The sequence below is a fragment of the Tasmannia lanceolata genome, unplaced genomic scaffold (genome assembly GCF_043159265.1).
Source record: "Tasmannia lanceolata isolate RefF3 unplaced genomic scaffold, GAP_Taslan_0.1 ptg000162l, whole genome shotgun sequence".
Classification (NCBI taxonomy): Eukaryota; Viridiplantae; Streptophyta; class Magnoliopsida; order Canellales; family Winteraceae; genus Tasmannia; species Tasmannia lanceolata.
Window position 1 is genome coordinate 124057 of NW_027518838.1, and position 72089 is coordinate 196145.

Genomic DNA, 72089 nt, shown 5'->3' on the forward strand with positions numbered 1-72089 from the left:
TTTGTGTGTGTGTGTGTGGGTGTGGGTGGGGAGGAGGGAGAGGGAGAGGATTTGTCCATATATATCTATTAGATTTGTTTCCTATTATAAATGATATTGATTGGGGTGTGAAAATACAATTGTAACGGAATAAAAGTATGGTTAGATGCGATTATGGGAGATGTAATAGACTGCTAATTGCAGAAATTTTTGAATATTCTACACGGGTGAGTAAATAAGAATAAATAGGGGTGGGTGGGTGAATTTATTAATAGATACATTCTTAGCTGTCATTCCATCACATAAAACTCATTGATAAAATGACTATAAACTTACCTCGTAACGACATGTAATTTTGAGTATCGAGATGCCATCATGGATTGACATTTCATTCTTTGTTGCGGGATCTTCATTTGGATTCAGCTATACATCTGTAGGGATAAAATTGAATAACAATTCTTTCCATGGGCTATGTGTCTCATCCTATGCAAAAGCTAGTTATGGAAAAAAACTGTAATTCCATCACATCAAACTCAATGATAAAATGTCTAGAAACTTACCCTCGTAACACGACATCTAATTTTGAGTACAACAATTTTGTACTCAAAATCAATTATCAAAGGAAAACAATATCAGCACAACCGTGTTTTAATAATATGCATAATCTCACCTTGTCCTATATGCTTAATCAGTTTTACATTTCCCAAATAGCTTTGTACCGCCTTTAACAGCCGGTTAAAGCATATGTGACAAGTTGTCTTCATGCCTGTATCATTTGGCTTCTCAAAATAGTGCCTAAATGAACAAAATACCCATAATTTTCGTGAAAACATTTATGTTTATGATTTGATTTATTTTAATAAGAGAAATGCAAAGAAGAAATGTGTGTGACGTAGATTTCCCTCTCTATTCTATCTTCTTTTCAAAGATGCATTTTTTTTACCAGAAGTGCCCATATTATTTAATAAACTAACAAACATGCTCCAACTTTAGTGTACTTTTTAATATTACTTGGGCTATTTGGGTTAATCTTGACAGAAGATGTATCTTCATATATTTTCCCTTCAAATATTGAGATTTTTTTCATGTGATAGGAATGATGAGGAGAATGGGCGTTCAGAGCAAGATAGTGGGTGTCAGCGGAAACTCACGAAGTTCTAAGAAATAATTGTTGACGGAGGCCGGAGTTGACGAGTTATAGTGAAGCCTATGACTCGCACTAAGCTCATTTCTCTTGTTCACGGACGCCGGCATAGACGAATTCTGGCTCTAAGCCCATCTCTCTCATCCAAGAAATCGGCAACCAAATGTGTGGGTCCCCACGGTGTGCCACCTTTAGTGATGGTCTCTAGCAAATCCCATATGTGTGTGTGTGAACCCGTGCGATAATGGAAAAAGTGAATGAAACTATGAGAGACTTGTGGCAAATGTTCCCGCATTATAGATTTCTTCATTAAATTTTAAAAAGGGACTGAAATAGATTTGGAACTTATGAGTGCTACATTTTTCAATAGAATGGAACAATAAGGTAGGAAGGTCATCTCAATCAACTTAAAAAGGACCTGATATCGGAGCTGAATCTAAAGCATTTGCATCTTTCCTTTCTAGAACAATACTTGCTAACTGCATACTTTTATATTATCTATTTTTTTGAGCTGATAATGACACTATTAATTCTTTTCACATGCAAATTCAAAAATCAAGTATGAAGATATCGGATCATATGCTGAGATATGGACCCGCAAGGGTGTTTCACAATTCTCGGATAAACTGTGTAAATAATAAAGAACAATAGAAGATAACGTGCAGATTTTTTTCGAAATACCTGCCGAAAAATCATATTCAATGTTAAAAATAAGAAGAGCAAGTTCCACCACCTCTTAGATTCACTAAATACCATAAAAGGAATCCTAATCCCCATACCAGTCAAGAATAGATTCCTGAAATACTTTAAGGGCCCGTTTGGATACCTCATATTTTGTATTTGGATTTAGAATTGAGTTTTGAATACAAAACGAATAGATCTGCCACCTCATGTTGAGGGAGACAGAGAGGGAATGGGGTCCTACTGGGGGAGAGGTTGATGAGCAAAGAGGGTGAAGGAAACTGCCAGAGGATTTCCACAGCATATTTGGAAATTTGATAGTTTTTCACTGTCAGTTTCTGATTTGGAAATGAATGGATTTGATCCGGAACCAAATCACAACACAAAAAGAGCTGCAAATGTGAGAAATCAAAATCAAAATCTTCTCGGCATCCAAACGGGCCCTAAAAGGGATCCTAATCCACAAATACACATCAAGAACTCACCCCATCAAATGTACAGCACAATGGGACACTTCTTTGCTTAATAGTCGGGAACATTGCTAAGCATGACAAGCATATAAAAGTAGTGATCGAAGAAATTCTGTAAGGTATAACCAGTAGCACATATCTTATGCTCTTCACAACCTGTTTTTGTGATTCGAACTATACAATTTCATGTCAAATTATATAGGAAAGAAAAAATAAGATGATTTGTGTTTTGGGGGTGTAAGGCCTTAGGCCTTACACAATAAGGCCCTTGTACGGTGGAGGTACCAACCTTCATATTTGATTCAACAGAAGCTTCTCAAAAAGTGAGATGCTGTTCTATCTAATATAAGGGTGGTACCTCTACCGTATTGTTGTCAGGCCTTACACCATATAAAAACTGTGTTTTCGATATATTTTGTAAATCGAATGTATGGTGGTGGGAGACTGTGTATAGCGGCAGGCGACTAAACCAGTGGAAGGCCCTCATTTTCTCCTATAAATTTTGTAACCATGATTTGTGCTTTAACTGTAATAGGTCTAAGAACATATACATTAGCCATATGGTTTGTATCCAAAGCAATTCCTATTTATGAGGGTATTACCAGTAGCACACACTTATATTGTTCACAAATTGCTTTCATGCTTCAAATTCTACAATTTCAAGTCCAATACTGATTATTACACTCAAAATTAATGCAGCTTTGAGTCTCTACTAGAAAAATAAGTCCACAAAAGGGCTCTGCAATAAAATAACTATTAATGGAAGAAAATTAACATGTGTTCCCGTCTAAATAAATCCCTAGGATTTACTACTATGCTTGTATAGTATAGGATTTACTAATATGTTTGTATAGTATACCTTACCCAATGGGGCTGTTCTCAACGTGAATCCTTAGATAGCAAGCCTAAATGCGGAAAAAATAAATCCTAGCTTCTCTTCCAAGCCCCAATGGGAACTCTTTGAATCCTTTCTTACTACCTCTGGCACCAAGACCGCATGCCCTTCAGTATTCCAGTGACAATTTCTTTTTATGGAACTCTATACAATAGCTATAGGTGCTTTGTTTGCTATTTGAACTTGCAGTCACACGTAAATCTTTTGGTACCTGAACCTGAAATCATAGCCACAAGAGAAGGAAGTGGCTTAGCGTCCTTTGATCAGGTGTAAAAAGGGTTTGATTGATGTCACAGATAAATTTATAGGTGAGACTGAAGTTTTAACAACCCAAAGCGATGAACGAATGAATTGATTGGAATTTGGAATGCTAATTTTAAATACTACATATTGCATAAGAAAAATAATACACGACTCATTTTGGCAACAATAGCAAGCAATTATCATATGGATGTGATGATAATAGATTAGTGATGAAAATAACAGATCATTGATTAGTGATGAAAGTATATACTTAAAGCCAAACTTACATGGAAGGAAATAGGGCATCCAATTAAAAGTAGTTCTTCAGTGATAATAGATTCTAATCTCAATGGGAAAGAGAGAGAATGACATGGGTGAGAGTGTTAAAATTAGTGGGTGGGAATCATTTGTACCTGATGGGGTGAAAAGCTCCAGCCTCTTACAGGCCGCCACCCGTCCCAGAGTAGGTAAGCTCCAGCCTCTTATAGGCCGCCACCTATCCTGGAGTAGGTGAACTCCAGCCTCTTACAGGCCGCCACCTGTCCTGGAGTAGGTGAGCTCCAGCCTCTTACAAGCCGCCACCTGTCCTGGAGTAGGTGAGCTCCAGCCTCTTACAGGTCACCACCTGTCCTGGAGTAGGTGAACTCCAGCCTCTCACAGGCCGCCATCTGTCTAGGACACCTCCTCACCAGGTTTTCCCCTATAAAAAGGGGTTCAAAGCTTAAATCAACAGGTAATACGAAAAACCCTCTCTCCACCCAAAACTCTTAAGACTAGCTCTGCACTCCTGCTCATACTGACTTGAGTGTCGAAGGGCCTGTCCGGAGTAAAACCCGGGTTGGTCTTCTGACCTCGCTTGCCTTGTGCAGAACTCAGCCCTCACAGCAGGACTCAGCCACTTCGCTCCCCCCTTCACTCCGGTCCCGCAGGACTCAGCTCCTATGGTCTTCCAGCTCAGCTCTTACGTCACTGTCGTACCTGTTACCGATTTTCGGTCTAACAGATTGGCGCCATCCGTGGGACCGCAGAACTAAAAGCTGTTCTCAGACATCTCACAAAAATGGCAGGGCGCAAGAGTGCGCGGATACCCTCTGCACGGACTGACCAAGCCGTGCTACCTCGCAGGACCCGGAGTGAGCGAATTGCCTCGCTGGTGGTAGCAGCTTCTGCTACAGCCGAGCAGAGCCCTGCTAGCTCAGAACACCTGAATCCCCTGCCCACTCCGGAGCAGGTTCAAGCTCTTTTTCAACAAATGACAGCTCTCGTTGGGCAGTACTAGCAACTGCTTCAGACACCTCTCCAACCTCTTCCAGAAGCTCCACAATCCATCCAGGAAAGCCCAGACATCCACAGGGGAGAGTCATCGCGCCATGTAGAGGATCGAACTCACCACTCCACCAGACAAGTCCATCACCCCACAGTGAGGCATGCTCAAGCAGAGCCTCACCGCCGTCAAAGGTCACGGTCCAGCTCTGCACAAAGGCGCCGAGCTCATAAAGATCGTGCACCGCCAGTGAAGTCCCGGTCTCGTCGTAGGAGTCCGGAGAGCCAGTCCGGCTCCGCGGCGAGCCGATATGTGGGAAGAATCAGGTCCGTGGAACATATAACGGATCCGCTCCTACAGAGAATGGAGGAAATGGACCACCGAATAAAGAGCTGGCGAAGGATCAAGGCCGGTCCGCCTCCAGGGCGTTCTCAAGCAGAACGCCGTTCACTGATGATGTCCTGGGTGCCCCAGCACCCAGAGGGTTTAAAATGCCCACCGTCCCGTAGTACGACGGGACTACCGACCCCGTAGACCATTTGGAGACATTCAGAACAATGATGCTCCTCCACGGCTCCTCCGACGGTTTCATTTGCAGAGCGTTCCCAACGACGCTAACTGGCGCGGCAAGAGACTGGTACTCCAGGATCAAACCGAACTCCATCAGCAATTTTGATGACTTTGGAGAGGATCTGGTCCGCCACTTCATGAGTAGCCGCAGGCCGAGGAAAACGACAACATCCCTGATGGCCTTGCGACAGGACGACAATGAGCCCCTGAAAGTATTCGTCCGCCGCTTCAACAGGGAGGCACTCCAAGTGCCAAACCTAGATCCCTCAGCAGCTATGAATGCGCTCCTCGCGGGTGCCTGGTCTAATGATTTCCGTCGGATTGTAGCTCGACAAAACCCGCACTCACTGGCAGACCTCATGGCCGGGGCAGAGGAGTACATAACAGTGGAAGAAACACTGGCAGCTCTTAACTCAAATCGGAGGATAACCTCTGAAGAGAAAAACCCCACCAAGCAGCGCAGGGAGGATAAACCTCCCAGAAGAGAGAAGTCTCCACTTCCGTAAAGAAGAGAAGAGAACTTCACACCTCTCAACACCTCCAGAAAACATATATTGGCTGGGATCAGCGAAGAGGAATTCGTGAAGTGGCCTGCTAGAATGATCTCCAAAGGAAACATGAGAGATCCATCAAAATACTGTCGGTTCCATAAGGACCACGGTCACGACACGGATGAGTGTTGGCAGCTCAAAGAGGAAATTGAACAGCTGATCGACCGGGGTTATTTGAAAAAGTATATCCGAACTGACGGCCGCAAGCAAGAGTGGAGAGAAAAGAGCCCCCAAGGCCGCATCCCTCGAAGATCACAGCTGCCCCCTGCTCGGAATAAAACCCCTCCGCCGGCCAGCACACAGCCAGAGGCACCACGAACTCGGCTAAGGGGGGTCATTGGTACAATCATGGGTGGACCTGCTGTTGGGGGCACGTCCTCCGCTGCTCGCAAGGCGTATGCACGACGGATCAACGCCGTGCACACAACCAACAAGAAGACAAGAACAGAGAATGAGATCTCTTTCTCCGATGCAAACCTGGACGATCTGATACTGCCTCATGACGATGCACTGGTTTTAACCATGCTCGTCGCTAACTGGGAAGTAAAGAAAATCCTCGTGGACAATGGGAGCTCGGCGGACATCTTGTACTATCATGCCTTCGAGAAAATGATGATAGGCGACGACCGCCTGAAGCCAGCGAACTCAGACCTTTTTGGCTTCTCCGGAGAGGTCGTGAAAGTAGTGGAGCAGATCGAGCTCCCAGTCCTTGTCGGAGACCCACCCTGTCAGGCGTTCGCCATGATCAATTTTCTAGTAGTAAGGGCCACTTCAGTCTATAATGCTATCCTAGGACGTCCTGGACAGAACCAAATTCGTGCAGTGACTTCGGCCTACCACCAAAAGATGAAGTTCATAACGCCCAATGGCGTGGGGGAAGTTCGAGGGGATCAACCTCAGTCCAGGGAGTGCTATGCGATGGCACTTAAAGGCAAAAACGCGGTGGAATCACTACCCATCGAACTACTCGATGTAAGGGACGAGCTCAGGGGGACTCAACCCACTGAAGACCTCATCTCCATTCCGCTGTGCCCAGGAGATAAGGAAAAGGTCGCCCTGATCGGTTCCTCTCTCAGCGGCAGCATTCAGCACCAGCTCACCGAGTTTCTCCAAGACAATGCAGATGTCTTTGCATGGGTTCCGGCTGATATGCCCGGCATTGACCCAGAGATCAGCACGCACATACTTGGTGTTGATTCAACCTGTAGACCGGTTAAGCAGAAGAGAAGGCATTTTGCTTTTGAAAGGCGACAGGCAATAAAAGAAGAAGTGGAGAGGCTTCTGAAAGCTGACTTCATCCGAGAGATTCGATACCCGGACTGGTTGGCAAACGTAGTCCTAGTCAAGAAGACTAACGGAAAATGGAGGACCTGCGTCGACTTCACCGATCTAAACAAAGCCTGCCCCAAGGACAGCTATCCGCTCCCAAAGATCGATCAACTTATCGACGCCACTGCGGGTCATGAATTGTTGAGCTTCATGGACGCCTTCTCCGGATACAACCAGATCAGAATGTACGAATCAGATATACCAAAGACCTCCTTCGTCACAGATCAAGGGACTTATTGTTACCGTGTTATGCCCTTCGGCCTCAAAAACGCCGGAGCTACTTACCAAAGGCTGGTGAACAGACTCTTTCAGCACCAGATCGGCCGCAACATGGAAGTCTATGTGGACGACATGCTGGTCAAAAGTCGCAGTGCGCAGGATCATGTATCTGATCTCAGAGAAACATTTCAGGTGCTGAAAAAGCACAGCATGAAGCTTAACTCCACCAAGTGCACTTTCGGAGTCAGCTCAGGAAAATTTTTGGGGTTCATGGTAAGCCAACGAGGGATAGAAGCGAATCCAGAGAAGATCAAAGCTGTGATGGAGCTCACTGCCCCAAAAACTATCAGAGAAGTCCAGCGGCTCACGGGAATGATAGCCGCACTGGGGCGTTTTATCTCCAAGTCCGCGGAGAGGTGCCTGCCTTTCTTCAGCGCAGTCAGAGGACTCAAGACTACGCCCTGGACGGAGGAATGCCAGACCGCATTCGAGGAGTTGAAGAAGTACTTATCCTCCCCACCACTACTCACAAAGCCAGAGCCGGGTGAGGAGCTATTTTTATATCTCTCCATTAGCTCCACAGCTCTAGCAGCTGTCCTTGTCCGCGAAGAGCACCGACAGCAAAAACCTATTTATTATGTCAGCAAGGTTCTTCACGACGCAGAAACAAGGTACCAGTGGGTCGAGAAATTGGCTTACGCCCTGGTAATGGCGGCCAGGAAGTTAAGGCCGTACTTTCAAGCCCACACCATAAAAGTCCTGACTGATCAGCCACTCCGGCAAGTACTACATCGACCAGATATCTCCGGGCGACTGGTGAAGTGGGCCGTGGAGCTAAGCGAGTTCGATATCCAGTACGCACCTAGGCCAGCCATCAAGGCTCAAGTACTGGCCGACTTCGTGGCCGAGTGCACCATCCCCCAGCAGTTCGTCGATTCTGAAGCTGTGCAGCTCCCAGTGGTGGAAAAATCAGCTCCTAAAGAATGTATAGCGGAGGGAGCTGAAACAGAAATCGTTCATCTGTCAGCCGAGCAGGACTCCATAGCCAGCTCACTAATCTGGGAAGTACATGTCGACGGGTCTTCGAATAAGAGTGGCTGTGGAGCCGGCCTCGTCCTCACTGGGCCTGACGACTTCACTACAGATTACGCCCTGAGGTTTGGATTCCGCACATTCAACAACGAGGCAGAATATGAAGCTCTCCTCGCCGGAATGAGCCTCGCAATCCAAACTGGCGCCCGGGACTTAAAAGCATACTGCGATTCTCAGCTAGTCGCAAACCAGATTTAGGGAGTATACGAAGCTCGAGACGAGCGTATGATCAAGTACCTCGCCAAGGTCCGCCTACTCGCCAGCAAGTTCAAAAGTTTTGAGGTCATCAGAATCCCCAGAACAGAAAATGCCAAGGCAGATGTGCTGTCGAAACTAGCCGCCTCCAGGTACACCGCTCTTGGAAGCATATGTATGGAGTTTCTACAGAGATTGAGTATAGAGAGTGAAGCCGCGAAAATAATGCAGGTCGGGAATGAGCCATGCTGGATGGACGAGATCATCAATTATCTGCGCGATGGTAAACTCCCTGAGGATAAAAAGGAAGCCTGCAAGGTGATACAGAGAGCTGCCCGATTCTCCCTCAGCAGTGACATCTTGTATAAGAGATCTCATACTCTCCCATACTTAAAGTGCCTCAGGCCGGGCGACGCCGCGTATGCACTACAAGAGACGCATGAAGGGATCTTGTGGACCCCGATCCGAGAGAGGATGCGGGGGACGCGAGCCCCACACTAAATCTCAGGATCATCCACGTGAATGGAGAGCTCTACCAAGGAACTCTCGAAAGAAGTGCCCCTCACAGCATGAGTGGCGATACAAAGGTGAGATACCTCTCGATTCGGGGACTAGCCCAGATTCGAAGTGTACCTTAAACAAAGAAGAGTCGCCATCCAAGGAAAAAGGCAAATGGGCCCTGGATCCCATACTATGCTCTGTTGCAACGGATAACCAGAGATATAAAATAAGGTTCGTGCCTGGTTACGAATTCGGAAGGTCTAAAGAGCACCTCATCCGCCCAAGTGCAAACACCTGGTCTCTTATGCCATTTACTTAATAATTTTGAAGAGTTTTGGGCGAAAATCATATGAAATGGGAACACAAATCTCCGAGAAGACGTCTATCTAATCATGCATGTCTCGGAGGAATAATAAACACACATAAAAGAAATAAAAGTGTCACCTGAGAATAACTAGGTTATGAATGTCAAACCTAAATTGGTGTCTAAGTTCTGGTGTGCAAACACATGCATGACACACCAAAAAAGTATAAGGTCTGCGCAATAAAGTAAGAAAACACTGCAAAACATAGAAAATGACTCGATACTATACAACTCTAAGACTCTAATCTATACCTAGGCCCGAGTCTTTAGATGATCTGATGTTCATCCAAAGAAGCCTACGTATCCCCGCCTCCACGAGAATCAAGGCAACGTAGTTCTTCGCACCTATTCTAAGCTATGATGCCTAAGACATCTAGACCTCTATCCTAGACTCGATCTAAAAGACCGGACTAGTTCTTAAAGTTTCTTGTGTGATTATTTAAATTCCAATGGTTTGTAGATTTTAGGACACCCTATATGCCCTAACTAAATGTAGGTTAGCCCTAAGCTAATGCAGGTGGTTTCTATGATCTATGTGTAGCTAGGCTGTATATCCTAAGAAAAACAGTAGGATCTATCGCATCTTAGACCTAGTCATCAATTGGCGATGTGGATAGCCAACTGACCGGACGGAGGCGTAAAAATCCTAGCTAGGACTCATTCCTAACTCTAACACAAACAAATAAAACACACAACAAACAAACAACGAACAAGGGAGCAACTCCCGACTCAAAAACTCTCTAACTAGGACAACCTCCTAACTCTAGAGGAAGATCCTTTCGAAAAAAAACAATATTTTGAAAGATTTTTGTAATTTTGAAAGATTTAAAATACTTATTTTTAAAGCTTTGGCTGGACTTGGGATGTGGATCCCAAGCTGCACTACGTACCCTGTTGAAAGGGATCAAGCCAACGTAGTTCGGAACAGATTTCCTAACTGCTCCTAATGACTCAAGATTTTTGAGATTTTTGGTTTTTCAGATGTTTTTGTTGTTTTTAAATGTTTTTGACTCAAAGGGGACAAATCCTATCATCATAAGGAGAGGACAGGCTCCCGATATCCCGCAAAGGTTGGACAGCATCCTATGCTTTGCAGGGGAAAAAGACAGAAACACGACTCTGCAAGGGTTGGACACCATCCTATACCTTGCAAGAGAGGATAGAAGAACATGATCTGATGAAAGGTTGGATAAAATCCTAACCCCTATGATGATAGAATTTGATTCCTGAACAAGAGGACTGACTCTCTAGACTAAGGACGGATTCCTATGCTAGTGAACTATCAAACTAAGATAAAGCTTAACAAGTAATAAGGAAAAAGAAACCTTGTGCATATTTGGCAAAGGTAAAACAACCAGCCGGGCCGGACAGCTACCTAGCCCTAGGGTGCAACAAATGTGCAACCCAATACCCATAAGGGTAAGGGTATGATGCCAAGCCAAGTAGGATGTTCTCCCAAAACCAAATGACGCACAAAGAGGAGGTTTAGTAAGAGAATGAGACTGGGTAAGTCTCTTAGACACATAGGTAGGATAGAGAAAAATGTTAACAAGGAAAAAGAGACCTTGTGCATATTTGGCAAAGGTAAAAACACCCAGCCGGGCCGGACAGCTACCTAGCCCTAGGGTGCAACAAATGTGCAACCCAATACCCATAAGGGTCGGGGTATGATGCCAAGCCGAGCAAAGTGTTCTCCCAAAACCAAAAGACGCACAAAGAGGAGGTTTCGCAAGAGAATGAGATTGGGTGAGACTCCTAAACACAAAGATGAGCTCCAAGAGAGGTGCTGACGAGACATGGAATGTCTCCTAAGGATAGACTCACTAATGAGACAAAGCTTGTCTCTAAAGGATACAACTTTCTCTGTCTGAGACATAGCCTGTCTCCCTGAGAGGGCTCTAGAGAACTCTTTCATTGCCCTTGCAATGAATGGGTTTCTAATGTCTAGGGGATACACACCATAAAGACTGGACAAGTCTTAAAATGAACGAGGGGAGTGCTACTTGGACTAAGCGAGTCCCCTAAGGATGGGCTTAGGCTAGCGCCTTCATCGTCCTTGCAACGAGAGGGAATTCTAATATCTAAAGAATTTTAACAGAAATCTATAAGACTGTGCTAGTCTATCAAAAAGAGAAGAAAATGCTACCAGATAATCGCAAATTTTATTTTAAAAATAAATCAAGTGCTAAGCAAAGAAGAATATACAATTTAATAGCAATCATAAAATGATAAATAACATTAATTAGTCCAGACCAGCCGCTGGATAGCCTAATAAAGTAAAAACAATATCAAACACTTCAAAACCAACCACAAACCCCAATACGGGGACTCCAATGAAATCAGATGATGCCAAAGTAATCATCTGATATCAAATACACATGATAATATTTCTAATCCCGCCTTGAGATCAGACAGTACTCATGTCGATAATATCGAATAGAGTAGTCATCTAATCTCCTTCTTCCTATTAACAATTTATTTAAATAAAAAGGAATGAGTATAATGAACTTTGATATAATCTCACATGAACAATCCATTTATCTTCAGAATCTAACTCAAAATTAAATAAGAGGAAAGAAGAGGGGAGAGGGTATTATCATAATCCAATAAATCTCTCTAAGGGTGGGCTTGGGCTATCGCCTTCATCGCCCTGGTATGAGAGGGGATTCTAAACACTGAGTACATCTAAAATAAGAGGGGAGATAAGGATGGGTGTCAATGCTAAAAGCATTTATACTCGAGTAAAAGGTACACTATCTCCTCTTGGAATGAACTATTAAAGACAAATTATGGGCTACTTTTATTCAGTTTCATCATCAATGTCTTTTGGGAAAAAAAAATGAGCTAAAGAAAATGTTCAGGATATCCAATGATAATCAGAGACTGCCCACAAAAGTAGTAGCTCGGTTATGGCAGGTAGGAACACGATTCTGAACTTGTTTCCAAGAGCCAAGAATTCACCCCCTTAACTTTCACATATTACACAGCTACCATTGATGCCTTATAATCAAGCTTTCAATGTGCAAAAACAATATTGACAAGTGTCCTTTTCACCTCAACAACTCAATACAAGTGTCAACATGCAATAAAACTCAAACCCAAAAAAAAACAGTGCTCGAACTGTACAGGTAGTTGTTTTACAGGAAATACTTCAACTCAATTTGAAAGAGCTCACCCTTCAAGCGAAATATGAGACCTCTCACCATTAGAATACCATTCTTCACTGGATTAGGAATACTCAGAAAATATTAAGACTCACAGTCGGAGGAATTATTCAATGAAAGGTCAACTTGTGTTCTATTTGAGTAATAATTTTTCTACAAGAATTATCCAGGAACAGAAACTCTGTAAGCATGTCTTGAAGGCTATTTGCTAATTCGAGCCAGGTCCTTGAAGACACTCAGGATCTTCTAACAGAGACTTTGTCAATATATGATTCAACTCAAAGGTTCAACTAGACAACAATGAGAATACGATTTCAATGGTGTATTTGTTAGCAAAAAGGCTGAGCTTAGATTTGGAACAGACTTTAACAGATCTTAACACATCCAGTTTACTAGTATTATCAGGATCTGCAAGAAGACAAAATTCTTGCAAATTCTAGTTCTGATATCATTTGATGTAAATTGGATCTCAGAATTGTGCTTAGATCTAACTTTAATTTTCAGATTGATTGTGAAGGATTGAATAGAAAGAAATTCCTACAACAAGATATGTTGTGAAGGATGAAAGAGGACACCCTTACTCGACCAAAGACTCTTTCTTCCACCTCGTTTAGATCCCTTTTCCAAAAAATTTCTCAAAATCTCAAGGGAATTTTCCCCTTTCTCAGTCCACAATTCTGAATTTTCACTGACCACCAATAAGTGGCCTGCGTGAAATTGTCATAGCCGATGATGTGCTCTGAACCAAATATTAGCTTAAAAATTCAATACAATTTAGAGCCTAATTATCAATTTGGGCATTTCAATGAGCTCTCACAATCTTAAACAAACAGGGCACAAACAGAAGCACTATTTGACTCAAGTTTTTTATGGTTTTAACAGGGATAAAATGAGGTAAAAATGACATTCAAACATCCTGTTAAATGAAACTACCGAGCATGCATAATTATCTTCATCTAAACCCTAAACAGGAATGACAAAATTAAAGAAAACGCAGGGATAAAATTACCTGAAACGTAGATTATAAGTGATCACTTTCTTCTACTTCTTTGTATTTTTAAAATTAAACAGGAACTCTTGATGAATTATCTTCTATATTCCTCTTTATGTCCTCCTTAAGCTTGAGCTAGCTGAAGATGTGAAGCACCGGCCGGCGTTTATGGAGATCTGTCGGATTCCGGTGAGATCCACCGGAAAAAATGAGGAAGAGGAAGATCTGTGAAGAAATCACCAGATCTAATGGCAGATGGGTGAAGAAACCACCAGATCTAATGGTAAATGGAATGGAAATCCATCGAGGAAGTGTAGACGGAGAAGAAGAAGCTCGTCGGAGCTCAGATCCACTGTCAAATGGAGATCTGCCGGAGAAGGAGGCCAGAAAGATGAGGTATGAGGCTCTGCGGATTCTCGTAGGAAAAAATGATCGGATCTGCTCGGGGTTAGATTCGCAAGGTAGGAGTGTCGGAGGCGAAATAGATCATCAGATCTATAAGAAACTCGTCGGAATATGAGAAATTCCGGTTGGAAAATGAGTTAGGGTTTGCAGGTTGGATCTTGAAGTGAAATTTAGAGGTAAAGGAGATCGGATCCGAGCCGTGGTAGCAGAGGTGGCTGGATGTAGAGAAAATGGAGGAACGGCCGAAGTTTGAACTTGCCGGAAAATGGAGATCGAAGAAGGTGGGTTTCTCTCTCTTCTCTCTCTGTAAATTTTCTCTCGAACGGATTTTTTTCTTTTTTTTTAAATGAGGGAAAAACGTGATATTTATAGAAATTTGGGCAGTTGATATCGGCACTCCCATTTGATAAGCGCACACATGCGCGACCCCAGCTGGCTAATGCACCCTCCCCACGCTTGATAACTGCACTAACTCCACTTGTCTTTTTCGAATTTTTTCGTCGGATCTTTCTGGAATTTTGCAGGGATTTTTCTGGGGTCTTAAGGTTTCCAAAAATGTATTCATGGGTAATTAGGGTCTTTGAATAACTTGAATTTTCCCTAAAATACAAGGTTTTTTTAGGGCAAAATGAAAACCTAGTGGGCCACCCCCCATTACACTACACACACCAATTCAGCCCGTTTGCTGGGCAAACGCGCTCAGATCATGATGAAATTTTGTAGGGGGTTAAAAGAGACCCGAATCCAGCCTAGGGTGAAGTTTGGGACCCTAATGCTGAGATTCGGATGGATTTGGCACGAGCCGGGAAGGTTTAGGGCTTAGTCAAAATGGGGTGTCTACAGATCTGTTGAGAGCATCTGGGGGGCAAAGCCCTGGCAATAAAAGTGCTGCTCAGAGGTCTGTATTGGCCCACTATAAGGCAGGACGCGCTGGGTCTGGTTAAAAGGTGTGAGAGGTGTCAGAAATTCTCTCCCACCATCCACCAGCCCGCCGTAGCAATGGCTCCAATTATCAATCCACTCCCCTTTGCAGTATGGGGGATGGACATCCTAGGCCCTTTCCCACCGGCCTCTGGAAAGCGCACGTTCGTGGTAGTGGCGATCGACTATTTCACTAAGTGGGTGGAGGCAGAACCTCTAGCATAGATTACAGAGCAAAATGTGCAGAACTTCTTCTGGAAATCAGTAGTTTGCCGATTTGGGATTCCCCGTGCCTTGATAACGGACAACGGCAAACAGTTCGACTGTCGGAACTTTCGGAAGTTCTGCTCTGACCTAAAGATTGAACAGAGGTTCACTTCAGTAGCTCACCCCCAGACCAATGGGCAAACGGAAGTGACTAATAGAATCCTGCTTCAGGGGATAAAGAAAAGACTGGATGAAAAAGCTGGTCGATGGGCAGAGGAGCTCTATCACGTTCTATGGGCGTACCGTACTACTCCTCGTACGCCAACTCGTGAATCGCCATTCAACCTCTCCTTCGGAACAGAGGCTGTGATACCGGTTGACATAGGCACTCCGTCTCCCATAGTCACCAGCTTCAACGAGCAGCTTAATAGTGACGGGCTCCGCGCCAATCTCGACTTACTAGAAGAGATCCGGGAAGAATCTCGAATCCGAGTCGCCGCTTACAAACAGAAAGTATCCAACTATCATGACTCCAAGATACGCCCCAGAGAATTCCGAACAGGAGATTTAGTCCTGAGGAGGGCAGCAGTATCCCAACCAACTAAAATCGGGAAACTTTCCCCGACTTGGGAGGGGCCATATCGAGTGAAAGAAGTCATCCGCCCAGAAAGCTACAAGCTAGAGACATTGGAGGAGCGTTTGTTACTCCACGCATGGAACGCCAAAAACCTTAGGAAATATTATCAGTAGACACGTCGCCCAGCTTGACAGGTGATTTTGTAAAATTACGTTTACATTAATATGAATAAATGATCCTTTTTGCAGATCTAGACTTTCTCTTATCACTTATATCTGGAAACCCAGTTCACAAAACTTGGCTACTCTCTGGAAACCCAGTTCGTAAACTTGGGTACTCTCTGGAAATCCAGTTCGTAAACTTTGGTACTCTCTGGAAACCCAGTTCACAAAACTTGGGTACTCTCTGGAAACCCAGTTCACAAAACTTGGGTACTCTCTGGAAACCCAGTTCATAAAACTTGGGCACTTTCTGAAAACCCAGTTCACAAAACTTGGGTACTCTCTGGAAACCCAGTTCGCAAAACTTGGGTACTCTCTGGAAACCCAGTTCGTAAACTTGGGTACTCTCTGGAAACCCAGCTTAGGAAACATGGGTGCACTCACCGCCTAAATCCCAGGTTATTAAAACTAGGGGGCAAGCCGGATAAGTTACTCAGCTAAAGCTTATCAGAGGCAGGAGAAACAAATATGGACAAATATAATTTCATTCATCAAAATGTAGGGCCTCGAGGACCATTACAGAGTTGGCCTTAAAGGCCGTCAAAAAAAGAAAGAAAAACAACAGAACAAACAAGAGATCCTAGGGTCTCAAAGACCACTACAAAAAGGAGAAAGAAATACTAAGAGGCATCTGGGATGGTGGCAGTGTCAACAGCGGTATCAGCAGCAGTATCGGCAGGGGCCTCTGGCTCCTCGTCAACAATCGTCGGCCTGGAAGGAAGAGTCAGATTAGCCATCACTAAGTTCGGGTTGCACGCCTGGAGTTCCTGGAGGCAGTCGTAATACCCAAGACTATAAGCCTCACTCGACAGGCTGAAGAGTTCGGCCTCTTTCGCCTCGACGGCCCCCTTTACTGCCACTTCCTGCCTCTCTTTGGCCCTCCTCCTCTGGGCGTCCATGGCCTCGGCAGCCTTGTCCAACTTCTGCCTTTCGAAGGCCAAATCCTTCGCCAGTAACTTCTTCTCAGCCTCCACCCGTCCGATACTCGTTTGGAGCTCCTTGACCTCAGTGGCCAGCTTTCCGTTCACCTCTTCGGATTTGGTGATGGCTTCGGAGAACTTCTGGCTCTTCTCCTTGAGATCGTTGTAGTATATTCCAATCTACAGAGAAACAAGCATCAGTATAGGAAGAAAGCAAAAGACGGATAGAAAGTAAACAAATTCATTACCTGATAGAGTGAAGAGAACACCGCCTCCTCGCCAGTAGCCGGCGGCTCGTGGATGACCTTTTGCTTGTCCTTTCCAAGGAGACATTTGCTCACGATCTCAGCCGCTACTCGACTCTCGCCCAGCCCGGTATCGTCCTTCTGAACGGCCCAATTGGGCCGAAAAATGTTATCACTCGACCTCACAGGAGGACGGGCTCCAGCCCCAGTTCCAGTGGATGTGCCACCAGATTTAGAGGAACCACCTCCCTGAGCAAAGGGGCTCACTAGCTTCACTGTGGTTTTTGCCTTCTGAGCCGGGTGTGCCGCAGTGTCTCGTGACGGGACCGGGCTCGCCAGCTCAGACGCCTTTCTCTTTTGGCGCTCTTGAATTGCCTGTTGAGCCCCTTCCTGCACCCTTGGCTGGGTTCCTTGCCTTATCTTCTCGACTGTTGATTGTTTCTTCATTTCTGCAAGTAAGCAAACAGTCAGAAACAAATAAACAAAAAGCAGCAGATTTTGAGACAAGTCTAGCTACATACGTGCCGGAGTCGTGGTACTTATACCAAGTCCGACCAAGATATTTTCTCCTGAAAAGTCCGAACAGTGGATGATGCCTGTTCGTTCAACCTCCTTCCGCATCAAGGCGAATGTCCTCGCATCTTCACCCTCAAGAAGCGGTTTGCGACTCAGTCCGGTGGTATCCGGAGTATCCCACACTAAAGGGACCGGCCAGGCCTCACTGGCTCCCTTATCCTCGACGTAGAAGAACCTATTCTTCCACGTATGTATCGACGAGGGGATGCCAGTAATTATTTTCAAATCAGGGCGCTGGCTAATATAAATTCAGCCCCCCTCCTTGTGTCTCTTCAGATGTGCACAAGCGCGGAATAGCGGCAAGGTCATGCTCCTCTCTAGCCGGCCGTGGACAAGGTACAAAAACCCAGTCAGTAACCTCCATGAGTTCGGAGCAACCTGGGCTGGGGCCAGTCCGTAGTATCGGAGCACCGCTGTAAAGAATGGGTGCAAAGGGAATCAAAGTCCTGCTCTCAACGACTCCTCATAGATATAGAGGTCCTGACTCTCGTTACAGGCCCTATCTCCCTCTATAGCCGCCCTCAGCTCAAATCTTGGGGGCACACAATATTTATCTCTAATGTCCCCCAGCATAGACTCGGTGAGGTGATTTTCCTCAATTAAAGCCCGCATGTTATACTTAGGGATGGCCTCCATCCGTGCTCTAGCGATGACCTCCACGGCTCGGCCAGGGAGAAACGTTGTCGACGCTTCAGCAACATCACTACCCCCACCCCCCTACTCAGTGGAGACTATCAGTCGGGAGTGGGGTAGCGTTCAGGTCTAACTTCGTCATTGTCCCCGCCGTCATCGCTGTCTATAATATCTACTCTAGCGGCCGGACTAGCCATTACAGGCTCCTGAAGCGGCCTCAGTTCTGAGCTACTACTGGTGGAAGACTCAGAACCGGACTCGAAACTTGAACTACTATCAGACATGTAGTAAAAAGGAAGGGTGAGAAAAATACCAGGGAAAGTAGAGAGCTCCTAAAGATCCAAGCGCAAACTCCAAACACGAACTGCGAAGCCGAACTCGCAGAGCAAGAGAAGAGGAGCAGATAAAAGGTGAAAAGTGAAAAATGAGAGGTAAAAACCTCCTTTTATAACTTTTCAAACGCGGTGGGGCATTAAATGCGAAGCACGCATCTCGAGGGTACTCAAATGACGCCACGTGTCCCTTATTAATGACGGACACATTCTCCCAGAACAAAAATGTGATTGAGCACGCGCGTACGAATACGCGTACCTCAACCTTCAAAACACTCCGGACTGGATCTCCGCACTCCGGACTGGATTTTCGCACTCCGGACTGGATATAACGCGTTTCTACAAAACGACAAAAACCAGTCTGGCCCAAGCCGGACTGGACGCAAGACGACAAAAACCAGTCCGGCCCAAGCCGGACTGGATATAACGCGTTTCTACAAAACGACAAAAACGAGTCCGGCCCAAGCCGGACTGGATATAACGCGTTTCTACAAAACGACAAAAACGAGTCCGGCTCAAGCCGGACTGGATATAACGCGTTTCTACAAAACGACAAAAACCAGTCCGGCCCAAGCCGGACTGGACGCAAGACGACAAAAACCAGTCCGGCCAAAGCCAGACTGGATATAACGCGTTTCTACAAAACAACAAAAACCAGTCCGGCCCAAGCCGGACTGGACGCAAGACGACAAAAACCAATCCGGCCCAAGACGGACTGGATATAACGCGTTTCTACAAAACGACAAAAACCAGTCCGGCCCAAGCCGGACTGGACGCAAGAAGACAAAAACCCCGGACTGGATACAACGCATTCTGCAAAACGACAAAAACCAGTCCGGTTGAAGCCGGACTCAATTCCAGCCGGACTCCGGACTGGACCTCCGGACTCAACTCCAGCCGGACTCCGGACTAGACCTCCGGCCTCAATTCCAACCGGACTCCGGACTGGACCTCCGGCCTCAATTCCAGCCGGACTCCGGACTGGACCTCCGGACTCAATTCCAGCCGGACTCCGGACTGGACCTCCGGACTCAATTCCAGCCGGACTCCGGACTCAACTCCAGCCGGACTCCGGACTGGACCTCCGGACTCAATTCCAGTCGGACTCCGGACTGGACCTCCGGACTCAGCTCCAGCCGGACTCCGGACTGGACCTCCGGACTCAACTCCCGCCGGACTCCGGACTGGATTTCCGGACTTAATTCTGGCACCTGCCCGTCCAGATAATCGATCAACCACACTTTCCCAAGTCACTCAATGACTTGGAAAACTGGGGGGCAACTGATGGGGTGAAAAGCTCCAGCCTCTTACAGGCCGCCACCTGTCCCAGAGTAGGTAAGCTCCAGCCTCTTATAGGCCGCCACCTGTCCTGGAGTAGGTGAACTCCAGCCTCTTACAGGCCGCCACCTGTCCTGGAGTAGGTGAGCTCCAGCCTCTTACAGGTCACCACCTGTCCTGGAGTAGGTGAACTCCAGCCTCTCACAGGCCGCCATCTGTCCAGGACACTTGTCCTGGACACCTCACCAGGTTTTCCCCTATAAAAAGGGGTTCAAAGCTTAAATCAACAGGTAATACGAAAAACCCTCTCTCCACCCAAAACTCTTAAGACTAGCTCTGCACTCCTGCTCATACTGACTTGAGTGTCGAAGGGCCTGTCCGGAGTAAAACCCGGGTTGGTCTTCTGACCTCGCTTGCCTTGTGCAGAACTCAGCCCTCACAGCAGGACTCAGCCACTTCCCTCCCCCCTTCACTCCGGTCCCGTAGGAGTCAGCTCCTCTGGTCTTCCAGCTCAGCTCTTACGTCACTGTCGTACCTGTTACCGATTTTCGGTCTAACAGTACCTATACTAATCATCTGTATCTTGTGGGCGCGTGATAGCTCATGTCTAAGGTGCACCAATACACCCTCATAATCACTACCTTTCATTGGGTTTAGGTAATGTTAGATTCCGTAGGTAAAAGTTATATTAGGTAACTGAACTAAATTAGGATGAATTCTTTCAATCATTATCTTTAATTTTTTATATTTACCGTACCATTTGAGTGTTCTATATAAACACTCATTAGAGCTTAATTGAAAATTAATCAAAGATTAGTGGCAATCTTCATAATTATTGGGTAACAAAGGTGTGGCCCGGGGAAGAAAAGGGGATGAATATAATATTTCCCTTTTTTAAGGATCAATATTGTGGGCGAGCAAAACCATAGAACAATAGCCATTAGATTCCAAACCAAGATCATAAACCCACAATATTCTTATTTATAATCTGTGAATCAAGGATAAATTGATGGCTTTAGACATTTCCGCTTTACATCAGTTTTACTCATAGGCCTAACTAAATATATGTAACCAATGGAAAGCCTATAATACAAAAGTTCTTACATTCTCACACTTGGGCAATCATTAAAATGGCATGTTTGCCTACCGTGATCCCCCCCCCCCCCTCACACACACACAAATATTAGCTCAAATGGTGAGGGAGCGTGGGAGGGTAATAGATGCAAGAGAATGAGCGTGGAGAGGGTAAGAAAAGTAGAAAAACAGGGAAACAAAAAACTCCACCCAAAATATGAGCGATCGAGTTTTTCCATGTTTTTTAGCCACTTCACCCGCTACTTATCCGTGCCCTGTCAAGTCTCTCTTCCCTCCACTCGCCCTACCCCTCTCTCACCACTTGGAGAAATTAATATATCATGATAAAAAATTTAGGGATTTGCTAGAGTCCATCGTAGAAGGCATTTCACAGTGTCTGTTGCATGAGGAAGCAGCCACCTCAGATGAATTAAATGAGTAAGATAAAATCTGAGCATATGTGGTTGCTACCTCAAGCAACAGATGCTCCGCGAATTGCCTTCTGCGATGGACGCTAGCAACTCTAAAAAATTGTGGTTGCCAAGTACGGCCTAATTATATGACCAGAAACCTTGGAAACTTTTTTAGATTGGATTATCTATTGTGGTTGCCGAAAATTAATATGAATACCAACTTAGTATCATGATTAAGTTTAACGTCAAAAAGAGTTACAGTTGCACACTATTCACCTCAAATCACCTTATAAGGGGAGCGCATGTTGAATGCAGGGTGGTGAAAATATCATTGCCCTTAACAAATTCCTAATAACGAATTATAGAGATCAATACACATCTTAATCAGTGTCTGATCATTCTATGGTTACAAAGTTTAGCAATCTCATTCACATGAACCACTGTTAAATATGAACTGCGTAGTATAAATTTAGGGGAGTGATAAATCGACTCCCCAAGATGATAAATCGACTCCCCATGTGTCTTTCTCTCTCCTCTAGGTTAGAGAGAGAAAGAGGAGAGAGATAGACACATGGGGAGTCGATTTATCACTGCCCTAAAATTAATGTACTCTGATTTTTACATTAAATGGCTCACATAGTCCTCACATCTATGGGGAATCAATCCAGGGCGTGTTAAAATTTTGGTTTTACTACAATCCAGCTTGGAAAATTTGGGAAATGAGGATCTCAATCAAATTTAGTAGATCAAAAATTTCTTTGTACAAGATCATTAAGAAAGAGTGGATATCAAGACGTTACTCTCAACTTATAAGGTTGTAGGACCCGATACCTACAATCTAAGTGGCCAGGATTGTAAAATCGTGGATTTGACAAGCTAAAACCTGGATTTTATAAGTTAAGACCTGGATATTGTAGTACATTTTCAAGATTTTATAAGCTAAAACCCGAAAATCTAAACTACAGAATTTGTCTTAGAAAATCTAGTTTTAAGCTTCTAAAATCCAGGATTTTACAATGCTGGATCGTGTATTCAAGAATTTATAAGTTCTAAATTGAAGATCTTCATCCTCATACAATCTCCAAAAATCATCCGAAGGGCATGTTTTCATATATAAAAAAGGGCAATTATAAATTCGCACCCTTTTTTTGGATAATTCGCGCCCCTTAACGTGAAAAAACGTTCTGGCGTTCAAGTCTGGCGCATGAATTCACTTTACATGGGTGCGAATTATCCTACAGGGGGTGCGCTTCAGTGGACGCAAATCACCAATAACAACTATTCTCTTTCTATTCATCAAGAAGTTCTATGACTGTTATTCCGTGTAACATTAATGCTTTCCTCCCTAAAACCCGACAAATTTTCCATCCCTTCCCTTCTCAAAAACTGTGCTTCCCTGTTTGATCTGAATCTCGGAAAGAAGATCCATGGCTCGATCATTCAAATGGGTCTTCAATCCGATTCTCACATAGCAAGTGCTTTGATAAACATGTACTTTAAAACAGGTTCAATTGGTGATGCCACCCAGGTGTTTGTGAAAATGTCTGAGAATGAGTGTTCATTAAAAGATGTCACTCTTTGGAATTCCATGATTGATGGCTATTTTCGCTATGATTATAAAGCTGAGGGCCTTTTGTCGTTTCGTCGGATGCAAATTTTAGGCGTCAGACCAGACGAGTACTCTCTTAGTATAATTCTTGGGATTTGTAGGGATTATTTAGTTGTAGAGCATGGGAAGCAAGTTCATGGTTTTGTTGTTAGGAATGCTTTGGATCATGACCCTTACTTGGGTACTGCATTGATAGGTATGTATTCGAAATGTAGGAGGCCTTTTGATGCCCGCAAAGTGTTTGACAAATTGGTTGAGAGAAACAGCTTTGCTTGGAATGCTATGATTGGGGGGTATTGTCAAAATGAGCTGTGGGAGGAAAGCTTGGAACTGTTCAAATGCATGAAGAATGACTGTTGTGAAGTTGGGTCTTCAACATTTTCGAGTGTTTTAACAGCTTGTTCGTATGGAGAGGCTCTAATTTTTGGGAAGGTGGTTCATTGCAATGTAATAAAGATGGGCTTTGTGGATGATCCTTATGTTTGTACTTCTCTATTGGCAATGTATGGAAAGTGTATGGTAGTTGAAGATGCATACAAACTGTTTGATAGTGTGTCTAGTGGAGGAATTGAGTTATGGAATGCTATGATTTCAGCTTATGTTGGAAATGATTACGTTGAAGAAGCCTTTGAGATTTATAATCGTATGAGATTAAGTGGATTAAGACCTGATTCTTTCACAATTTCAAATATTTTATCTGAATGTAGTATTACTGGTTTATTTGATTTTGGGAGGAGAGTTCACGGGGAATTGGTGAAATGTCCGGCAGCCTCGACTAACATGGCTGTGCAGAGTGCCCTGCTTACAATGTATGCTAAATATGGAAGAATTGAGGAAGCTAATTCAGTTTTTAATACAATTAAGGAAAGAGATTTGGTTGCCTGGGGCTCCATGATCATGGGACTTTGCCAAAAGAGGAAAATTGAGGAGGCTTTGGATTCGTTCAAAGCAATGGAGCTCGAAGGACTGAAACCAGATTCCGAAATTGCGGCAAGTGTGATCAATGCCTTTGCAAGTTTAGAAAATGTGCAATTGGGTTGTCAAATCCATGGACTTGTTATCAAGAATGGCACAGGATCAGATGTGTTTGTAGGTTGCGCTTTGATAGATATGTACGCAAAATGCGGCTTGCCTGAGTTGGCAAGAGGCGTGTTTTCCGGTATGTCGCATAAGAATTTGGTAGCATGGAATTCATTAATCTCCAGCTACTGTCGGAGTGGTCAATCCGACATGACCATTACTCTTTTCGCTCAAATTCTTGAACATGGTTTGATTCCTGACTCTGTTTCCATAACAAGTGTTCTAGTTGCAATCTCCTCGTTAGCGGCATTGCTAAAGGGAAAGATGATACATGGTTTCCTGATGAGACATAAGGTTCAATCTGATTTTCATGTAGAGAATGCACTAATCCATATGTATATCAAATGTGGCTGCTTAAAATATGCACGCTGCATTTTTCAAAGGATGTCGCAGAGAAATGTTGTGGCTTGGAATTCGATAATTGCTGGGTACGGATCTCATGGAGATTGCCTAGAAGCAATCAAACTGTTCGAAGAAATGCAAAGATCGGGGTTAATGCCCGATGAAGTCACATTCCTTGCCTTGATCTCATCTTGCACTCATTTAGGGTTTCTGGTAGAGGGTGTTGGTTTTTTCCATTCTATGAGCAGAGACTATGGCATTGTACCACAAATGGAGCACTATGCAAATATGGTAGACCTCTGGGGGCGTGCCGGGTGCCTTAATGAAGCTTACGACTTCATCCAAAGCATGCCAATCGAACCTGACGAGAGTGTTTGGTTGTGCTTGCTATGTGCTTGTAGAGCTCAAAACCGGATAGAGCTCGGAGAAATAGCTGCTGGCCGGCTACTAAAGCTAGAGCCAGAGAGAAGTAGCAATTATGTTCACTTGTTAAATCTTTATGGGGAAGGTGAACTGTGGGACAAGGTAGCAAAATTGAGGGCTTTGATGAAAGAAAGGGGATTAAAAAAGAGCCCCGGATGCAGTTGGATTGAGGTGAAAGATAGGGTTGATGTGTTCTTCTCAGGGGATTCATCATCGCCACGAACAGTAGAAATCCATGCTACATTGAACTGTCTAAAAAATAACATTGAAAAGGAAGAAAGGTATCCTCCGAATAATTCAAATCGAAGCAATTTGATGTCCGACTCGGGCCTATATGACCGATCCATAGAAATACTCCAACACTCCACCTTAAGGTCGGCTAGTGAGACGGTGGGGGATAAGCTTCATCGTCGAGAGGGAAACAGCCCGGATCACCCAACACCAAATCCCTCTAGAGCCCGTTATCGTTATCTGATATGGGATTATAGAGGAGCAATAGTGAATAGGTATGAATAGAGTAAGAAAAATCGGAGTGGTGGAGAAAGAGCTCTCTTGAAGCTGTTCCCATGTGAGGCCCCAAGAGAGTTTTTAATTGAGAGAAGTTCTATGAGGGGGAGGGTGGGAGCTTGGGAGCTTTACCTGGGACATTAGGCTTAGGCGGAACCTTAAAAACTGTGAGAAGGTTAGTTTGTCTTCCTTGCTTGGTCTTATTTCCTCATTTTATTGTTCTTCTACCATACCTGACTGTAGAGTGAAGACATCGTGTGTTCAAGGTGCTTTTTCTTATCGAACTTTTTTCTACAGGTTAAACTCGAAGGTTAGGAAGGATCCTGCAGTGCAAGAGTTTAGAAATCCATTGCCCCGTCAAGTGTTGTGGTTTTTGCTTGGACGTTGATGAAGAATAAGATTAACACATGTGAACATCTCAAAAGGAGAAAATTTCAGATCGTGAGCCCGTGCATGCTTTGCAAGGAGAATGAGGATACTTTAGATCACTTACTAATCCTGTGGCCCTTCTCGTATAGACTTTGCAGAATACTATTAAAGGCTTTGGACTATCATGGGTGTTTCAAGGATCTATTAAGAAAGTTGTCATATTCGGCCTTTGGGCAAAATGTGGCAGACTTAGTGGAAATTACTACCGTTTGCTCTAATTTGGGATATACGGAAGGAGAGAAATAATAAATTTTTTAAAGAGAAATGTGGCAGACTTAGTGAATCCTAGTTTCGGACCCTAATAATTGAAGGTGATTAAGCTATTGTCTTGAACTGGGCCACTAAAAAAACTAGAGGCCCATGGAAGTTAGCAGATATTATTGCTGAAATTAGGGACCTTCCTCCAAAATTTGGTCCTCAATTTCAGCCTGCAAATGAAAGAGAGGACTAGTTTGCAAAAGAAGGGGTGGATGATGAGTAAGATGTAAGTGTAAAGGGTGGGGGGGACAATAAATACAACGGATCTCTGTATTTGGGTTTCCAACATAGAACATCCCTGGGTCAGTATCATCATTATAGATAGTGGGTCAAGGTAATTGTGGGACTCTGGGCTTAGCTTTTACATCATCTGCTGATTGCTTTAATAAAAAGTTTCAAGACTAATTAAAGATTAAATCAAAACATCCAAATTGGAATTTTTTCAGTTCTGCATAACTAAACCCTAGGAAAATTTGACACAATTCCACTATAGGACTACAGGACTAGTTTCCCAAGCCATGTACCTTGATCCAGCAAGCGTAGTTTCTTCACTTCATAGTTCATCCTTCTGCTGACATGCCACTATTTCCTGCTCCATACTAGACTTTTCTTTATTCCCATCACCAAACTTCGGTCAATCAGATCAAGCCAGAATCCATGCAGCTACTAAACTAACTTCAGAAAGGATAACTACGGAGCTCCTATTTACTTCCCAACCTAAACTCACATTTCTGATTCAAGTCCGAAATGTCTTTCTTGGTTATTATTTGTTCAACTGGGTAACAGCTCATTCCATGTTTTCAGGTTTTGGTGGGCCCAACTAACCCACTATCCTGGTGTGGGGTTCTGGATGTGAATTTCTGGATATGGATACAGTTGCTTCTGCTCTTGGACGCTGGAAAGGAATTAGGGGCTAGAACCTTCTTTTCTTGAATATCATACAAACTTTGTTTGAATTGCTTGCTATTCCACCGATAATTAACCTTAGGTCCCATGTTACGAGTGGGGGGCGGCTTCTGCTATCTGCTTTCACCATGTTAGAAGGTCGGCTAATTCAGAAGCTGATAGGTTAGCTGTGGAAGGTATAGCTAGAGAGCACCCAGGGCTATTTGATTTCCTTCTTGAGGGCAATCTGCTATCAAGTCCCTTTGTAATTTCTCTCTTCGTGTATCGACCACCTCGGTCACAAGATGTCTCAATAAAAATTCTCTCATTCAGAAAAAAAAAAACAAACAACCACCCATGGTTTCATACTTTTATTAAATGAGAGATCCATCTGGCATAAGATAATGGACTATAAAAATGATAAGTTTAGCTTTCCTTGGGAAAACCCTAAACTGGGCTTGATGAATCAAGGGCTTAAGCTCATTTGATCAAGGGCCACCCCTAGTGGACAGAGGTGGCCCTCGATACTATGTCCTCTCATGAAGAACATTAGATATCAAGTTCTGGGTTAACACACAAAGGAAACAACTGATATGGGAGGTTTCGGGGGATGCTTCAAAAGGGTTCTATGCTACAATAGAAAAATTCAAGAGAAATAAGTTATATTCCAATATGGAAGGAAACAATCAGGCACCCACAAGAAAAAATGTAAACACCAATGAACCATGTTGGATTGTTCAAATTCTCAGTGTCTAAGTTTTGCAAAATGCCATGAAACTAAAACATGAAAGCTAATAGATTCAGTGGCCATACTCCCCAGTGGGAAAAAAGAAGAGCAGTCAACTGCATTGTTCTAGAGATTCCAGTTTGTGAATTCCTTCTTATCACCCCTGTTTCTAGTAGTTGTGCGGACAAAATTCATGCCTCTTTCGCATGTTTCTCAAACTGCTTCTTCAGCCAATCGAATGGCTGCATAACAAATTACAAAAGAATTAATCAAAATGGAGAAGATGATAAAAGAGGATAACATATTAGGACATGCACAGGACTAGTTATATAGCCCTGCCAGTGGAGAAATTGTACAAATCGAGTCAACTCAAGGAATTCGAAAAGACGAAGGCACCTATTCATTTCAAGCTTTCATGGTCCTGAACATGTCCAAAACACCAAACTTTATTCCACATCAGAATATAAATCATCCATTATGTACCATATGCTAAAGCAGAACCAGCCTTTGGGATGCAGATTATAGGTCCAATAAGTGGCATATTTGCCCATTAGGATTTCTAGGATTTTTATTTCCATGTTATTAGTTTCTAGGATTTTATTTCCATGTTTTTAATTTTTAGGAATTTTATTTTCAATGTTATTTAGAGTTCGGGAAGTTATTTATTTAAATTATTTTCCATGGAATTTTATTTGAATTGCCTCTATATAAGCCTCATGTATTAGGGTTTACAAGTTTGGATGATTAATTGATTGGAATACAGATTTTCTCCCCTCTAATCCTTCTCTTCTTCTATTTGTAGTTCTCTTCTTTTTCTATCTTCTCTTCTTCCATAACTTCTTCTTCTTCTTCACCTATTCTTCTTTTATTCTTCTCATTCTCTTCTCTTCTTCTTCTCTTTCGCCTCTTTCATCTATTTTTCTTCCCGATCCTACATCAAATTTGGTAACAGAGCCTTGGATCCAAGTTTTCCAGCAAATTCTTCCTGCAATCAAAGCTAAAACCCGCAATGGTGGGAGCCTCATGCACTAGGCGGCCCTTTTTAATCAGAGCTAAAACCCAAGTCTTTTCAGAGACATGCTAGTCACAGATCCATTCTTTGATGGAGTTTTTGAAGAGGTGCAAACATACCAACGGTCCGATTTTGTATTACATGATGGGTTTCTCTTCAAGGGGAATAAGATCCGTGTTCCTTATTGTAGTTGGAGGCTGAAGATAGTCCAAGAGCTGCATTATAAAGGCCACTTTAGGCATGACAAGACATTCGCATTGATTGCAGGGAATTATTATTGGCCGAAGATGAAGAAAGATATTTGGAAGTTCGTCGACAGATTCCACATTTGCCAGGTGGCGAAAGGGGTGTCTACTAATGCGAGCCTCTACACTCCACTGCCTGTTCTTGAGGGCCCCTGGACGGATATTACCATGGATTTCGTATTGGGATTGCCATGGACCAAGAGGGCTTGTGTCTCAATCTATGTCGTCGTCGACAGGTTCACCAAACTGGCCCATTTCATTGCATGAAAAAGACGATGGACGCTTCCAATATTGCCAGTTTATTCTTCATAGAAATTACGAAGCTACATGAAGTTCTGATGATCATTACTTCTGACAAGGATCCTAAGTTTGTGGGTCACTTTTGGAGGAGTGTGTGGAGAATGATGGGGACAAAGCTCAACTTTAGTAGTGCATATAATCCACAAACTGACGGGTAGACAGAAGTAGTGAATAGGAGTTTGGGAAACCTGCTATGGAGCCTGGCGGGATCCTTACCCAAACAGTGGGAGATCAAGTGCTAGCGCAAGCAGAGTTTGCATTCAACAGGTCAAGGAACCGGTCCACAGGATTGAGCCCTTTTGAGGTGCTTTACAGTTACAACCCATGGGACGCATTAGATCTTGCACCTCTACCACAGGTGGGTCGAGCAAATCATAAGGCCAATGACATGGTAACCAACCTAGAGGAGTTGCATGAACAGGTGCGGGGAAAAATGGAGGAGACGAGCCAGAAGTATAAAGCACAGGCCAACCAACACAAGTGCAGGGGCATCTACGAGCCTGGTGACTATGTAAGGGCCGTCTTAACCAAGGATCGGCTTCCACCAGGAGAGCATGGCAAGCTGATTCCAAGAAAAATCGGCCCCATCAAAGTGATCGAAAGGATCAACGACAATGCTTATAGGCTGCGACTACCCAGTTGCATTCGGACTCATGACATATTCAATGTGAAGCACTTGGCACCGTATGTCGGCGATAGCTCATCAGATGATGCAAATCGGAGGATGGATTTTCCGAACCCGGGGAGGATGATGGGACCCATACCATCCGCAATGGCATGGAGAGGATGTGGGCCCACCCCAAAGTGCTAAGAAGCAAGCTTAGGCGCAGAGTCAGGCAACCTTGAGACTTTGCATTTCCAAGCCTACCAATGGAGACAGATTTATTTCCATTTTCATGCATATCAATTAAGGCAGATTTATTTCGATTCTCCTGCATATCAATCGGGACAGATTTTTTTCTATTCTTGCATGCCAATTAGGATAGAATCATTTCTATTTTGTGCATGGCCAAATAAGGAACATACCATTCCAGGCATGGCTAATTAGGACCGTTTAATATTGAGTTTACTTTTATATAGGTTGACTTTAATGTGGAAGCATCCATTATAGACGTTTTCTTTTTTTCTTGTATAAGATTCCCTTTTTAGAATCCCTCCTAATCTTATTTAAAGGAGTGGAAGAGACATGTAAGGCACTTCTGTTTTGATTATCAATTAATCAATTAAGAGATGACATCCACTCGTGGAGTTTTCTTCTTTTTCTCTCTATTTTGCTATTGTAAGACTATGATTACCTATTCTTGTGAGTTATTTTCGCTTTTTCGCCGAATCGGATTACATTACAAATGGTAGTGAGAAAGAAAATGAAGTGCAAAATTGCACCAGAATTGCTACCTCTGCCTAAAAAGTGGTTGAAATTCAATTTCGATGGTAATTCCAAAGGAAACCCCAGATGGGCGGATGGGCTGGTATTGGTGGCATTATTCGGGATTCAAATAGAAGACTGTTTTTATTGTTTTCTAGTTCTGTACGAATATGCGCCTCACACACGGAGGAAGCAAAAGCTCTCCTATGGGGACTAAGATGGTATGCAAATACATGACTTTGACTATGATTATAGGAAACTAGATGTCATAGCCCGAGCAAGTAACAAGTTAATGAGACCTTCATATTATTGCAGAGATTAGGGATCTCATTTGTGCCATTGGACCTAAACTCCACCACCAGTGAAGCTCAGCTAACACTAGAGCAGACAATTGGCAAAAGATGGGGCTGAAAAGGAGGACGTGGAGGTGCTGGTTAGTCAAGCGAGGTTCAATAAGCGTCTTTTAGGAAGGAGCCTAAGTGCCCGTCTTAGAATTTTTAAATACAGACCATCTTCAGCATATCATAGTGTTCTTGTAGGTACAAGGATAACAATCCTTGGATAATGTGTTGATTCTTGCCGATTGAATCGGAACAAAATAAACACTAAAAACCCTGAATATTGAAATATTATAGCTGACCTGATATTTCAATATCCTCAATCTACCCCACCTTCACCTCTATACTTCCTTACCTCCCCCAACTGCAGCAAATCTGTACAGCCCTCAACACTCCACCTCTCTCCTTGTAAAGCTCTTTGTCTCCACCTCCTTGGCCCTCACCCTTAGATAGCAATAGCTTATCCAGGGATTGCTATCTCCATGCCAAACAGCCCCAATAGCAGAAAGTTCAGTCCTTCTGTGGCAGGAGGGACATGAAATGGGACCAACCCCCTTGGCAAGAGGTGGCCCTCAGTACAATACCCTGTCATGAAGAACATGGATGATAAATTCTTGGTTACACAATTTTCTGCTACTATATACAGTCAAGTAATCAGTGATTTTCCAATCTGGAAGAAAACAATTAGGCACCCACAAGCGGATGAGTAAACATCAATGAACCATATTGGTTTGCTCAAATTCCGTGTTCAAATTCTTGCAGAATACCATGAAACTAGATTCAATAATCATTGTACCCACTGGGTAAAAAGAAAAGCAACCAACTGCATTATGCAATAAATTCTGGTTTGTGAGATTCTTCTCATCACCCCTGTTTCTAGTTGTTGTGCAGACAAAATTCATGCCTCTTCAAGGGGTTCTGAGACTGCTTCCTCCAGCCAATCGAATGGCTACAAACCAAATTACAAAACAAGAAATTTCTAAAATTCATATGAAAAAATGCAGAAGATAGTAAAGAAAATAAAATGTCAGGACATGCACAGGGCTAGTTATATAGTTCTGCAAGAGGAAGAATTATGCAAATCTGAATCATCTCAAGAAATGTAAACAGATGAAGGAATCTATTTGAGGTTGATTTTTATTTTCCTTACTGTGCTTTAATTTTAATATTAGTCCTAATACAGGAAACAGATGAAGAACCATAACTATTTTTTCTCTTCCATATGAAATGCTCAAATATCCATGAAGAGGAAAAATATAAAAGGTAGCTCAGTTATCAACAAGAAACCTGATTTCATGAACAATTGCAAGCCAAAACTGAATATACAGTAACTATTCATTTCATAATCCTATCTCATGAACAATTGCAAACCAAAACTGAATATACAGTAACTATTCATTTCATAATTCTTGCAGAATTTAATTCATACTTGAAATCAGCTTGTGTGAAATAGCAAGCTTTATGACTTAATAGGATGCCTTGCAACTTACCAAGAAAAGGCAAGCCTTACCAAAAGCTTTATGTTCTCAAGATGGCTGAGACAAAAGGGTTATTTTTTTCCTTTTTTTTTTTTTGCAACGTCAGTACCTAATGTCATCTTCTGGGTAAACTACTGAGCTATCCCAAGCTTTGTAAAATCATTCCCTTTATACCATCTGCTAAAACAGAACCAGCCTTTGTGACTGTCACAGACGGCAGAGCACAAGTTTTGTTCCACCTCGGTACCTAATGCCATCTTACAGTAAAATTGCAAGCTTTATCACATGCTTTCATAGTCCTAGAGAAAGCAAATAATCAACTAATCAATAAGGTTGTCTCACACCCATCCCAAGTCAATAATCAACTAAACAATAAGGTTGTCTCACACCCATCCCAATAACTAATGAATCCAAGATTCGGAAAATCTCAGAAAGAACAATTCGTGGATTCGCCAAATTATTTTAATCAAATATCAAATTTTATATTTTACAAAATCAGAAAAAGTAATATATTAAATTTTTTAACAGGTTACGAAAATATAATGTTTTATTTTCATTTAAGACACTATTAATATGTGTAAAAATCAAAACATGTGGTAACTGTAAAGATGTGTTAGTAGTATTTAGGGAAAAAAACATATAAAAGAGATCTAGAAGTGTCTTAAAACATATAAAAAACATATAAAAGAGAATCTAAAGTATTGGAATCCGAGACGTGTCCGACACGGATTCTTTGCCCACTTGGGAGAATCCATGTAACATGGGCAGAAAGGCATTTCACGGCTTACTGTTACATGAGAGAGCAGCCACATAGGCTGTCTTTTCCGAAGATTTTCTCTTGTTCAGTTAAATCATCTGAGGTCGTTGTTCTCTCATGTAACAGCCGGACTCTAAATGCCTTTCTGCTAAAGTCCATAGCAAATTTCTTTTTACATACTAAAAAAGATAATTTGAACCAAGTTCGTTCCGGTACGCAGTATGTGAACGGGTACGGGGTAAGATGGTAGCCTGGTATGGGGTTCTCAGAGGGTAGGCAACGTCGGTTCGCTATTCCAGCTCGTGGGTTGATTTGGAGCACAAATCTGGGTCGCTCTAGACTCTCTATATAATTTCAATTTTTTTTACAAGAATATCATTCTATAGTCTATACTTCGTACTATTAATAAACAAAAAACAAAGCCTCGTGTATGCCGTTCATTTATATTTTTCCAATCCAATCTGTAATATTTAAAATCTGAAGATCTCTAAATATTACTAAATTAAGTACCAACATATCAGAAAATAAATACCAGTTTTGAAATGAAAACTTGAACAAACTAATAAACTATTGTTCAACTCTCTTTTCCTAGTCCACCGAAGTGTTCCTTCTCTATATACATCTCTCTCTTTCCAGTGGGTCGCCCGGGTCGCCATTTTCGGAGATCCGGGTCGCAAACGACTCACGTTTCGGGTCGGTGACCTCGGATCGTGGGTCAGAGGGTGAGAGGGGGACCCCAGTAACATTGATTTGAACCAACCTTGTTCCATTTTTATCTAAAAGGACCTTCAATTTATGATGATAACCAACCTACTATATTAATCGTAATCATAGTATTTCCCTCTAAATTTTGAATAGGAATCCCATCACCAATAGTGTCTAACATTACACTGTAGATTCAAACTTTAGCTTAAATTGTTCACATCACACACCACACGGTTACCTTGCGTTAGAATTAATTACATGCAGATATGCTTGAATGACCGTCCAATTCTTTTCATTATAAGCATGCTTACATGAGTGTAAATCCTTTCTCCACCCCTTTTGTTTCTCCCTAACAGAAAGCATGAAAATGAAGAGAGTGCAAATATCGAGAAATTATAGGTAAACACGCATGTAGATTGGTGGTACGGCACTACGGCAGAAGTACTGCTCTTGATATTTGATCCTCCGGCAGCACCTTACAAACTGTGATGTTGTTGGATCAAATATCTAGGGTGGTACCGCCAGTACCGATCTACATGCACATTCACCATATAAGCTCTCTGAAATATCAGTTTCCTTTAAGAATTAAAATATAAAGACAATTGCTAGCCAATTTTTTATCCTTTCAGTGCTCTCTTAAAATTCTTTCATTCATTCTAACTACTTAACAAACGAACTTTAGTAAAATCTCAAAAATATCACCGTCCTTTAATAATCAAATTATAAGGACAATTTCCAGCCATTTTTTTTATCCTTTCGGTGCTCTCTTAAAATTCTTTCATTCATTCTATCCAGTTAATTGAAGCTCTAACAAATGAGCTTGAGTAAAAGAGAAATGGTAGAAGTAACCAAAACAAGGGATGAAAATACCATTGTCTTTTTTTGTTTCCTTGTGCTTATATGTAAGTTTCAATTGACAGGATTAACATGTTGAATGGAATGGGTGATATAGGAAAAGGAGGTACGAGTCTAAACTTCTTTGCTCTTTATATGTGGATGGAGTATCGATTTCTTTGTTTTTTTAGTATTATCTGAAGTATTAGAGATATTTATATGGTGCCAGAGCGTACGCAGACGTCGAAAGTTCCCCCCTTGATATTCGATCAAACAGTAGCCTCTTAAAAAAAAAGTGGGCTGCCATTGGATCATTTTCAAGGGCGGTACTATCTGCATGGCACTTCATGCAAGGATACCATATAAAAACTCAAATAATAAAACTTTTAATCAAATGTACATCAATGCTAATTCTATGAATATTAGGCCTCTTTGGATACGCTGTGCATCAGTCTCTATATATTGATAAGATTATTTTAATTTAATATCTTTTGTAAATAATAACATTAATTAGGTGTTCATGATGAACGAAATATCATCCATGCCTTCTAAAAATCTTCTATTTCAAATTTCTAATTTTGTCTACAGTTGAATCTCTAATAATTAATGCTCTACAAACAATAGAAGGCAACCCATCTAATGAGATTTCTGAAAGAGGGCTTGCCCACAAAATTCACTTTTACAATCATCAATAAAAGGCAATTACCTTAACCCAGCCTAACCCAAGGTAGCATTGTCTCAATGTGAATCCGACCCTTTCTGAACGTTGGATTTGGAAGGGTCAACCTTAACCCAACCTGCTTCTACATCTCCCAATCCTAATCCAACCCATCTAACCTGATTTTTGAAATCGAGGCGAGTTTGTTTTGAATTTGCCTATGGCAAAAACTAAAAAAAAAATACAAACAAATAACTTTAAGATTTTAAAAATTACATTAAAAAAATTAGGTGGACGTAGTTGGATTGAGTTGCCCAAGATCTTAGTGATAACCCAATCGGTTTGTCTTTTCCCAACCCTAACCCAACCCAAGCCAAAATCGGGTTGAACCTTTCGGATTCGGGTTTGGGTTTCGCACCCCTAGTGACGCTTGAGCCACGGCTAATTCAAGACTGGAAATCCGAAACTCGACCGAACCACAACAAGCTTCCATCTATCTTCAAACTGTCTTCTAAGCTTCTCACATGGGCTATAGTTGTCAAATAAACAACCACAGTTAAGCGATTAAAATTATTCAGTAGCTCTTAAGTAAACATCTTTGGAATCCAGTTTCCTATTTGCAAATAAGCTTAATTTAATCTAATCTTATTTGCTGATGGGATTTTGAGGCTTCTTAGTAAAGCATTAACTATATCATTTCTAAGGCTGTTGTAACCATTTTATGCAAATAATCATATTTATTATCATTTCTAAGGCTGTTAGATCTTGGTCCAATGATTATGATTTCCTAGGAGAACAATTCCTAGCCACTGGATAATCCAATATGGCCCACACTAGGTAGATAGCCTATACAATATATCTCCTCACATAAGTGAAACAATTTGATTGGGTATATTGTGCTTAAACTCCTAGAATCCTGAATTTACCGGTCTGTAAGCTGGTAGTGAGAAGCCCGTGCGATGCACCGGGTGTTAAACATTAAATTAAGAAGCGAATCCTATTATATTCCCAGACATGCCTTTACCAGAATGCCTTCGGGTTCGGGTTTAAGTTAGGGAGCATACCGTTTCTTCGAATTTATTTTTCATTTCTTCAATCTAGCTTCTAAACTAGTGCGCCTTAACTTTATCAAACGCCGCCGCAAGCGCCCTTACGAATAAAGAGTAACAAAAAGATGTACTAAAATGGCTCCAAAAGTAAAAATGAACTGTGCAAGCCTACTGTCAATTTGGATTTGAGTTGTACAGTACCAAAAAGATAAAGATTGAGAGAAGCTTGAGATTTGAAGGGGCAGAAGATTATATGAAATAGGAAAATGATTTTTAAAAGGAAGCCAAAGAGCCCAAAATTGCAATATGGGCATCCAAACAACCTAAACCAAGAACAAAGACATAAAAAGAAACTAATTGTGCACAAACCTGCAATCTGGGTGTGCCAAAAGTAATCTATAATGAGAAAGCCGAATGAAAAACTGGCATCGACCAAGATATCTTCCTCATCTCCCAAACAAAAAAGAAAAGAAACAATTGGTTAGCAACAATCTATTACCTGATATAGAGAAAACCCAATTACTGCCATTTAAAGGTCAGAGCAATAAATAATAAATGAATGGCTTGCCCATGATAACTCTAAGTAGAGACTTTCTAATTAAGATACCTAGATCCCTAAAAAATCTCTATTTTCAGAAATCCGATTAAGTTTCTTTGTGAAAACAAATTAAAATCATGGAAGGTTCCAAAGGTCTCTATCTTTTCTTTGCACACGACTGCTACAAAACAGATCCCTAATTAAATCATTCCCTAAAACTTCTCCTCCCCAAAAGATGGCAACATATAAATCCTAAAAATAAAGAATTCCTATATAATCTCTCTATTTATACTTTTCAAAACAAAATGGAAAGCATCCCTTTTATGATTATCGATAAAACCATCTTATAAAGTAGCACTAATAAGTTTCTTGCTTATCACCTCCTCTTAAAGCTCTTTTAATAGAAAGTTTCTAAACCATTCATTTTGTGGGCCCCAACGTAGATAAGCAGTTCTCCAAAAGACTTCTCTATACGATAGATGCGGATGCTCCTAAAACGTTAGATCTACCAAAATTGTAGCCGCAATAGGAGAGTGGATGGTGAAGAGGCATAGAGGAATGGGGAAATAAGGATATGGGAGGAAGCTTCGATGGAATAAGAAACGATTTATATGGACAATATTAATAGAAGGAAAATTAACACAAATCCATCATGCCGTTTTGGAAACAAATGGACAGGAATCGGTAGTTATTTAATAGTAATGGATGTGTAATTGGAAAGAAATTCTCTAGTTGACGTTTGGGGAAAGATTAAACGGTAAAGCCTATAAAATAGGAAAAAATAAATGGTGATACGTATACAATAGGGAAAAATTATATTATTTTCGCAATCAACCGGAATGTGGCGACGTGTAGAAAACGGAAGGACTTGCAAATAACAATAAAGAGTTCTATGCATACTGGAAAGTGGAAGCGTAAAATAGGGAAAGATTATTTTCGCAATCAACCGGAATGTGGCGATGTGTTGAAAACGGAAGGACATGCAAATAACAGTAAAGAGTTCTATGCATACTGGAAAGTGTATGTGTTAAAGTAGAATTTGTTTGTTTTTAGAATATTTAGTTCTCAATAACACCTATGAATTTAATTGCCACATAGACGTGAGGGAGGAAGGGGATGGCTGCCACATCAGCGGTGAACAGTAAACCTCCCTTCCTCTTTATTATATATAGATATATTCGTCGTGACCTTTTGTTTCCGTCTTCTCATTCTGCGAACAAGGTTTTGAATGAAAAAACGGGAGAGAAAACGTAAAACCCTAACCCTAAACCTAATCCAAGTTTTTGCTATAACAGGAAACATAGAAACCCCAGATTTCTCTTTGTTTCCACCGAATCTCAAAGAGGAAAACAAAAAAGGAAAACCCTAACCCTAATCCAAGTTTTTGCAATGACAGTAAACATTGAAACCCTATATTTCTCTTCGTTTCCTCTTTATCTCGAAGAAGGAAGAAATAGAATTTTGCTAGAAAAAGAAAGGGAAATTATTGTGGAATGTGTGTTTGCTAGCTATGTGGTGGGTGGTTTGAAAGGAAAGAAACTCTAGGTTGTTTCATAGTTTGGCCAAATCACTTTATTAGTTGTACATGCGGATTATAGCATTGGTCATATCGTGGGTTAGATGTCTTCCATCCTTTCGTTTTGTATCGGCCTTTGATCTTTGGGAAGGTTGGAGGAAGTGTGCTCGAGTAGTGAGAGGAAAATTAACATAGTCAAAAGATGGGAGCCTCCGATGTTAGGAATGTTGAAAATCAACTTTGATGGTGCTTGTTTTGGAAACACGGGTCCAGTGGGGGTGGGGGGACTTTGTCGTGATGAGTTTGGTGAGATACTTTGGGCTTTTTCTGGCCCTATTGGTGTGTGTGATTCTTCGGAGGCGGAATTCAAAGTGGCCTATTTTGGGATCAAGAAGTTGAGTAGGGAAGTCTTGGACCATTTTATTGTTGAAGGGGATTCATTGAATGCCATTCGGTGGTTGAAGGGTGGAGTAGCTCCTCCTTGGAGAATTTTGGTGTTATTTGATGAAATTGAGGATTTTGTTGCGGGTTCGGCTATTGTCTTTATAAACTTTTGGAGGTCGGGAAACGAAAAGGCGGATGTGTAAGCCAAGCAGAGAGTTGGGGGGAAGAGTATTCTCTGGTTCGATCATCTTCCCCCGTAGTATAATTTTGTAATTTTTGTTATCTCTTTTCTTCTTCTTTCCTGTTTCTTCTTTCTTGTTTTTGTTCTCTGGGTTGCCCGTTCTCGATTGCTCCCTTTCTATTTAATACAAAGCCCTACTTCAAAAAAAAAGGAAGAAATAGAATTTTAATTGGAAGATTTCTCCAGTTTCTAATTAGGTTTTTATTCTCCTCTTTTATTTTATTTTTGTAGATTTCAATGTTTGTTGGTATTGGCTTAGATTTTCTTTTTGGTCTGAATTTTGACTTGTGGAATTTGAGTTTAAGCCAAATGATTTTTTATTGCTTTCTTTGAATAGGTTGTTTGGAATCTGTGAAATTCTGCCTCTTCTCTCCACAGGGGAGATCTTGCATAGAAAATGGTACTGTTTGGATGGAAAAATGGTTTGTGAAACTCCTTTGAGGCTCGAATCAAAGTGTGTCTACCAATGGGGTGTTGATGGTAACGAACATGAGCCATTGTCCGATAAGAGACAGGCCACCGAAACATCCAACAAAGACCCTATATATGGAGCCTACTTGATGAATAGTTATTGAGTTCTGAGATTATGAACAGTGTCGATCTTGGCTTCGATAATTTCCGTAGCAGTGAAACTAATGTGGAGCATTGTGGAAGCAATTATTCTGCTCCCTCTCAATCCCCACTGAAAATAGACGATTCCAACTCGTGTATTGTAATGGTTGTACCTATGAAATTAAATTCAAATTAAATAATAATTTGAACTGTGGTAATGACAATTCCACAACAACGGGCCTGACCGTGAATAATCTAGATGACAGTGGCCACTCTAATGGTAGCTCTCACGAACCCCAGACTAACCTTTCGGAAAAGGGAGAGGTTGATTTGAGTAAGAGTAACCTCACGAGTACTAATTCGATGGGTGTGTTGGGAATCGAAACAACCCGTCAATGTTGTCCTAAGGAAAAGATGGAACTAAAAATGTCTGAGAAAGTAGCTCTGAACAACTTTCCTTCAAATGCCAAGGGGTTGTTAGCCACTGGCTTGATAGAAGGTTTTCGTGTATATTATTTTTTCGTGGACAGAGCCGGTAAGATTACTTATTAGATCTTTATTTCCCATATGTCTCCCATATTTAACTTGACCCATCGTAACATGTCTTGTTTATGATGCCTATCAGAAATGCCTTGCTAGATATCTAAAAGATTATGGATATTTGTGCGGCTGTCCTTCATGCAAGTTTACTAAAGTAAGTCAGTTCTTGTTCTAACTGGTTTCCCCCTATTATGCCCATTATGTTAATACTACGTTTCTTTAACTTACTAATGAATCAAGTGGTCAACAGGTGGTCAATTGCTATTCTCTAAACCCATCTGATTATATTTTATTGGAGAATGGGAAAACATTGTGTGAGCTAAAGAGGAAAACATTGTGTGATGTAGTTCAAGAGCTAAGGAGTACTCCCCTCAACATTTTGGATGATCTCATTAAAACTGCGATTGCTTCACTAGCCATTTAGAAAATTTCCGAGGTTTTGGATGGTGATGTATTTATTGCTTTCAAATTTCAATATTTACCTTCTCTCCCAACTATTATTATGAAAAATATGTCTTCTATGTTTGTTTCAAAAACATTTCCAGAAGTAAGCTTTGAAGTTCAATGATAAGCCCCATCTAATTATTAGGTAGGCCAATTGCTGGATTACCTGGATGCGTTAGTATATGCTTTCTTGGAAGTTCAGATCCTTGCTTCCATTACTATATTTCTTTCACATATTAATCACATTTAAGTAGGTAGACAGATTTATTTGTGTATAAAAGCGTTCATTATATTGGTGAAATTATTTACTCATTATAGAGTTTGATTAGAATTGCAAGGATACCTTCACACAAGGTAAAAAAATATAAAGCTGATGAACCTCCCCTTTTAAGCCGGAGCATGCACATCCAATGTGATGCAGGATGAAAAAAGAAAACAATAGGTATTGTAGCTCCAATACCAATTGATGTTGTAGGACAGTCAAGAGAAAGGGATATCTGTCCCATCTAGGGAAAGGTTTGGGCTCCGGATTTAGTCAATTAGATTATGGAATTAAAGATGGTCTAAGGGAATAGGTTAAGGAGGCTAATGAAGTCAATTAGTTATGTCCTTAGAAGATAAGCATAGACAGAAAAGCTTATGAAAGATAATCCTAATCTAATACCTGAATGCTTAATTACTAATCTACAACATCTAACGCCCTTGATCCAATTGGTCATATTTTACTAGATTTGATATACTGCCATAAGTTTCTTATAGTTTAATCTGATTTCTGAAGAGTTTTTATATGGTGGCCGAGTGTATAAGTCCCATGTGGGCAGTACCGCCCTTGATATTTGACCCAACAGCAACCCACATTTTAAAGAGGTTGCTTTTGGATCAAACATCAAGGGTAGTATTTTTGATGTACAACCCACACCGGAGACTTAATACTCGGCCACCATTTAATTTCTCATTTCTAAATAGGACATTATGGGTTCTTTGGCTTCCAAAGAAGCCATTAAATATGGCATTTCTAAAACTATTATAACCATGATTTGCGAACAATGAAACAATCATATTTAACTGAAAACTACTTACATGTTACTGAAAACAATCATATTTCTCCCGGCATCTGTACAGGTTCTTAATAATCATAATTGTGTGAATTACACACAGTAATCATACATGGTTAGTCTGGATTGTTGATCCATTTCGGTTTACTATGAATGACCAAGCAACTGCCTAAAAAATGACAACTAACCAACATTCTAGTTTCAAGTCAATCCATATGGACACTTAAATACTCCAGAGCGTTCCAGATAAGCAGGTTGAATCAATGCAGAGGGTCGATCCAAATAATGATCCAAGCAAACTGCTCATGATCCAAGCAAACTGTTTGAGCTCGAGCTCATATAGCTTATATGAGCTCGAGTGCCACAAAAACATGGGTCCCACATTTTTTAGGCTGATCCAAAGATTCATTTGGAAGGCCCTCCCATAGATAGGGTGTGTACCAAAACTCAGATCCATAGGATCATCCTAACCCATGCAAAAGTGGAGGGAAAAATGGACATACAATGTTTGTCCACAAATCTACCCATTTTTTCCTTCCACATTTGGAGCGGTTAAGATGATTCATAGGATCTGATTTTTTGTGGACACCCTATCTAGGTAAGGGCCTTTCAAATGAATGGTTTGGATCACCACAAAAATGTGGGCCCAACTTGTTTTGTGCACTCGAGCGCATATATGCTTATATGTGTTAGCTGTTAACGTGCCTGAGTACAACCACTTTGCCGGGATTATCATGTATCTTTACTGAATTTCAGTTGCTGATTTGCATCACTTTTCATTTGAGGGATTTTTGCCATGTATCTCATATTGTATTCTTATCCAGTTGCTGATGTGGCTAACAACCTTTATTTGTAAACATCCTTTGTAATACTATTATATATACAGATCTGTGAGGAGAGAAAATCTCACCGAAAGCATTGAGAATATTGTACTCTGTTTATATTTCTTCATGGTATCAGAGCTATATTGATATCCTCACGGATTTTTTTACCACAACATCCCATCACGTGAGTTATCTGCAGTCATATTAGTGCCCTCTTGCTACTCACCACCATGGCCACCAATGTCTCTTCTCCTGAGGTAAGTTAAACTCAGACCTGCCCCCCTATCCCCTTTGTTCCATCACCTCCCACCGTTATCAATCCATTCTCTAACATATCTCATTTGGTTTCGATCAAGCTTGATCGAACCAACTACTTACTTTGGAAAAGTAAGATTGTTCCAATCCTCAAAACCCATGATATGTTCTCTCTCGTCGATGGCTCCTCCATCCCTCCTCCATAATACCTCCCTGTTCCTGCGAATGCAGAGTCATCTAATTCGCCTACTGTCAACCCTGATTATCTCCAATGGATGAAAATGGATCAGATGATCCTTAGTTGGCTGAATGCCACTCTATCAGATTCAGTTCTAGCCCATGTTGTTGGCTGTGATACATCTAAGGATGTCTGGAAATCTCTTGAACGCATGTTCTCCTCTCAGTCTAGATCTCGCATTATGCATCTTGGCTCTGAACTTCACAATCTTCATAAACCGTCTTCTCAATCTATGTCCGATTATCTCCACTACGTTAAAACACTCAGTGATTCTCTTGCTGCAGCCGGCCATCCTGTTTCAGACTAATATCTTGTTGACTATACTCTTGAAGGTCTAGGTGTTGAATTTGATTCCTTCGTTACCTCCATTAACACCAGAACCACAGATGTCTCTTTCTCTGAACTTCATGACTTGTTATTCCATCAAGAACTTCGCCTTAAACGTCTCCACCGTCAATCTACCAATGATTATGTTGCTCTCTCTACTACAAGGGATCATGATAATCGTCATTTCAACTCTCGAAATAATCCTTCTTCTCCTGGTGGACGCGGCAATGGGCGCTCATATGGATTTCGCGGAAATCTTAGAACCTCCTTTCGTGGACGGGGTCGTGGTCGTGGTGGACGTTCTCAATATACTCAGCCGCCTAATCCTAGAACTCCTCAATTCAAATCTGATGCATGCCAACTCTGTCAGGAAATAGGGCACGATGCCACACAATGCCCTCGTCTACCCAGTTTTGCTCTATCTGTTGATCGCATTGGTCAATCCCTTCAAGATCTCCAATTCCACCAACCACTTGAAAGCACTTGGTTCCCTGATTCTGGGGCAACAAATCATATGACGTGTGATGCCTCCACCCTCTCCAATCGCAGAGAATACAGAAGTACTGATAAGATTATGGTTGGAAATGGCTCTCGCCTACCCATTTCACAAATCGGTAACTATACTCTCACAACTCCGTCTCATTCTTTTCAATTGAGAGATGTTTTACACGTTCCTGGCATTCAGAAAAACTTGTTATCTATTGAGAAATCTACAAAGGAAAATGACTGTATTTTTTAATTCTCTTCATGGGGTTTCTGTATCCAGGATCGACAAATGAGGAGGCCACTACTATATGGACCGAGTAATGGAGGACTCTATCCACTTGCTGTTCGAAATGATCATTCGTCGAATAAATCAGGCCTTTACTCATTTTATGGCTCGCGTGCACCATCTGAGGTCTGGCATCGCCGCTTAGGACATCTATCTACTGCTACTACTGCGTTCATGGTTCGGAATAAATTAATTTCTTTTAGTGATTCTGTTAATAAGCTTAGCTTTTGCTCTAAATGTCCCCTTGGGAAGAGCTCAAAATTGCGATTTTCTAATTCAAATTATGTGGCACCAGATGCCTTACATTTAATACATTGTGACTTGTGGGGCCCTTCGCCTGTTATTTCAAATTCTGGATTTCACTATTATGTAAGTTTTGTGGATGACAAGACACGCTTCACATGGTTTTTTTCCTACGGATAAAAAGTCCAACACTTTTTCCATATTCATTAGATTTAAACGGTTTGTGGAAAAAACTCTTTAATCGACCTATTAAAATCTTACAAACGGATGGAGGTGGAGAGTTCACTAGTCATAATTTCAAAGATTTCTTAGCGAAAGAAGGGATTCAGCATCGTATGTCTTGTCCACACCCCCCCCCCAACAGAACGGTGTTGTTGAACGCAAACATCGCCATATTGTTGAAACTGGCCTATGCCTTCTTGCTCATAGTGGTCTCCCTCTTACCTTCTGGGTTGAAGCCTTCTCTACAGGTATCTATGCCATCAACAGGCTTCCCTCGCCTAGATTGGGAAACAAATCTCCATATGAACTCTTATTTCAGAGGCTCCCACACTACAGCTTTCTTAAGAGTTTTGGGTGTGCCTGCTATCCCTATATGGTTCCATTTAACTCACACAAATTAATGATGAAATCTGTGCATTGCATTTTTTTTAGGGTATAGCCTTAACCACAAAGGGTATCGATGCATGGATCCAAACACAGGTCGTTTATATATTTCTCTTCATGTTCTATTTGATGAAGACACTTATCCTCTAGCCGGTCGACCATACCCCCCAGCTCCAGTCACACCAACTCCTACTCAACCATCGATTTGGGGTCTTCTAACACCTCTACATCTTGGATGGTTTTCTAATGCTCCTTCTATCCCACCAGGTTCCTCCACTCAAGTTTCCACACCACTTGAATCTGACATATGTCGCTATCCTAGCCTCTTTCTCCCTCACTCCAATTCAAGCATCACTCCAATTGATACTGATTTATCAAATATTGATCCTCCTCAATCTGTGCAACCATTGGAACATCCTGCACCTAACCATACCAATACTCACGCAATGACCACAAGATCTAAAGATGGGATTACCCAACCAAAGGCCCTACCAGACTATGTGGCATACCTTTCTACAAGGCATCCACTTCCCACTTGCCTTGTCTCCACTGTCTCCACTCCAATGGAGCCCACATGCTTCACCAAGGCAATCAAGGACCCCATTGGCGCAAGGCAATGGTTGAAGAATTCAATGCGCTTGTTAAAAATGGAACTTGGTCACTAGTTCCTGCTACATCAAAAATCAATGTCGTAGGATGCAAGTGGGTTTTCAAGACCAAGAGGCATGCATATGGTAGTATTGAACGTTACAAAGCGCGTTTAGTTGCCAAGGGTTTCCACCAACAAGCTAGTTTAGACTACAATGAAACGTTCAGTCCTGTCGTCAAACTAGGCACTATTCGCACAGTGTTATCCGTTGCAGTATCTCGGCGATGGCAGCTACATCAATTAGATGTCCATAATGCCTTCTTACATGGATTCCTGCACGAGGAAGTATATATGAAACAGCCACCTGGTTTTCAAGATTGGCCACATTTCCTCATCATCTTTGCAAACTTCATAAAGCCATTTACGGACTTAAGCAGGCCCCGCGAGCATGGTATCAACGTCTTAGTACTTTCCTAATTTCTCTTGGATTCAAAGGGAGCATGGCAGATCCTTCTCTTTTTACACGGCATTATAGAGGTAACAAAATTGTTATTCTTGTGTATGTCGATGATATTATACTTACGGGAAACAATCCAGTCTTACTAGATGCTGTTATGAAAAAGCTCTCCACTGCATTTGACACTAAGTATCTTGGAGCCTTAAGTCTCTTCCTTGGCCTCGAAGTGTCTTGCAATAGCTCCCTTCACCTCACCCAGACAAAGTATGCCATGGATCTTCAGAGAGCTGGAATGTTAGGCTGCAAACCGTGGAAAACACCTGTTGCATCTGGATCCAAACTCTCTACCTATGATGGAACTGTATTGGATGATGCCACCTCCTATAGAAGTCTTGTTGGTGGCCTTCAATACTTGACGCTCAAACGTCCAGACCTGACATTTGCTGTCAATCAAGTCTGCCAACACATGCAAAACCCCAGATCCAGTCATTTGCAAGAAGTTAAACGGATTATCCGCTTTGTCAAAGGCACACTTACGCTTGGTTTGACCTTTAAACTGTCCTATCACCATGACTTAATTGCTTTTTCAGACGCTGACTGGGGTGGCAATCCAGATGATCGTTGCTCTACATCTGGCTCTTGTGTCTTTCTTGGCAACCACTTGATCTCATGGTCCTCCAAGAAACAAACTACTGTTTCTCGATCAAGTGCTGAAGCTGAATATAGAGCTCTTGCCGGAACTGCTGCTGAATTAATTTGGATATAATACATCCTTCGCGACCTGGGAATCTCTCCTCGTGACCCTCCAACGCTATATTGTGACAATATAAGCTCTACGTATCTTGCAGCCAATCCTGTTTTCCACGCACGCACAAAGCACATTGAAATTGATTATCACTTTGTCCGCGACCGTGTTGCGAGAAAGCTACTTCGAGTCCTCTATATGGCTTCCCGAGATCAATTGGCGGACATCTTCACTAAAGGCCTTTCTGCAAGTCGTTTTCACCTGCTATCCAGCAAGCTTACTCTCACTTCCAATCCTTTGCGCTTGAAAGGGAGTGTTAGCTGTTAACTTGTCTGAGTACAACGACTTTGCGAGGATTATCATGTATCTTTACTGAATTTCAGTTGCTGATTTGCATCACTTATCATTTGAGGGATTTTTGCCATGTATCTCATATTGTATTCTTATCCAGTTGCTGATGTGGCTAACAACCTTTATTTGTAAACATCCTTTGTAATACTATTATATACACAGATATGTGAGGAGAGAAAACCTCACCGAAAGCATTGAGAAAATTGTTCTCTGTTTATATTTCAATATGAGCTCGAGCGCACAAACAGTTTTCCCTACACACACGCGCGCATATAAGCTTATATGCGCTCGAGTGCACAAAAAATCAGAACCATTTTTGTGGTGATCCGAACCATTCATTTGAAAGGCCCTTACCTAGATAGAGTATCCCCAAAAAATCAGATCCATAGGATCATCCTAACCCCTCCAAAAGTGCAGGGAAAAAATGAGCAGATTTGTGAACAATCAGTTTATGTACATTTTTCCCTCCACTTTTGGATGGGTTAAGATGATCTTATGGATCTGATTTCTGGTACACACCATATCTATGGAAGATCCTTCCAAATGAATGCTTTGGACCACCCTAAAAATATGGGCCCATATGAGTTTTGTGCACACGAGCCCATATAAGCTATATGTGCTCGAGCGCACAAACAGTCCCCCCCCCACAACACACACACACACATATATATATATATATATATATATATATATATATAGAGAGAGAGAGAGAGAGAGAGAGAGAGAGAGAGAGAGAGAGAGAGAGAGAGAGAGAGAGGCAATAACTTAACTCTGAATACGAGATCAATTTTATTCTTGAAAATGTCGTCCAAATTTGGTTCTTATAGCTTGAGGAAGTTGAAAAGCAATGTTTTTTTTCCAATTTTGGTTGAAAAGCGTTCTTGCTGATGAGAGTGTGTCCAATCTTGGTGCTTCCTCTTCGAGACTGGGTTTGAGCCTGAATAACAAGTTAACTGCTCTCATTGTGGATGAAAATAGGATTAATCGCAAGATCCACAAGACGCTCTTTAACTACCAGCCTTTGTGTGGGAATCGAGTTGGTAGAGAAAGGAAATTGAATAAAATTGGAATGGTTTTTGTGCCTAGATCTTGTAGGGATAAAATTGCCATTTCATTCTTGTTAGCACGATCTTCATTTGGTTTCTGCCGTACATTTATGAAATCGCTGACATGAAAATTGAATAACAATTCTTTCTATGGGCTATGCGTCTCATCCCATGCAAAAGCTAGTTATGGGCAAAATTGTCATTCCATCACATCAAACTCAATGAGAGGATAAAATGACTAGAAACTTTACCCCATAGCGGCATCTAATTTTGAGTCCAACAGATTCGTTCTCAAAATCAATTATCAAAGGAAATGATATCAGCACCACCAGGTTTTGATAATATACATGAATTCGCCTTGTCCTATATGCTTAACAATTTGTTACAATTCCTAAAAAGCTTTAACAACTGGTTATAACATATGCGACAAGTTGAGTTCCTGCCTATATCATTGAGCTTCTCAAAAGAGTGCCTAAATGAACAAAATACCCTTATTTTTCATGAAAATGTTCATGTTTATGATTTGATTTGTTTTAATAAGAGAAATGAAAAGAAGATACTCGTGTGACACAAAGTTCCCTTTCTATTCTGTCTTCTTTTGAAAGATGCATTTTTCTATAACAGAAGTGCCCATATTATTTAATAAAATAACAAAGTCAATATTACTAGTGCCATTTGGGTTAACCTTGATAGAAGATGAAGATCTTGTCCCCATATTTATTTTTACAGAAGTGCTCAAATTATTTAATAAAGTAACAAATATGCCCCTATTTTCAATATACTCTTCAATATTACTAGTGCTATTTGGGCAACTTTGACAGAAGATGAAAATCGTGTCTCCATATATATTTTCCCTTTAAATATTTAGATATTTGTTTCATGTGATAGACATGATGGATTTTATGGTAACAGGCACTCGAAGCATGATTGTGGGGGTGAGTTGAAACTCCCGGAGCGAGAAGCAGTTGTTCATGGGGGCTGAAGTCAATGCGTTCTACATGAAGCCTATCACTCGCACTAAGCATATCTCTTTCCTCCAAGAAATCGACAACTGCTAAAATGTCAAGAAATTGTATGGTGAATGTGCATGTAGATTGGTATTGGTGGTACGACTTGATATTTGATCCAATAACAGTATCTTAAAAAGTGTCCTGCTAAGACGACTTTCAATTTATAATGATATCCTTCTAAATTAACCAAAACCATATCATTTCCCTCTAAATTTCAGAAAGAAAAATATTTCCAAGGAAAAGATTTTCCATTAGAATTTTTTTTTCTTCTAGTCCAAACAGCGTCAAAAGTGATTAAAAAATCTTTAGAGTCAATCTTAATTGAATGCGAACTGTATAATAATGACTATAATCGGATCCAAAATTAATTGAATTGAGGATTATAATGCAGTTGCCATTAGGGGAAGGAGTTGATGAGGCCCGTGACTAACTTAGGTGGTTTATAATCACATTACCCTTAGGTCTATGTTTGGAAGCCATGAAGTTCTTTTCTAGGAAAATTTGTTTTATTTTTCCTGTTTTCAGCTATTTAGCTCCATCTCTTCACTCCTAACCCCTCAAATTCTCTCCCTCCAGCAAACTAATATTCCCCGGAAAAAAGAAATCATGGTGGTCAAACATAATGTTTCGATTCAATGAAAATGGCATTCAAACGAAATCATTTTTGACTCTTGGGAATTGTGTGGATTTATCTTGAAAGCATGCTATGCTTGTCTTCTGATCACGTACGGCAAAGAGTTCTAACATTAATGCTGATACTTAAATGAGCATTGGAAAACTACTTGCTTAGGCAAAGTGAAGATAAATATTTCGGGCACTTTGGCATCCTAAATGTGTATTTTTATAGGTAAGCAGGGGATTGGCAGGACCCCTATTTTTTTGTATTTCCACTTTTGCGCTTGACAAATCTTCTATTTTTCTCCCTACCCATTCACACTCCAGTCCAGATTCTTGTGACAATGGCATGTATTTCAATTTACTTCTTTCATGAAAATTCTTCGAATTCGGACTCTCATCAGATCCATCATCCTTCATTGCTAATGCACATGGGCTTCACTTCTACAATTGTTGTCCTTTTATTCATCAATTAGTGGCTAAGAATTTAGGGGGTAGTAAATATCAAATCTGGTTATCATAAAAAATGGCAATCATTCCAATGGGATGCTGAAATCAAAGGAAAGAGTGGAGATTTTATAAAAGATAAGAGAGAGGTGTATTGTTGGGTAAAATGATGGAATGGTTATTTTGCTTAGAAAGGAAGACACTTGAAAGCACCGTTAGAGTAAAATGAGGGGGTGTTTATTTGAACATTTTTCCTTCTAAGCTCATTTTACAATGCACTAACGATCTTTTTTTATCTTGCTTTTCTCTCATGTACACCTGCCTTCTTTGGTTCTTTCTTCATCTCCACAAGATTAGTTGACATTTGGGGTATTTCTTACACGCAGAGAATGGCTTAGGTGTGAACCAAAGGTGCTGTTGGAAGGGGCGATGAGAGATGAGTGATCACCAGCGAGGCTCTTGCGACCATGGAACCCCGACGGAGAGGGAAGATCTCCACAAGTCTACTTGCAATCTTATTTGGAGAAGACCCTGATCTCCGTAAGTCTACTTGCAATCTTATTTGGAGAAGACCCACTCAAGCTCACTTGCCATCAACAATCTTAAAGATCACTGTACATCTCCTTGAAGAAGTCAAGCTTACTTGTAATAGTTATAGAGAAGAAAACTTGTATTGAAGAGGCGTATTAGCCTTACAAGAAGGCACAACACATTGAATCTTGAAGAACATTGGAAGGGTGGAAGGGCACCGTTCTTAAACCCTTGGGGGCATAAAAGCTTTAAAAGGGCTCCCATCCAGTCGTCTCAAGGAGGATCACTATAGTGGAATTCCTCAAAGATACAAACTTGAGAAGAGTGGAGCAGACCCTTGGGTTTTAGGGTCGAACCACTATAAATCTTGTGTGTATATCTTTACTCTCTTCTCTCCTTGCTTTACTTTGTGTTGTTTGCTTCCGTCAATTTTCATTTAACAAACTCTCATTAATCCAAGAGCTAATCAACTAGTGTGAGTTAAATCACATAGAGAAGTCTAAAGTTAAGCTTAGAAGTTCAAAAAGACTAATAATTTTAATACCCAACCAATTCGGCCCCCTCTTGGTTGTCAATAATTTTAATTGTCGAAGCCCTCAAATTGATTTTCCAATCTTTGCCTCCAAGGAGGCTAGCAAGCCCGTGCATCACGAGCACACACATCCACACATGTTGCACCGAGGGTAGCCTTCAGACCGAACATACCTCTTTTTTTCAATCATGTTGTTTCTTTCGATGTAAAATGAATGTAAAAAAAAAATTTTGCCCATTTTTTAAATCATATTTTACACCCATTTTACGCGAAAAATGAGCATAAATTAGACGTACCTCATTTTAAAATGAGAACTTTAACCCAATAGGACATTCAATTTATGATGATATGCCTCTCAATTAACTTCAATCTTATTATTTCCAATTAAATTTTGAAGTGAATTTTTTTTTTTGCATAGGAAAGGTTTTTTTTTTCACAATCCAAATAGGGCCTAACTCGAAACTTTCCTTAAGATTTTGAGTCTATATGTGTCTAATATGACAGTTACGAGGTGCTCAACTAATCTTTCTCCTATGGTCCAATTCTATTGGTTCCTTCATCATGTTAAGACCTAATCAATAATCTTTGAGGTTTGTGGACCCCCATCCGAGAGAGAGAGGTGGGGGATGAGCCCCCAGCGGCCTCTGGATCATCCACGTGTGAAGGAGAGCTCTACCAAGGAACTCTCGAAATGGATGCCACCCTCATAGCATAGCACGAGTGGCGATAAATGACATACCTGTTGATCTAAGGATAAATCATCAAACCAAGATGTACCTAAAACAAACTCAGAGTCACCATCTATGGATAGGCCATGGAACCCCAAAAACAAATATGCTCTGTATACCATGGATAACCAGAAATATATATAGGCTCGTGCCTGATTATGAATGTGTAGACACCCCATTTTGACCGAACCCTCATAGCGTCGTTAGATTAGAAGTCCTGTTAAATCGGTGTTCTAGAGTCCCAATTGGTACCTTAAGATAGGCTAGGATCCTAGGTAGGTCTCTTTAAATTTTCATCTGAATCTGTTGCGATTTACCTGGTAAGCAAGCGAAGTTTGTAGTGTAGTATAGTGTAGGAATAAGGGTGGCGATTTAGCCAGAAAAGAGGGTGCGCTTGAACCTGGAAAGCCAGTTCAAATTTACTGCAATGGGCTGTCCAGGAAGATATGCGGGTGTGCAGATTAATATGTGGAGGGGTGCATTATCCGGGAGCATGACAGTTTGGTAAATAGGGAAGATTCTTTTCTTCATTTTCAAGTCACAATTAGAGCCTAATCTAGATTAATGGAGATTTAGGGCTAGAATTAGTTATGGGAGGATCTTAGGAAGAAAGCTTCCTGTTAAAAAGCTCCAAATCCTCACCATTGATCATAAAGAGGACTTGGAGGGTTGATATCATTTTTTAAAGGAGATATTGTTCATAAAATTTCCCCCTTTACTCTTACCCTGGACCACTAGCCCATAAAAGAATAGTCACAAATACATGGATTGGAGCTGTCCAAGATAGAAAGAAGGGATGGAATATATTATTCCTTTTCTTATTCATCATTAGTGTTTCCTGGGCACCCCCTGTTGAGTAAAGGGTAGTCATAAATATACCTATAGGTGGCTGTCCAAGTAGGAAAGGGGGGGTGTGAATTGATCATTTCCCTTTAAAATGCCCATCGAATTAGGGCATGAGGGGGGTTCTTCATTTTCGAGAGAGGGTTTGAGAGAGGAAGGAGAGGAGAAACCTGCAGAGCAAGAGGGAGCTCGAGCTTCACCCAACTGAACCACCATAGCCACCCTTCTTCTACTCTTCTTCCACCATCATCCACATTCCCCATTTTCCGGCCATACCCTTCGGGAAACCCATCGGAATCTGGCCAGCCACCATTAAATCCGGCCGGATTCATCCAATTTCCAGCCACCACCCCATCTCCAACCCTCATCCCATTTCTACCAAATCCATTACAAAAAACCTCTTCATCATTCCCTATTACCCCCCACCTTCATCATCTTCAACCCCATTTTCTCCCCAAAACCACCTCTGCAAATCTCACCATCACCATCACACATCAACCATTTTTACCTACTTTCAATCTCAGCCAACATCTTCTTCTCCGACCATTATCCAGAAATTCCGACGGCCCTTGCCCGGATCTGATTTTTCACTTACCCCATTAATACCACAAACCCCATCTCCGGCCGGAGCTTCGATCAACCCCTCACCACCATCTTCAACCTTCACAACCTCCATCATAGCCATCTCCACCCTTTCAAACCCTTAAAACCCATTTTCATCATCTCTTTTTCCGGCCACTCCTCCATTCATCCCAAATTCGGCCTCCTCTATTCCAAATCCAACCACCAAACCCTCCTCCATTAATTCCGGCAATCTTGCCGGAATTTGACCGAGAACCCTCTTTATCACCCTCTCTTCAAACCCTCTTCACTATCCTAAACCCCATCCCCATCTTCCTCTGCTCAATTCCATTCCTGCCATTAATTTTGCCTCGTTACCGACTCCACCCTCAACCACTATCTTCCCTATTTCACTGGCCATACCCATCTCCATTGATTCCGGCAAGCTTGCCGGAATCCATCCACCATCACCATCTCTTAGCCACCTCTCTTCTCTACCTTTCAAATCCTTGAAACCCATTTTTATCACCTTCTTTTCTCAACCCCAACCCAGCCGAGCAACACCTCCATCTCTTTTTCTCCAAAACCCCACCTCCCATCTTCACAGCCCCCTTCTCATTTTTTATTATATATAACCCTATCCAAACCCCTGCTCCGCAATTCTGACAAGAGAAACCCCTCTCCGATCGCTCTATTCTTCTCATCATCATAACCCTCATCGGATTTCATTGGCAGATTCAGGTGATGCTCTCCCCTTTTCATTTTTACTTATGATTGGATTTAGATAAAGATGGTGATGCAATTTTTTTGGCTCTGTGTGTTATTTGCTAATGTTTTTTTCTAAGGAGCTAAGACTCCCCTTCCCTGTTCCTTGCGGAAAATAGCATCAGCTCACTCAGGTTTAAAAAAAAGAAAGAAGAAAATTCATGGCAAATTTTACTTAGGATATTCCTGAACCAATTGGGAGTTCGTCTTTTATATGTTTTGGGCATGATATGGCTCGGGATCATTTCTTTATGTTATATGCGAACCCAAGTTATTTGGAGTATTGTCATGTACAGTGCAAATTATGTTTGTCTGTAATTGTCTTCCTCGAAAATTATTGATATGCGTTATACCATAGTTTGAGACCATATTTCTTGATTGTGCTAAACTATCTTGTCTTCTATTAAATAAGGTGAATTTATGTAATTATCAAAACCAGGTAGAGTCAATGTCATTTAGCCAATTTAGCTTTCTGTGAGCATATACAATTGAACTCTAGTGATTTCAAGACCAATTTTGTAGCTCGGATGGAAATAAGTCTACTGCCATTGTGTAGTAGGTTGAAAGTCTCAGGATTGCTTCCAATTAATTTGCATTCACTACATCTCTCTAAATTAGGTAAGGTAGGGTAGTGGCTGTAGCTATTAAAAGTGTGGTTGGGCTGTTTTCATTGCTCAGATGAGGACTACTTGGTCAATATGTTGTTTAGAAATGATGACTATTGGGATAGTAGCATAGCTTGGTCTATGATCCATTTCATCTTAGCGTATTATGAGCAATTAAAATCTGTGGCATTTAATGTTTGCAATGACATGGATGTTATAGAATTATGAAATGATCTCTTCCCCCAGTTGTATGTGAGTGTGTGCGTGTCTGTGAACATATGTGTGGATGTATATATGTAGGTAATTATATGTGGGCATATGTGTCTCTATGTGTTTGTAAGTGTGTGTACATGTGTGTGTCTATAATTGTGAATATGTGCTTGTATGAGTGTGCGTACATTTGTATGTATGAGTTTGTCTGTGTGTGCTTTGAATAAGTGAATGTGCTACTATCCTACAGTGTGTAGCTGCTGTCCTACAGTGTGTAGCTGCTGTCTTATAAAGGTTATATGTTCTATATTTCTAATCTTGGTTGGGTTAAATGGTATATAGTTGTTGTCCATAGATTCATACACTCAACAACTGTGTATTTGTTGTCAAAAGAGGTATGAGTGTGGACCTTTAGTTATGCTCTTATTATGGAATAAATATTGTTGGCTTGTTTACTTTCATTTAGTCATACTCGAGAGGAAATTGACATTTGGTTTATTCAATGGCCGGTACAGCTCATTTATAGTAACTAGTCGCAGGTAAGATGAGTTAGCGTAACTTTAGAAATTATCAGTGCAATCATTTTGGAGAATAGGTGCTTGTATGTCCATGTATGGATAATTAACAATAGTGTTGAGTTGTTATTTTCTCTTGTTTAATCTTTTAATGCCAATTCCGCATGTAATACCAAATGGGCAAAGGGTGTAATTGAGAAGGGTTTTGGATAGTTGCTAGAAGCTTGTTTTGGTTATTGTCATTTAGGTTTCAATGATATCTCCTTACTTCCCTTTTGTTTCTAAAAATAGCATATGATCTGTTAGGTTTAAGGTCCTTTTGAAATTGCATACAATATGGTGGATCTGGAATTTTGAGTTATGTCAAACATGTTGGTTTTAGACCACGCCATCATATTTGCTCTCATCCAGATTTTGAGATGAATTCTTGATTTTATATGTTGATGATCCAAATCTCAATTGTTTTCGTCTGTGGGTATGATCTCTATTGTAATGATTGCTTTAAATTCCTTTTAGATTATAATAATTCCAGAGTTAAAGTTAATTCTGAAAATTTCTTTCGCTGAGCTATATTGTCATATAATAATAGTGGTTAAAGTAAGCTTGGTGATTTCTTTTATGTTTTGAAGAAAAAGGAAAAAATTGCGCATAACCTGAAATCCCATAAGGGTATGTAATCTTTTAGATAAGTTTAGGTATTTATTCCTATCATTGCAGGGGCGATGAAGGCGTTAGCCTAAGCCCATCCTTAGAGGACTTGCTCGGTCCTAGTAGAGTCTGCGTTCTTTTATTTAGTAGACTTTTCTAGTCTTTTAAATACCTTTAGATAAAATCATTTGTTCATTGCAAGGGCAATGAAAGAGTCATCTAGAGCCCCCGGTTAGGAGACATGAGTCGTCTCGCTAGGCCGCTTTCCTATGGAGACAAGCCTCATTGCTTAGAGCCTCCCCTTAGGGAGTCGATCATGGTTATATTAGAAAGATACCCACAGGAGGCCTACCGTGCCTCATTTATAGAACCTCCCCAACTTGTTCCCCCGCATAAGTAGAAGACTAACTTAGACTTTTTAGTTGTCCTGATCCTATTTATCATTGCAAGGGCAATGATAAGGATACTTGGAGCCCACCATTTGTGTCTAGGAGGCATGCCATGCCTCATTTATAGAGTCCCTGTTTGGAGACAAGCTTTGTCTCATTTAGAGAGTTCCCCTTTTAGGAAGCTTACCTAGCCTCATGTTAGAGCCCCCCTTTCTTCTGGAGAGAGTCTTGGCTTATTTCCCTCAAATTTTGGTAACGTTATTAGAGTCATTGACTCATTTGCACCCCTTCTTTGGTGTTGGTAGCTGGGAGCTTCTCCTTTAGAGCTGTAGTCTTTCTTCTTTATTAGAGACTAGCACAGTCTTATTGGAGCTTTGCTCGCTTGGGGTTTTGGATTGTTTTCTCTATTTTTGCGACGCTAGTTTACTTGTTATGGATCGTATCACTACCCTTAGGATTGTTATAAAAGGACACCTCCTCTTCTCTTGTTCCACATTAGGGCTGAGAGAGAAGCAAGGTGTAAATACCCAAAATACGCCCCACTTAAAGCGGAAAATGTACTTTTTAATTATTTTAAGGAACGGGTCGACTACCTTAATCAACAACGGATCGATCAGGAGTAATAACGGCTAGATTAGGAAATTTTGTCATTTTGGATCTAGCTAGGGTTTCCATTAATGGGCCTATTTGAAGGAACCGAATCACCTATTCAACCTAGGTCGCAATGCCGGTATTGTAAATAACATTGCCACTCTTAAACTACTGGAATACTACGGAACCAATCGACTATCTTAAATCACACTGTCGTTTTTAAATAACATTGTCGTTCTTAAATAATGGTGATATCTATTTATAAACGACAGCGTCATTTCATTTATTTTTTGCTTTAAAAGAAAAGCATTCAAAGGCAAGATTGTTGTTTGCAGACAACAACAAGAGTCTCATGCATTTATGTGGGACGCGATATGTATTAAATGCAAGCGGAAAGAAATAATAAGAAATAGTAAAATATTGGAAAGCAAGGCTCTAGAGAGAATGATTGTAGTGTACTCTCATGCAACAAATCCGAGGTTGTCAAAAGGGGAAAATGGACTTTTTCCATGCACTTTTCCAAGTTTCTCGTGTGGAGTTTTTATATGGTGTAAGCCCTTATAGTTCCTTATTTTTCCAAAAGTATTGTACAGATCATACTATAGGATTATCCTAGGTGTAACCAACCCGCTATTAAGGATATGACAAACAAATAATAGAAAAAGAGCTCCAGTACAAACCGTCCATGTGATGGGCCACAACGTAAATAGGTTGTGCCAAAAAAAAAATACATTTCTATAGGATGATCCTAGCCCTCCGATCTATAGAGGTTCTTAATGTGCATCTCAAATATTGATGTAATGGATATATTTGCGAGCAATGGGAGGGGGTGTCCTTTTTGGCATCTTCTCCAAAACGATTTTCTAAAATCTTTGAAAATCGTTCCTTACTTACTAGTAAATAGAAATGATATTCCCAAATCCGGAACTTATCATTGAATGTCATGGCTATTTTGGTCCTTTTACAAGGTAATTTTTGGCAGTCCACGTATAAGAGGAATGGGCCATTAGCAAATTGTCAAATTGTCTGTCCACGTACAAGGTAATTCAAACGTCATGACTCCAGCCATTACCAAATTGTCAATCTAGAACATTCTTTTTCCAAATAAAGCAAAGTATAAGATTTCTTGGCAAAAGCTCAATATTATACCTCCACCCAATAAGAAGAAATCGTGAAAATGAAAAAAAGAGTGGAGATATCACTACACTAAGGATTATTATAAAAGGACACCTCCTCTTCTCTTGTTCCACATTAGGGCTGAGAGAGAAGCAAGGAAAGAGATTAAGAAATGAGGAAGAAAAAGAGATGGAGTCATCTTGGTGAGGATTTTCATTTTCTCTGGTAGATATTCAACTAAGTCTACCCATTTACCATTTTGAATAGGATTTTATTCTCTCAAATTTTGTTTCTTTTTTCCCGAGTGATAGATCTAGGGTTTTTCATATTCAAATTTTTAATCTGTTTTTCTCTAGTCTTCCCTCTGATTCTTTTGTTTTACTTTTTTCAAGTGTTAATGACTAATTATTCATTTCAAAACCGGGCTTGTTAGAGTCTCTATAGCCTTTTGGATTAAAGTTTTTTAGAAAGTGCAGAAACATATTGTCATGATAATGATGTAATCTGTTCAAAAAATTATTGGCACTGTTTAGATTGCAGGAATTTTTTGGAAATCTTTGGAAAAGAATTTTTTTCCAAAATTTCTTATTTTTCATTTGGTTGATTAATACTGAAAAAAGTAGCTCTAACCACAACAGTTCAAGTTCTATTTAGAGGATATTTCTATATCAGTTTCAATCGTGGAGGCAAAATAAATTTTCTTAGGATACTTTTTTTACAAGAAATATTTCTTGCAATCCAAAATCCGAACACGGCGTTTGTGAATCATCATTTGCATATTTAAGCACGCGTCAATACTTTTATCGGGTTAGACAACAAATAACTCACCTCATGAGATTGAGGAAGAAATCAACTTAGAAAAACAGATCACAACGAACATGGCCTTAATATAGAAGAAGTTATTCTTGAAAATGGTTAAAGAATGCAACCTTTCTAGTTTCTATAATGGGAAGTGATATATATCACCCCTTTTCTTCCCTGGGCCACCCCCCTATACCCCCCTATAGTGTATTTAGCACAACCCTTTTTTTTGCTTAGCTTCCAAGAGAACAATTTCATTGTCCATATTCAGTAGAAGATTTCATGTCCCAAACTCCCAATTACCATTTTGGCGTTACACAAACAAGGTAATCAATTACTTAATAAATAAATCTCCAAATTTGTTTCTATCCCAATTATTTAAATAGGGAAAGGAGAAAAGCCTTGTCTCTTTCCCAACAGACATTAAACCAAATTTACTAACCCAAAAAAATAAAAATAAAAAAGATAAGAGAGAAAACAAGAACAAGAAATCAATATAATTCAAAAGAAACTGATATTGGGTCTGTTAACAGAGATAAAAGGAAATTTAAAATTAGTTATTTGTTTAGGATAATTAAGGATCTCTCAAGTCATAGAGGGAGGAAGGCCTTGGTGATTTGAAGGACTGAAATTTCTTTTCATGGAGTGGCAAAGGTGCCAATGGGGACTCTTAGTGCTCTTCTTCTTCTTCTTCTTCTTGTGTTTCTTCCAAAGAGTCAGGGCCTATGAGAGGAAGAGAAGTATTGAGAGTATTGTAAGGAGTTGTTCTTGAGGACTTAGCAGCCATGAGTATTCTTCTTCTCTTGTTGAGGGGATTCTCTGCCTTTACAAGATCTTTCACACAAGTCACTTCTGCTAGGTTAGCAAAAGATTTTGATTTCCCAGCAAAGAAATTCGACAAACCACTTCTGAAAAATAAATAAAAGATGGATTCAATTATCAATTTGAATTTGGAGAAATATACAATGCAACTTAGTTAAGATTTCAACAAAAGAATATAAGGAAGAGAAAAAAACATACTAATTTGATCATGTGAGAACTCACATTAACTCAAACAAAATAATAAGAAACTAATAATTGTCAAAACCCCACAAGTTAAAATTAAATAATAGTGCACAAATCTGAAAACATGTGTAAATTGATGTTTCCAAGATCATTTAAATGTTCCTAGTAAAAACCTATATGTTTCAAGAGGAAGTCTAAACTGAAGGGAGCCCTTGCAGAAAAGAGGTAAAAGGGCTCCCCCATTGGCTGCACATCATCATCATGTTTGACTTTTCAGCGGTTATTAATGCATGATGGTTATGTGTAGCCAATAGGAGAGCCCTTTCATCCCTTTTTTGCAAGGGCTCCCTTCAGTCTAGAATTCCTCATGTTTCAAGTATTGCCATATTATAATTTTTCCTCTTTTAGCAAAACAATGCCTTAAAATCAGGAGGAAGTCTGAACTGAAGGGAGCCCTTGCAAAAAAGAGGTGAAAGGGCTCCCCCATTGGCTGCGATATAATTTTTATTTTTTGGTTTTAGTCCATTTACCAAAAAACCCAAAAACAAAATATAAGAAACAAATCCAACCAAATTCATATTCCTTCAAAAGTGATTTTTTTTCAAAATATAAGAGAAAAAAAGAGAACCCACTTGATGGGAAGAGATTCTTCCAATGATCCCATAGAAACCAAACCACCTTTGAATTCACTCTGAACATCATCCTCCTCTTCCCGATCAATCTCCGCTGTTGATTTGCACGAGTTCTCCCCTCCAACGCCGATCGACGAGCTCTCCACCGTCGATTCCGAGCAATCCAAACAGAATCCATCCCTCCCCACCAATTCTCTGTCCAAGTGGGCAGAAGAGCACGACACCCCTTTGATAACAACACCCTCTTTCTCCTGCTGCCCCTTGCCAACATACACAGTGGGTCCCTCCTTAACCTCCCTGCTACCTACCGGAGTCATCCTCTCTTCTTCTTCTCTTCTTTTATTTTTTGGTTGGGGGGTTTTATAGATATCTCCTCAGCTCTATTCTCTGAAATACTCCCACGTTAAAAATAGATTGGATTTGGTTGAATTGACGGAATTACCCTCACCGGAGTGTAAAATGGAAATCTCTTCGATTTTATGGGAAGATTTCTATTCCTATACGAGGATGGTCCAACTGTAGTTTACTAGTTTAGTAGTTGATTGATAGAATTTTTCTAAAGAAATGACCGACCATCAATTCTAGGGCCCCAAATGTGGGGGGCATGTATGGTCAATCTAGACCATTGATCTTGTAGAAATGACTATATGATCAAAGGTGAACGATGGATTCTAGGATCCCAGAAGAGGAAGTTTAAAACCATGCATGTCAGTCAATTAGTGAATCGAACTTGCAAAATTAATGGGAGCTTGCAAAAATTGTATAAACATAGAAGAAGAAAATTAATGGAACATTTCACTCTTTTAGCGTGGGATTGCTCCCATATCTTTTGGATCATTCTTTCTTCAAACAAAAAACAGATATAGAATCATATTGATTCTCGAAATGCCGTTCTGTGTATTCATTTTCTCTGGTAGATATTCAACTAAGATTTTGTTGAATAGGGTTTTATTCTCTCAGATTTTGTTTTTTTTTTCCCCGAGTGATAGATCTAGGATTTTTCATATTCAAATTTTTAATCTGTTTTTCTCTAGTCTTTCTTCTGATTCTTTTGTTTTACTTTGTATTGGAACTTTCTTTTTCACGTGTTAATGACTAATTATTCATTTCGGAACTGGGCTTGTTAGAGGCAAAATAAATTTTCTTAGGATACTTTTTTTACAAGAAATATTTCTGCAATCCAAATTCCAAACACGGCGTTTGTGAATCATCATTTGCATATTTAAGCATGCGTCAATACTTTTATCGGGTTTGAGTTTGTAGTTCTTGAAACATAATTGTACCGGCCACATCACATCAAAACCAGCACTCCAACTTTGTAGGAATTTTCTGGGAAATTTTGGAAAAAGGAAAAATATTTCTAAAATTTCCTAATTTTTTACACGGGATTTGCCACGGACTTTTGTAGAAAGGCATTTCGCGGCTGGCTGTTACATGAGAGAGCAGCCACACAAGCTGATTTTTTGGCAGATTTTGGGTTGTTCATTTAAATCTTCTGAGGTGGTTGCTCTCTCATGTAACCGCCCGACACTAAAAGCCTTTCTGTGAAAGTCCTAGAAGATCCTTCTTTACGCACTTAAAAAGATAATTTGAACCAACCTTGTTCCATTTTTATGTAAACGGACATTCAATTTATGATGATAACAAACCTACTAAATTAATTATAATCATATTATTTCCCTTTAAATTTTGAAAAGGAAACCCATCACTAATAGTTTCACATCACATCACGCTGTAGATTCAGACTTTAGCTTAAATTGTTTATCATCACACACCAGACGGTTACCTTAATTCATAATTAATTACATGCAGATCGATATGCTTGAATGACCATCGCATACTTTTCATTATAAGCAAGCTTGCATGATTGTAAATCCTATCTCCACCCCTTTTGTTTCTCCATAACAGAAAGCATGAAAATGAAGAGGGTGGAAATATCGAGAAATTATATGGTAAAGGCGCATATAGATCGGTATTTGTGGTAGTACAATAGAAGTACTGCTCTTGATATTTGATCCTCCGGCAGCACCTTACAAAGTGTAATGTTTTTGGATCAAATATTGAGGGTGATACCGCCAGTACTGATCTACATGCGTATCCACCATATAAAATCTCAGAAATATCACCTTCATTTAATAATTAAAATACAAAGACAATTGCCAGCCCTTTTTTTATCCTTTCGGTGCTCTCTTAAAATTATTTCATCCATTCTAACTAGTTAATTGAAGCTCTAACAAACGAGCTTGAGTAAAAGAGAAATGGTAGAAGTAACCAAAACAAGAGATGAAAATACCATTGTCTTTTTTTATTTCCTTGTGCTTATATGTAAGTTTCAATTGACAGGATTAACATGTTGAATGGAATGGGTGATATAGGAAAAAGAGGTACGAGTCTAAACTTCTATGCTCTTTATATGTGGATGGAGTATTGATTTCTTTGTTTTTTAATATTAACTGAATCAGAAGAGATATTATATGGTGCTGGAGCATAGGTGGTGCATCAAAATTTCCGCACTTGGTATTCGATCCAAGTGCGGAAATCAATAACGTAGAGTGAGATCCTACGTGGCAGAACCTGCTAAGCGACGCTCTCCCTATATATTCACCACCTTTTCTGTACTTGGCTCTCATTCCTTGGCTACTTTGTTCTGTCTCTTTTATTTTTCGTTCATGTAAGAAATGGGAGAGGAATGTCGTCGAAAACGTTCGATGTCTGACCATGTCGGCGGGGAGGCTGAAAAGAGGGCAAAGATTCCCGCTGTATCGGATATTAACGTATGGGATTATCCGATTCATGAGATGATAACGAGAGAATAAGTGAAGAGGCCAGAGGAAGAGATTAACAGTGGAGATCCGCTTCCAAATTTCGTTTCGGGGCCTTCATCGGCTTTAGTTTCTGTTAACGTCAACGATAAGATCGGTGAGGCTTCATTAGCTTTAGTAACGGAAACGATAAGAGAGGTGGGGACGTCTGAAGACTCTGCTTCGGCTGTGGCCGCTAAGGTCGATGTTGGCGGGGCCAATATTTCTTTCATGATGGGGTCCACCGCAACCGATACCACCGACCCATTGGCTCTAGCGAACCTTCTGTTGCATATCGATCTCGACGAGGAACTATGCATGTTACTTCATGCTAGGGCACCATATAAAAACTCAAGCAATAAAACTTTTAAACCAATGTAGAATAATGATAATGCTAATGCTAAGAATATTAGGGCCCCTTTGGATTCACTGTGCATTAGTCTCTATTTATTGATAAGATTCTTTTAATTAAATCTTTTTTGTAAATAATAACATTAATTAGGAGTTCATTATGAACTAAATATCATGCATGCCTTCTAAAAATCTTCCATTTCAATTATCTAATTTTGAGTACAGTTGAAGTCCTAATAATTAATGCTCTATAAACAATAAAAGGCGACCGATCTGATGCGATTTCTGAAAGAGGACTTGCCTGGCAAATCTACTTCTACTATCATCAATAAAAGGCAATTACCTTGACCCAGCCAAACCCAATGTGGCATTAACTCAATACGAATCTGATCCATTCTGAACCTTGGGTTTGGAAGGGTCAACCTTAACCCAACTTGCCTCTAAATCACCAAACCCTAATCCAACCCATCTAACCTGATTTCTGAAATCATGGCGGGTTGGTTTTGGATTTACCTATGGCATAAACTGAAAAAATTATTAACAAATAAATTTGAGATTTTAAAAATCACAGTAAAAAAATTAGGTAGACGTAGTTGGATCGAGTTGCCCAAGACCTTAGCCATAGCCCAATCGGGTTGCATTTTTCCCACCGAAGCCAAAATCAGCTTCAACCTGTCAATTTGGGTTGAGCCCGACCCAAGTTGCACTAGCCACAGCTAATTCTAGACGGGATGTCCGAAACTTGACCGAACCACATCAAGCTTCCATCCATCTGCAAACTGTTTTTAAGCTACTCACATGGTCTATACTTGTCAAATAACCAACTACCGTTAAGATTTTAAAAATATTCAGTGGGTCTTAAGTAAGCATCTTTGGAATCCAGTTTCCTATTAGCAAATAAGCATATTTTAATCTAATCTTATTTGCAGATGGGATTTTTAGACTTCTTAGGAAGGCATTAACCATATCATTTCTAAGACTGTTATAACCATTATTTGCAAATAATCATATTTAACTTTAGACCCATCTCAATGCAAGATTATATACAAATAATTATTAGAGATATCCAAAGAAACCCATAAACTTTTTCCTAATTTCAATTTCTGCTACAAATTCATAACACCCATCTTACCCGATCATCGATCTTGATCACCCATCTAGTGGACCCTAACTTAGGTTGGAGGTGTTAGATCTTGATCCTATAATCATGATATCCTAAGAGAACAATCCTTGGCCGTTGGATAATCCAATATGGCCCACACTAGGTAGATAATCTATACAATATATCTCCACACGTGAAAGAATTGGATTGGGTATACTTGATTGCTCCTTTTTTGTAGCTTTCAATATTTTTTGGTTGTGGCCTAGATTATTATTGCTTCGAAATTTGACTGGTGCAATTGGAGTTTGTGCCAAATGAATTATTATTGCTTTCTTTGAACTGGTTGTTTGGAATCAGGGAAATTCTGTCGGTTCTTCTTTTCTTAGGAATGGCTATTGCATTGGAAAATGGTGTTGTTTGTTTAACGATGTTAAAATATAAAAAATTGTTTGCGAAACTACTTGGAGAATTGAATCAAAGCGGCCCACCAATGGTTTGTAGATGGTAACGAACAGGAGTCATTGAAAATATTTGAAAATGTTTAGGCCCAATTATTATCAAATTAAGGTCTATGGTCACTAAGTGAACTACTAAGCAAGTGCCGATGATGTCTATCTTTTGGGTGTGTTTTCTAAGATTTTTCCCAATATTATTTATCATGTTTTAGGACCTTATTTAATATCGCCTTGACCCTCTAATAGATCCTAAGCAAAGGATTGGGCTTAACATTCTAAAGACTTGAGACACACTTAAATCTTCAACAATGATCTTCCTCGTCAAGTCTTCATTGTCACCAAGGATCATTTCTTCCATTCTTTTAGCTTCACAAGGTCTTTATGAAATGCTCCAGGACTTCATCTTCCTTTGGCTTCAAATGATCTTCATGATAATTCAAGCCTTGATTCATGCTTCCTTGGCTTTGGTGTTTGATTCATTGATTTCCAATACATGCACTTTGAAACATCAAACACATTAGACAAACAACACAAATCAACTTGTGTTTAGAATCATCAAAACATAGAAGATTTTCAAGGTGGGAACCATTGGGCTTACAATCTCCCTTTTTTTTATATGGCAACACACAAGGTGATTCCCACATTTTAGCGCAATTTGCCTAAAACTTTTCCCCCTTTGTTATCAACAAAAAAATGGGGTGAGAGTTTTATAAAACATAAGGGTATAAGATATCCAAATAAAACTCTCCCTTTATCAAGGAATTTACAAAACTCCCCCTTTTTAAATAGCAAAATGCAAAACAAGGTGGGTTTAAGCATAAATGGGGTTTTCAAAGTAAAATGCATATAATGCTCCCCCTAAATCAAATCTCCCACTAAATGAATTACAAGAAAGAATGTAATGGAGATTATCAAAACAAATTGCCAAGGTAATGACAAATCAAATCAAACAAGAACCTTGGGCAACAAAATAAAATGATTTTTCAATTTAGCACAAGCCCCTAATCTAATGCAAAGCATATCAAACTTAAGTTGGGGCCTTTGGAACCTAAACTAACTTCCAATGGGTTTAGATTTGTCTAAAGAACCTTTTTCAACCCAAATTAACTTACTTTTAGGCGAAAGTCACATGCATGTGATGATCCTAGCCATCCAAGCAACTGCTTAGAAAATGATAACTAACCAACATTCTAGTTCCAAGTCAATCCATATGGACACTTAAATACTCTAGAGCGTTCTAGATACGCAGGTTGAATCAATGGAGGGTCGATCCAAATAATGATTCAAACCATCTCTCTCATCTATATATAATAAGGAGGAAGGGCTGTTTCACTTTTCACGCCAAGTGGCAGCCCTCCTCTTCCTCCCTCAACTTTGAAATTTTAATGCTCTGTTTCTCATGTCCTACTCTCTTGTATACTTTTTAATGACAGTTCAATTTCTAATTGTTTTACTATGTCTTGCTGCTTCCTGTTGCAATTATATAATATGTTACCATTATTAGTGTTATTGATGATGATCATGATCATGATTGAAAGCGTTCAGATTTGGCTAAAAATTTTTCTAGTTAAAACTCCAATTAATTAAGATGGCCTGCATTCATAAAGTATTGAGATAAATATGCATAACATAAACCAGTTTTTCAACTAGGGCAGCACAGTGCACGAGGCTCCCACCATTGCGGGGTCTGGTGAGAGCTAGATGTACGCAGCCTTACTCCTGCTTTGCAAAGAGGCTCTTTCCATGACTCGAACCCATGACCTCCAGGTCACAATGGAGCAACCTTGACATTGCGCCGAGGCTCGCCCTCTTTATTTTTCACATTACCTCTTTATTTTAATGGAGTTTGAATTTCATGGATGAGTTAGGTCATATTGTCGTGGAGAGATGATGTCTCTCAAGCCTCAATATTGTTGGTTCACCAACATTGGCTTTCCCAATCTCTCTTCTTTGAGTTTGTCAACGTGTTGGTTTTCAGGTGTTTATTCCATTTCAAAAATGGTGATTTTTGGCTTCATTTATTCTTGGACGTTTCCTCATCTCCATTTGATCCATTATCATTTATTAACTAACCAACATGTGTTGTTCATTATATTTTACAGGCCATCAAATGACCTAACTTTGAAGGAGATTTATCTGGACTATGGGACACATGGTGGCTTTTACAATCCCAACTTACATAGCAGCTCTTGGGACTGCTTGGGCTGGTGAGTTGCATTTGGAATGCCATTCATCAACGATTTAGGCCCTGTTCTTTTTAGATTTTGAGAATTGACTTTGGGTCCGAAATTGACTATTGGACTCAAAATTGCTTTTAATTTCTATTAGTTGTAATGTGAACATTACACCTAATTAATTATATGCTTTCTTATGGATTTTTAATAGTTGTAATATAATATTTTTAGGGAAGTGATATTTACGCCCCTTTTGATCACCAGGGACACTTAGTGTCAGTGTGTCAATGACAAAAAGGGGCCTAATGTACTTGATGTCAGAAAAAATTCAAGGGCTTTGATTGCAACATACACTGTCAATGGGTGTCTCTGGTGATCAAAAGGGGCGTTAATATCATTTCCCTATTTTTATTAGCTGCTCAACTGAAATATTTTTATTCTATTTCAGCTATTGAAAGTTTTTTTTTATTATGAGGTTATAATTTATTATTTCTATTCTACACTCATTAAAATTTTTCCTTTTCATTTCTCAAATTTTGAGTTTTCACTAACCCATGCATTACACAAGTTGTCCCACTAACTAATTATAGCTAATTCCTTATCTTCTTTACAAATGTATAATTATTTCTCATTCTCTATAATTTTATCACTCATTCTCTATAATTTTATTACTCATTCTCTACTTTCATTATTGATAATTTTATTACTTTCTCAATTGGATATAGCTAATTCCTAATCTTCTTTAGGGATGTATCTTCGATCTCCTCTCTTTTTTAAAAATAAATTCTAAAACGTACATTTTTTATGTCGCCCCGTGTGTATATATATATATATATATATATATATATATATATATATATATATATATATATATATATATATATAATGAGGAAATGGTTTCTGCGCTCGAGGGCAGATAAGGTTATCTGCGCTCGAGCACAGAAACAGGGTGGGGCCACATTTTGGGTGGGGTACGAAGCATTCATTTGATGGGCCCTTTTATGGGTAGGGTGTCCACCAAAAATCAGCTCCATTGGATCACCTTAGGTTGTCCATTTGTGGGGCAAAAAATGGACAGATTTGTGGACAAACAGTATCTGTCCATTTTTTGCCCCACAAATGGACACCCTATTGGACACCAAAAATCAGCTCCATTAGATCACCTTAGGGTGTCCATTTGTGGGGCAAAAAATGGACAGATTTGCGGACAAACAGTATCTGTCCATTTTTGGCCCCACAAATGGACACCCTATGGTGATCCAATGGAGCTGGTTTTTGGTGGACACCCTGGAGATGCCTATCATGGATGGGTCACAGGTAAAGCATTCTAGTTCTTGTAGGGAGGAAATTGCCATTTCATTCTTGTTGGCGAAATTGTGGGGGCCAAATTGTCATTCAATCACATCAAACTCATTCTGAGAGGATAAAATGACTAGAAACTTTACCCCATAGCGGCATCTAATTTTGAGGCCAACAGTTCTGTTCTCAAAATCAATTATCAAAGGAAATGATATCAACACAACCAGGTTTTGATATATGCACAAACTCATCTTGTCCTATATGCTTAACCAGTTGTTACAATTCCTAAAAAGCTTTGAACAGCCTTTAACAGCTAGTTATAGCATATGGAACAAGTTGAGTTCATGCCCATATAATTTAGCTTCCCAAAATAATGCCTAAATGAACAAAATACCCTCAATTTTCATGAAAATATTTACGTTTATGATTTGATTTATTTTAATAACAGAAATGCAAAGAAGATACGCATGTGACACAAATTTGCCTCTTGATTCTGTCTTCTTTTCAAAGATGCATTTTTCTATAACAGAAGTGCCCATATTATTTAATAATGTAATAAATATGCCCCTACTTTAGTATTTTCAATGTTAGTTGTGCTATTTGGGTTAACCCTGATAGAAGATGAAAATCTTGCTTCCATATATATTTTAACAGAAGTGCCCATATTATTTAATAAAGTAATAATATGCTCCTATTTTAGTAAACTTTTCAATATTACTAGTGCTATTTGGGTTAACTTTGATAGAAATGAAAATCGTGTCTCCATATATATTTCCCTTAAATATTTAGATTTTTTTTCATGTGATAGGGAAGCATGATTGTGGGGGTGAGCGGAAACTTGCAGACCGAGGCAGCTATTCATAGGGGCTGGAATTGACGTGTTCTACGTGAAGCCTTTGACTCGCACTAAGCTCATCTCTATCCTCCAAGAAATCGACAACTGCTAAAATGTCGAGAAATTATATGGTGAATGATCATGTAGATTGGTATAGTGGCACGATAGAAGTGCCGCTCTTGATATTTGATCCAACAGCAGTATCTTAAAAAGTGTGTTGCTGAGACCACTTTCAATATATAATAATATGCTTCTAAATTAACAAAAACCCTATCATGTCCCTCTAAATTTTGGAAAGAAAAATATTTCCGAGGAAATGATTTTCCATCAGAAATATTTTCTTGTAGTCCAAACAGCGTCTAAATCGATTAAATATTCTTTGGAGTCAAATCTTAATTGAATTCTAGATGGTTAATAATAACTATAATCGGATCCAAAATTAATTGAATTGAAGAGTCTAATGCAGTTGCCAATAGTGGAATGAGTTGATGAGGCCCATGGGCAACTTAAATGGTTTGACATCACATTGCCCTTAGGCCCATGATTGGAACTTGGAAGCCATTTAGTTCTTTGCAGGGAAAATTTGTTTTGTTTTTCCTGTTTTCCGCTACTTAGCTCCATCTCTTTCACTACAAAAAAAGGGCGGCCCAGTGCATGGCGCTCGCCATTGCTTGGTCTGGGGAGGGTTAGATGTACACAGTCTTACTCCTGCTTTGCAGAGAGGCTGTTTCCGTGACTCGAACCCGTGACCACTAGGTCACAAAGGTGCAACCTTACTATTGCGCCAAAGCTCGCCTTCTATCTCTTCACCCCTAGCCCCCTCAACTTCTTTCCCTCTAGCAAACTAATAATCCCCTGAAAAAAAGAAATCATGGTGGCCAAAAGTATTGTTTCAATTCAAGGAAAATGACATTCAAATGAAACCATTTTTGACCATTGGGAATAGTGTGGATTTATTTTGAATGCATACTATGCTTGTCTTTTGATCACATACGTCAAAGAGTTCTAATACTAATGCTGATACTTAAATAAGCATTGAACAAGTACTTGCTTAGGCAAAGTGAAGGATAAATGTTTCGGACCCAAGGGCATTCTAAATGTGTATTTTTATTGGTAAGCAGGAGATTGGCAGGACCCCTATTTTTTTTTTATTTCCACTTTTGCGCTTGACAAATCTTCTATTTTCCCCCTTACCCATTGACAATTCTTGTGACAATGGCATGGATTTCAGTTTTCTATTTTCATGAAAATTCCTCCAATTTACTAACAATTCATTCCTCCCTAAAACCAGACAGATTTTCCTTCCCTTCCCTCCTCAAGACCTGTGCTTCCCTATCATTCAAATGGGTCTTCAGTCCATTCTTACATTGCAAGTGCTTTGATCAGTCAGCATGCACAGGAAAACATGTTCAATTGATAATGCCACCCATGTGTTTGTGAAATTGTCTGAGAATGAGTATTAATTAAGAGGCCGTTTGGATATGCGGATTTTAGAATCCGGGATTTCTTCAAAATTGTAGCTAAGAGATGAGAGAAGAAGCGGACCAGCCGTCGTTTTTGACTTCTCACTCTTCTTTCACCCTTCTTTCCCTCAGCAAGAGAGTAGCATATCCTCCCTTATTTCCAAGTTTTTGAAATCTCAAGATGTAGGAGAGATTTTTAAAACCTGAATTTCTCACTTAAAATCCAAGAAATGCTGTCAGGACAGCATACAACAGCTTGAACATGAACCTTCTTTTACACTGTTTTCAAACTAAAAACCTGGATTCTAAAATCCGTGTATCCTAACGGTCCCTAAAAGATGTCACTCTTCAGAAATCCATGATTGATAGCCACTTTCGCTATAGTTATAAGGCTGGGGTCCTCTTTTCTTTTCATCGGATGCACATTTTAGGCATCAGAAAAGACGAGTAACCATTATAATGCTTGGGCTCGTAGTGAGTATTTTGGTTTAGATAATGCGAAGCAAATTCATGGTTATGTTGTTAGGAATGCTTTGGATCATGACACTTACTTGGGTATTACATTTATAAGCATGTATTATGAAATGCCGGCGGCTATTTTATGCCCGTCAAGTGTTTGACAAATTGGTGGACAAAAACAGCTTTGCTTTGACTGCCATGATTGGGGTGGCGGGGGGTGGGGTGGGGTGGGGTGGTGTATTATCAGATTGGTAGCTGGGAGCAAAGTTTGGTACTATTCAAACTTCTGAAGAACCTGTGTTTTGAAGTTGGTCTTCGATGTTTTCGAGTGTTTTAACAGCATGTTCATATGGAGAGGCTATGATTATTGGAAAGGAGGTTCATTGCAATGTGATAAAGATGGGTTTTTTGATGATCCTTACGTCTG

The 72089-nt window shown here is 40.3% G+C and overlaps 1 protein-coding gene and 2 pseudogenes across 3 annotated transcripts; 2 read left to right on the plus strand and 1 right to left on the minus strand.

Annotated features, from left to right (window-relative positions):
- The first annotated feature begins 15056 nt into the window (after nt 1–15056).
- LOC143866840 (uncharacterized) lies at nt 15057–15935 on the plus strand. Its single transcript, XM_077376014.1, has 2 exons — nt 15057–15089; nt 15417–15935. The coding sequence occupies exons 1-2, from the start codon at nt 15057–15059 to the stop codon at nt 15933–15935; spliced, it is 552 nt and encodes a 183-aa protein (XP_077232129.1).
- A 6825-nt stretch (nt 15936–22760) lies between these two features.
- LOC143866848 (pentatricopeptide repeat-containing protein At2g40720 pseudogene) lies at nt 22761–26109 on the plus strand (annotated as a pseudogene). The gene is made up of 2 exons (XR_013243019.1): nt 22761–25590; nt 25713–26109. The product of XR_013243019.1 is annotated as a pentatricopeptide repeat-containing protein At2g40720 pseudogene (transcript).
- Nucleotides 26110–59660: 33551 nt separating this feature from the next.
- LOC143866841 (uncharacterized) lies at nt 59661–61081 on the minus strand (annotated as a pseudogene). The gene is made up of 2 exons (XR_013243018.1): nt 60724–61081; nt 59661–59994 (listed from the first exon to the last, which is right to left on the minus strand). The product of XR_013243018.1 is annotated as an uncharacterized LOC143866841 (transcript).
- Between the last annotated feature and the right edge of the window lie 11008 nt (nt 61082–72089).

Coding starts and splice junctions, on each gene's coding strand:
- LOC143866840 (XM_077376014.1), top strand. CDS start 15,057: ATGGCTCCAATTATCAATCCACTCCCCTTTGCA. Junction 15,090..15,416: donor TCAATCCACTCCCCTTTGCA/GTATGGGGGATG, acceptor ATCCTGCTTCAG/GGGATAAAGAAAAGACTGGA.